General features: G+C 50.6%; 1 protein-coding gene across 1 annotated transcript; it reads left to right on the top strand.

The window, feature by feature from the left end:
• The first annotated feature begins 53,156 nt into the window (after positions 1-53,156).
• Positions 53,157-71,315, top strand: ISX (intestine specific homeobox). The gene is made up of 4 exons (XM_004589772.3): positions 53,157-54,234; positions 67,622-67,773; positions 69,319-69,435; positions 70,419-71,315. The coding sequence occupies exons 1-4, from the start codon at positions 53,985-53,987 to the stop codon at positions 70,629-70,631; spliced, it is 732 nt and encodes a 243-aa protein (XP_004589829.3). The 5' UTR covers positions 53,157-53,984; the 3' UTR covers positions 70,632-71,315.
• Positions 71,316-71,666: the final 351 nt, after the last annotated feature.

The following is a 71,666-nucleotide window of genomic DNA, read 5'->3' as shown; positions in this document are numbered from 1 at the left end:
TGAATTAAAAGAACTAATTCCTAGGAAATGTCTGCCAGCATGACAGCTTAAACCAACGTATATAGTGCTGGTATCCCATTTAAGTACCAGGTGCTCCATTTCCAAGCTAGCTTGCTGCTAATAAACCTTAGAAAAGCAATGGAAGATGACGCAAGTACTTGGGCCCCTGCACCCACATGAGATCTGGTGAGTGAACCAGTGGATGGAAGTTCTCCGTGTCTACCTGTCTCACTCGCTCTCACTACATCTCTCCTCCAAATAAATAAAATTCCTCAAAAAAACTGAAATACTCATTAGCATCTGGCACAGAGTAGGTGCTCAATTAAGCCTCCAGATTTATTGTGTATCTTTGAACACCAGCCTCACAATTTGGCTCCAAGCATCCCCTTCTAGGGAGGAATAAACTGCTTTAGAAAATATCAATCATTTGCCCAGATGGTTCACCACGACCAGTGGGCGGGGGGAGCTCTCGAGCACTGCCACCTCCCACTTCCCCTTCTGCCCACCCCAGCACAGAACGCCATGGCTCCTCCAGGCTGCTCACTTCTGAGTTAAACTTTGCGTTATGACAGTCAGTCAGGAGTGTCCATGGGCCACTCAGGCTTCACCTGGGAAATGAGGTTTCTCTAGGCCAGGGAACCCCCAGTAGAGAGGAAAGCTGAACAGGAGAGAGAAAGCCACTGAAGGGCTGGTCGCAGAGCCCCCTCTGCCTCCATGAAGCCTGGCACCCTCATTTCTCCAGGAAAAGACTGACTCATCGCTGAATGGAATTGGGAGCCCGTAGTAACAAGTCTTTAATTACGAAACTCTTTTACCTTATTGCTTTTGTGTGGCCCCGATGAAAATGAGCAGTGGCAGTTTCTATTAGAAATGTTAATTACTTTCCTGGGTAATTAGACTCAGATACCATGAGTATCTGACCTCACTTCATAGCAGCAGAGTTGGGAAGAAGGAAAAACAAAAAGGGAGATGGGGGGGAGGCGGGGAAGGGCAAGAAGTATTAATAAATGCTGAGAAAAGCAAAATTACCCAGATTAATTAAGTGGGAAGCTGCAAAGCCCTGGGAAATATGGGCTGGGGAAAGGAGGGGACTTAGGAACCCTAGGAAACCAGTCCTAATGCAGAGTGGCAAATTCCTCTTGAATGTTGGAGGCCCACTAGGTCTTCTCCTGAGAATGAGGCTATTGAGTCCCAAGCTGCTCAACGATGTCCCAACATCACACAGCAAGGCAGCAACTGGGCTGGGACCAGATCCTGGCCTTCTGGTCCCTCCTACATTGCAGCTGTCCTTTGTCCCTCCAAGAAGGACTTACTGACCACATACCAAGGGATGCCTTGGTACCAAAAGAGCAGGGCTGACCCAGTTCCAGTTCTCAGAGCTTAGCATCTGGAGGTGCACATGGCTAACAGCCACACCACAGCACACAGAAGTTGTGATGAAGGACGTTTGGGTTAGAAGTCCTCAGTAAGAGTACAGTGGTCACGGAGAGCTTCTGGGGAAATGGGCTTTTCCTCCGAGACCCAGGAGGTGAGACTCATGTGAAAGAATAGTTTCCCTAATTGTGTGGACTGAATCATGTCCTCTCCGAAATTCCTGACTACCTGGAATGTGAGACTGTGACCTTACATGGCAATCAAGGTCTCCAAAAACAAATAATTCCCACCTTAGGATGATCTAACTTGTGATTTGTTTTTTCAACTTCAGGATACCATGAAATCTACACATCTTCCATTTGTTGATTTCGAAGGCCTCTGTGAGATTTAGAATTTACATCTTTTCCAGGCCTCTCGGGCGATGCTGGTGGCCACAGCCAGCACAGCACCCCAGGAGCCCCATGACCAGGGCACTGTGCTACTGAGCTGGAGTGCCTTGTAGGGGAGGAGTATTCATTGCACATTTAGCTTGCAATATGTGCAGCCTACAAAGGGTTCATTAGGACCTGACCTCAGAGTAATTGGAGCATTTGTGGTTAAGAGGAAGCCACAGGGAGTGGCATTGTGGCATAATGGTTAAACCTGCCACCTGCAATACCAGCATCCCATATGGGTGCTGATTCAAGGCCTAGTTGGTCCAGTTCCAATCCAGCTCCCTAATAGTGGCCTAGGGAGAGCAGAAGATACCCCAGGCTACTTGAGCCCCGGCCACCCACATGGGAGACCCGTATGAAGCTCATGGCTACTAGCCTCAGCCTGGCCCAACCCTGGCCATGGCAGCTATCGGAGAAGGACCATCCCAGCGAGCAATGCACACGAGCTTTGTTTTACAACATGCTGGGTGACTTTCCAGAGAGCGCGTTCCAATGTGTCTATGCATTTTGACCCCTGACTTGCCTGATGGTGGCTGATGTCCCATTGCCCCTGGCACATCACAAAGCCAAGTCTGAACCTGCAAAGATGAATCCCAAGGAAGGAGTACTCACAGGGAACACCAGCACACAGCAGGGTTTGGAAGACAGGAGTTCACCTGCCGTAAGTACCACTCTAGCCTGGTTCTAGAAGTTCATTAAATACATGTGCTTCTCACAACCCCCTAAGAAGCAACTAAAGCAAAATATGACCAGATAGCTGTGGGAGCTAGAGGTCCTGCTGCTGCTTAGGGTCTGGTGCCCCTGATATCAGCTCTAAGGCCCCCATTCTTTCCTCTCTGTTGTTCTGCCTCCTCGTAGCTCAAAGTTTTTCTGCCAGTCCTGTCTTCCTCTGTGTGTCTTCTCTCTCCAAGCCTCCTGGTGACATAGTTAATTATTTATAAATGAACATTTAAATGCACCAGAATAAGTGCTATTTAAAGGAACCCTGTGGTGACTCATTGAGTAATTAAAATAATCATTTATTCCATAAACATTTATCAGGTTCTCAGTTTGCACCAGGCATTGCAGGGATAGAGAGGGGCAAGGGAGGAGTGCAAAAAGTTAGTGTGGTTCCTGCCCTCAGGGGGGCTAAATTGCTCATCATTCTGTACAACAGACATTCATTACGCACCTACTGTCTATGTGTCCATCTAAGGGCTAGGCAACAAAGGGAAAGTCAGGGCAATTTTTACCCTCAAGATGCAAGGAAGGAAGCAAGCCAAGATGAGATATTTACGTTTGGAAAGGCAAAGATGGTCTTTGTTCTACCTGGTACAGAGACATTGATTAAAGAACTTCCCAGTAAGGGTGACCCACAAAACTGTCCACAGATGCAGAAGAAGCTGACCCTGACTCACTCAGAAACTGGCAAAACAATCTTTCTTTCTTGGAGTCCCCAGATGCCACAGCCTGGCATCAGACACTCTTGGGCAGAGCAAATTTCAGAATGGTTGTGGAGGTTCTGTTTTTTCTCACATCTGTGGAGGGTGGAGGCGATTTTTTTTTTTAGTCCACCAAGGAGGTCAGGCCTGGGAGGAACTTAGCCAACACTGTAGAATCAACATGATAAGATAGGAAACCGAAAGCTGTGCTTGACTTGGTTCTCAAGTCACGGCACTCAGGTTCCCATTTGCCTCCCAGAGCTTGAGCCAAGATGCCCCTAACAGGTACCAACCAGAGCCACAGAAACCATCACCACATGCACAAGGCATAAGGTTTGCGTGCATCCTGGCAAGCCCTGTTAGAGATTTCCACAGTGATCAAGTGAAGACTCAGCCTTGGACATTTTGAAACATCTTATAAATTAAATCACCCCCAGTAACAGTACTTACTAATGATACTTTTTTAAATGTATTTATTTGAAAGAGAGCTACAAAGAGTTCTTCCACCTACTAGTTCACCCCACAGAGGGCCACAAAAGTCCAGTCAGGCTAAAGTCAGGAGGGGCCATCATCCACGGTTCTCCCAGACCTGTCACAGGGAGCTGGAATGGATATGAACAACCAGAACAAAAACCAGCACCCACATGGAATGCTCCTGTCACAAGCAGCAGCTTTATCTGCTATGCTATGACACCTGCCCCATAGTGACACTTACTCAGCACTCGCTGGTACCATTCCCCACCCCCATGCTCAAAACTCTGCGTGTATTCCTCAACACAAATCTTTCAACAGCTCAAAGAGAGATCACATAGCATTCTCATTTTACAGCTGAGAAGTAGAAATTTAAATAGATCCAAGGTCTAAATTGGATTCCACACTCTTGGCTTTGGCCCAGTCCAGTACTGGCTGACGTAGGCATCTGAGAAGTGAACCAATGGATAGAAGCACTCTCTCGCATGCTCACTCTTTCTTGCTCCCTCCCTTTCAAATGAAAATGGAAAATGAATCAAGAATTATTTTTTAATGTATTGGGTGAGAAGGAACACAACCATGGGCATGTAGAATGCAGATCTCCCCAGGTCCTGCCTGCTGAGCCTCCAAGCTGATTTGTGACAGTAACACCCGGTTTTGTTGGCCATGCCATCCAACTTCAAAGCCAGGAATCCTAGGGTCCCCCATCAGGCTCCCAGGTATGATCTAAGAATGCACACAGTGACCTCCTGAGGGCAGCCATCAACAACCGGCAGCCTACAGCCAGCCATTTGCTCCCTCCTCTCACTGCCCAGGCAGGTGTCAGCTTTTCCAGCCCTACCCACATCTCATTGTGATGCTCTGCGAGTGGGAGGAGGAACTCCCTTCTGTTTCAGAAACACTGGGGTGCTGGCCCCAACCCTCCAGATACTAGCTGATAAGACCCCTAAGTCACTCCCCAAAGACTACTGCCTTTTCTGGAGATTGGTCCCATTTTCTGTGAAACTGGGATTATCATAATAGATGCAAGTCTGATGATTTAGCCAGCTCTAGCATCGCCAGCTCTTCTAAAATAATGTCCTGCAACAGAAGTTTCTGTTCTGATGGAAATATCCCATATCGTATCTGTTAGATAAGTGGACCTCAACCCCCCTACAAGGCTATTCACACTTGAAATGTGGCCTATGGAGATTAAGGAACTGGGTTTTGTTTTAGGATTTATTTATTTTTATTGCGAAGTTAGATATGCAGAGAGGAGGAGAGACTGAGAGCAAGATCTTCCATCTGTTGATTCACTCCCCAAGCAGCCACAATGGCCTGAGCTTAGCCAATCCAAAGCTAGGAGCCCAGAGCCTCATCCAAGTCTCCCACTTGGGTGCAGGAACCCAAGACCCTGGGCCATCCTCAACTGCTTTCCCAGGATGCAAGCAGGGAGCTGGATGGGAAGTGGGGCTGGCGGGATTAGAACCAGCATCATATGGGATCCCAGCGCACCCAAGTTGAGGACTTTAGTTACTAGGCTATCACGCTGGGCACAAGTAGCTGGATTGTTAACCTTGCTGGGTGTAGATCTGAGTAACTATGTGTGGCAACTAGAATGAATACTAACAGCTTACTCTAGGTTAGAATATAGAGTCCCTGGGTCCTGCAAGATAGAGAAGCCATTCTGTATCACCTGTAATACCTACAATAATAGAAGGACACCAAGGAGGAGTTGTCAGAGTTAAACTTTCAAAAGCTACCTTGCACAGGCATCAGAAATGAATATTTTTAATACAAAAACGTTACATGTGCAAACAAGCTTCAAAACTGTCATAGAAGCAGTCCTGCAGGACTACACTATATCATTACCCCTCCCCTGGACAAACTTGCTACAACTTGACAGCCTCTCACCGGGGCTCCACACACTCCCGAGTGTTTGGATAAACCATAACCGTGAGCTCTCCAATTCTCACAGCAGCTTTCCCAAAGCAAGTGTTCTACTCAAGTTTTCAAGAAACAACATTTAAACAACTTCCACACAAAGATGATGCTCAAAGGCATATTTGGATGTTGTGAAAGACTGAATCTGTGGCTCCTTTGAAACAGGCAAGCAACAAACACCTTTACACCCAGCAAGTGTCGACAAAAACATGCCCCGGAGAGGCAAGCTCCAGGTGTGCCCAGCAAGCAGGTTGGGGAGCCTGGCTCAAAGAGAGCAAAAAAGGAAAGACCCATCAAAAACAGCCATGCGGGAGCACCACCTTCAATGCCCTGGGTGATTTCCAACACAGCTGCACCCTTGGGCCTCCGTCACTTTGTCTGGATAATAGAGGGTGGGCACACCAGTGACCTCTTGGGTCTCAGGCAGCCTAGGATGCAAGACATTCTTGAGTGTGTGCTTTCTGCTTGCCACGTGCCTAGCACTGTGTTGGGGAGCAGGCCGGGCCTCGTGGCCATCAAGTGTTCATCACTAGTAGGTGTCTATCCACAGAGCTACATGCAGAGGGACCACAATAGACACTTTGCCATCAAGGAGCCTTAGGCTCACCTTCATGGTTCTGCCACTGCCTGTCCTATGACGCCGTCCCCTGCAAAGCAGGGACGTTGGTACCCCTCCCCAAGCTTGTGGTGAGGGCCATGTGAGGCAATACCTCATAAGCAGTGCCTGATCCGCGATGTGTGCACCACCGAATGTCACTTCCTTCCGCTTTGCTTTCTCAGCCAACAGAGAGAGAGAGAGAGAGCACCCACAGACTGCCAGGAAACTCCCGTCATCGGCCTTGATTCACCGCAGGCCCCCCACATTCACCACCCACCAGCTCTGATCTAGGCTTCCAAACTCCACTGGGGGCCTGAACCCACAGAGCAAGTTTGCTTGATGATGCAGGCCATGGGGACAGAAGGACGCAGGTCACACAACGGGAGCCAGGGCTACCCCCAGCCCCTCCTCTGGGATGCAGTCATTGGCCAAATAGTCCTTGTCTTGGCCCAGAGAGCCTAGTAAGTCACTCTCCTCAAGGATCCCTCTCCCCACCTCACCAAAAAAAAAAAAAAATTACAGCTCACACATCACCCTTCAAGCAGAAACAACTCCCATAGCGACAAGGAGAGACATCTGTCTTTCTCTTCCCTCCGACACCCAGAGCAAGTCTAATTAAATTGTGCCTGCTCTCAGCTGCCACCGTGATCTGTGCCATGGAAGCACAGCCACTCATGAGACAGATGTCCAGAAAAATCACGCATCCATCAGCTCTGGGGGTCAGGCACCTCGTTAATGCTGGGAGCACCGAGTCAAGCCACAGAGACCCACAGAGGAGAGAGGGAGATAAGACCAAGGTGGAAACTGTTTTTGTGGAAGGAAATTAGTATTCGCTCAAAATGGGCTACAAGCCAAGCAAGCTTTTGAAACATTACTTCCCAAATTTTGGATCTTAGATGAGAAATCCTACCAGCCAGTCTTGGCAGGAACCAGGAGCTCACTCAGCTGGTATGATTGAAGATAGTCTTAATGAAGGGTCTACAGGCAGGGGACATACGTGCACAGGCAAGGCTTGGAAATCCCAAAGACCTCCAGAGACTAGCAGTAACAGGAGGGTGTGACCGACCAGCCCTAGGGTAGAAAGGATTAAAGGAGGAAATGGTGCTGTCAGAGCCCTGTGAAAAGCTAGAGTCGGAGAGGAATCACTTTCCAGAACTGCATTCACCTCCAAAGCCAACGCAGGGCAGAGAGAAAAGGAGACTCTGACCCCAACCGCCTTCTCCTCCCAGACTCCAGCTCCCGCCACAAGCTGCTCTCCACCAGAAGTCAACTGCACTCCAGAGGTGCAGGGCAGGGCAGGGCAGGGCAGGGCAGGGCAGGGCAGGAAGGATCAGAATAGACACGGCTGGTGGAGAGTGTTCACGGGAGAAGGAACATGTTCTTGGATCACTCACCTTTGATCAAATCGTAACTCCCACATTTGTTAGCCAAGTGATACTAACCAATGTCTTGCCTTTTTTCAACTTCAAAATTGTTTTTCCAAAAATGGCAATACACTGTCAAATCCAGAAAATTAGAATTAATGTATGTTTGTAGAAGGACTCCCTAGTGGCTGCCTCAGGAAATATAGATGATAGCATGGGGATTGATTACCAAAAAAAAAAAATCACAGGCGTTGGACCCCTCTGTGGGTTTCCTGCCTTGCTCCATTACTCCCTAGTTGTGAGTCTTCACCTACCTGAACCCAAGTGTGTCATCTGCTAAGTAGGAGTTACAGGAACACCTACTTCACAGGATTACATTAGCTTAAGGATGCCTAGAAAGGGCTTAGTCTAGTGTCCAATGCAGAGTACACATCAATAGGTGTTGTTACTCTTCTTGTTCACATTAAAGACCACTAGCAGGTGTCCCTCATGCATGCCTTAAGGTCTGTATTTCTCTTATCTTGACTTTCATTGCCTAGTAGGGCAGAACTTAAAACTTCAGTGGCTTGCCATTCAGCCGAGTCTCTTCCGTGTCTGTGACCATCTTCAAACTGAGGCTCACAAGTCCAGGGACCACCAGCCCATCAATCTTCCCTCCAACTTGGGTCCCACCTTCCACAATCCAACTGTTACCTTATCCAGAACGTAGACCAGCTCTCAGCTGCTGGATCACAGAAGGGGGCTGAGCTGGCCACAAGCAACTTTGATCCTCCAGGTCCATGCCAAAGTAGATGGTTTCCCTAAACCATGATGAAGCTGGAAACATAGCCCTGAAAATCCGGACTAGGACAAAGTGCGTGCTCTGACCCAGGCTCACACCTCAACTGTTAGCAGCTGAAAGCCTGGGCTTTTCCTACACAATTTACTGTCCCTGTACCTAATGTAGAGCCTTTGTTGACATCCCTGAACACCTACAATAGGCCAGGTCCTGGGCTGGGCACCTGGTCCAGCACGAGCAAAGCAGACACAATTCTGTTTTCTTGGTCATTACAGAATGACCAGAAGGTCAAGAATGACACAGTATCACAAATGTTATAATTACTGCTAAAGACAGACCCACAGCCAATTCAGACGGACAAGATTGCAAAGCACTGATGCTTCTATTGCAAACCGAACAAAACACCAGTTAGACTAAATACCTACGTTTTTTAAAAGCCACCCAGGAGCGGTGGATGACAGGACGTTTGAACGAGCCAACTTGCAAAGAGGAGTATGTCTTTCATCAGGGAGGAAGCAACAACTGCTGTTCTCATCCCTGGGGCTGCTTAGCCAGGCCTAGGAACGTGTAAGCAGAGAGGAAGGTAGAGGAACTTCATTGGAACAAGTGTAAGCCAACCACTTTTAGTGACAATGTGGGCTGACATGACAGATTGGAATCTAGAAGAGTCGAAATGCAATAATAAATCTCTGTGCCCAACAGCTGTCCCCCACAGGAATTGTGCTGAGTAAGCAGCTTTAGGGGAGGAGTTGGAACGTGGAGTTGGATCTTGCTGCTTTGGGCAGTGTTTAATCGAAATCTAGAGATGAACCAAAATGAAAGCTGCAAACCAAGTCTCTTCTAGCCCAGATTCTGATCAGGTCAGTGTGCTAATCCCTCAGCAGTGGCTGCATAGGAAGTTAGATACTAGCAAGAAGGAAAAGAGATATACCTATCTCATTTGAAACCAATTGTATGTCAACAAGTTTCAATTCAACTCAATGTGACTTAATCATGATGGAATCTGAATGACTAACTTCTCACCTTAGCTTCCTGACAGAGAAAGGGCTGTATCCTCTAAAAAAATAAAATGGATTATGTGTTTCAATCTTTGCTGTTATTTTAACCAAAGTATCTGACACACAGTCATAAGTTATGAGACATCCAAAGAAGCAGGACTATGTGACCCACAACTAAATGGAAATTCTAGAACTGGAAAATACAATTACCTGAAATCTCAAATGCAACCAGTGGACTCAAGAGCCAACCAGACTCAGTAGAACAAAGAATCGGTCAAATTCAAAGAGCAGTTAATGTGAAACACCCAGGCCAAAGCAGACACAACATCGCGAGAAACACAGAAGCAGAGAGAAGAGAACTCCGATGTCCAAGCTCCCACAAACGGAACCACTAAGGCCAAGCAGAGTTCCTGTGGAGGCCAGCAACCCACCAGTGTGCGCCCATCGCAGATCTGATGCCACTGTTCTTTGCCTTGAACCTGGATATCCACACGGATCATCCCCTCAGATTCTTCAGGGTTTTGCTTAGTGTCTCCATCTCAGTGGGATCTGTTCTGCCCATCCTGCATGAAACATGAGATGCCATGAGGATGCCTGCATGCCATGTGGAAGTACTTGGTTCGCATGCCAGCTCCTTCACTTCTGGTCCAAATCCCAGCTGATGGGCACCCTGGCAAGGTGGCAGATGGTGTTCCCGTGCTGGGGCCTCTGGCACCCACATGAGACCAGGATTGATGGGGTACTAAGCTCCTGGCTCCAGTCTGGTCCAGCTAGGACCAAGGGAACTTGGGGAATTTGGGGAATGAGACAGAAGATAGAAAACCTGTCTCTCCATTCTCCCCCCACCAACCCCACTGTCTTCCAAAGAAATGAAAATAAAAGTTCATAGAGAATACAATTTACATTCATCTACCCTCCCACTCAAAGCCAGGATTTCATCTTTTCGTATCTGTTCTATTTTCGTACCATGGTTAGGAACCCATTTATGCTATTCAGCTTGTCTGTTACTTCCAAGCTCCACTAGAATGTCTGGTCCCTGATGTCAGGTGTTTTTCATTTCATTTCTTTTAGTCACTGTTAGACAAAACACCAGCACCTAGAACGTAGTAGATGCTCAACAGACACTACTGCTCAAAGAACACTGGGATTTACACCTGCTCAAATGTAAAACCAGGAATGAAAAAACAATACGAGGTTATAACCTGAAAATGTGTGGATTAAGCAGATCTCTTCTGAAGACACATGACAAAAATTAACCCTAAATGGAAATGCAAAAGAAAATGATAAAATGTTTTGTAGGGTTACAGGCCTCGGGTGTGAGTAGATCCAGAGGCTGAAATATCTGAACAAAAAGTCTCTCTCTGGTTTTATTTTCCTCTCTGGGCGCTTTACTGCCAGGCAAGCTTTTTCTCCAGGAGGTGGTGAAGGAGTCCCTGAAACCCCCAGGTGTTCCTAGCTTCACCACTCCAGGAGGAGACGCTTGCTTTCCCAGCACTTCCCCTGAAGATCTCAGCAATGTGCCCATCAGCCCGGTCTGAATCGCAGCCAGTTCGTTCCTCCATGCTGCAGGGAGAGAGACTGCCTATTGGTCAGCCGAGGTCATGTGGCCACGAGAAGGCATGATGCACTCGTAAGCCACATGGTCTGACAGTGGCAATTCTTCAAAAGAAAATCAAAGGGAAATTTCCAGAAAAGAGGAAGAAATGCTAAGTGGGGGGAAAGCATATCTATTCCTGTAAGAATGGTCTGGAATGTGAGGAGAAAGCAAGCAAGAGAGTATATCCAAAAACAGGCTTGAAGCCATGGGAAACAGTATACAGTGGAAATACTGCTACAGGGTTAGAAAGAATGAGGAATGGCGAGTGAGAAGTGGAGAGCGCAGAAGCGTGTCAGGCGTATCTGGAAGGTTGACTGACACTGACAGCAAAGGCAAAGCTGGGAAGCAGCCGAAACTGGACGTTATCGGTGGTCAACCTTCTTCCAGGGACAGATCAATCCAATGAATCACCCTGTTCTGAGTGGGTCAAACAGGAGCAGGCTGGGATCAGCACCAGTGTCTACATGAAAGAGATGGCAGATACTTGTGAAGGGGGTGGTGGGGATGAAGGAAAAGTATTTGGGAGACCCAGTTCAAGCACTCTGAACATGTCAGAATTTATACAGAATGTATACAGATTTCACTCACACTGTGAGTTACTTCTCTTCACTTCCTGTGTGAGTTGTAAGGAGTCCAAGCAGAGGCGGCAGCATTGTGGCACAGTGCATTAAGCTACCACTAACAACACCAGCATCCCATATTGGATTGCCAGTTCAAATCCCAGCTGTTCCTCTTTCAATCCAGCATCCTGCTAATGTGCCTGGCCAGGCAGCAGAAGGTGGCTCAAATGCCTGGGTCCCTCTCTTCTGGGCTTTGGCCTGACTCCTCCCTTGGGGAGTGAGCCAGCAGGTGGAAGATGGAACCATCAATCTCTTTCCTTCCCTTCCCTTCTTGATACTCTGCCTTTCAAACCAACAACAGAAGTCCTAGTGCAAGGGTGATGCTGTGCCTACCCTCTTCCCTCCTCTCTGCCCTCAGTGTGGCTCAAAGGCAAACCCAGCCAAGTGTACTCAGAAATGACTTTCCTGCTGAGAAATCCACATGTAAACGAGCTGATTGAATTTGTTTAGATAGTAGAGGTGCGTGGAGAGCGCCCATGCCGGTACCACCTCAGCCAAGTTCATTGCTCTAGAGTCAAAAGGAGCCAGGTTTTACTCCTGCCTCTGCCGGGCATCAGCTGTGTGCCCTTGAGCAAGTTACTTAACCTCTCTGAACTCCAGCTTCCTCATCTGAGAAATGAATATATTACATTAGCAAGCTGAGTGCTGATGAGAGTTAAATGACTTTGTGCACTGGAAGACTGGGAATAGTTCCTGGCACACAGTGAGCTCGGCTGAGACTGGTTCCATTTTTCTTCCAATCCTCCTGCCCGAGGTGCCCAAGGACCTATTTGCACCTATTTGCCTTTTTGACGGCAATCCTTCATCATGCCCTAGTTTTCTGATATAATTTTGATAAATGAAATGCAAATAGTTCAGAGTCATCTAATTTGTTATGTTCAGCTTCAATGACAATTGCTAACTGTTCCCAGCCTCTGGCAGAACCCTGGAAGAGCGTGAGGCACCTCCGGCTACTGGCCAGGCCCTGCTGACCCCGAGTCCCTCTGTCTGGACTGGTAGGTCGGGAATGGCACCTGTGGAAAGAAGGCTAGACACAAGCTGCGACCTTAGAAATCATACAGTCTTTGCCCTGCGATCAGCAGCCGTCATACCCCACTTACTAACCTGTTTCGTCCTAATTGTCCCCATGACAGCAGATGATTAGAAATTATGGAGGAAATAAAGCAAGCAAATACTCAGAACTCTGGAGTGTGGGTGGGGCTTGAGACTTGCTTCTAACCAATATAGATAGCCAAGTGGGCAGCTGTACATGGCATAGCTGAAGTGACTGTGTCATATCAGGTTGCAGCACAGTCTTAATTGTGTCTCTCCCTCCCTTGCTGATTCTGAGCAAGTGAAAGCCATATCAGGAGGTGCCACATAGAACCCCAGGCAGCCCCTGCCAACAGCCATGAAAAAATGGAAGACATTGAACTCTGCCAGAACTGTGGCCTCAACTTAGAAATAGATCCTTCCCTAACCAAGCAGCCAGAGACCCCACACCCAGTTCCTAACGACAACCTCACGGAGGGCTCAGCAATGCCACATCCACACTCTATCTCCCAGTGTCTGTGAGGTTGATCAGTACAAGCAATCATAGGTAGCCTACATACATGTGAGCACTAAATGAGTAATCAATGAGAAATTAGAGCAGATTTTTATCCAAAGCAGGGACCAAAGCATTTTGATTCGACACACATGTATAGGTAGTCCCTGGCTTAAAAATGGCTTGAGGTATAATTATTCAGCTTTATGATGGTGCAAAATGATATCCATTAGAGACCAACTGTATGCTGAACTTGGATCTTCCCCTTGGCTGGTGCTCTATACGAAGGTACTGCCTCCTCATGCTGGGCAGTAAAGGCAAGCTGCAGTGCCCATCAGCCATACAGCACAAGAACAAAGATGACTCTGGAGCACTGTGCTACTACGCTGGGGGACTCGCTAGCTTAGGTGCATTCAATGCTTAAGCCTGCAGCGTCTTCCATTTACAACAGGTTTATTGCGACAAAGCCCTATGTGAACCAAGGAACATCTGTATCTGTTAAGGTTCTATTTATGCAGAATAACAGCTAATTAGACGGAGGGCTAATGGAAGCATTCATTTATCGGGTAGGCCACTGCTGCAACAAGCAATCCCAAAACCTTGCCAAGAGCTATTTTTCACTGACATCAAAACCCAGGGTAGGCTGTGGAGGGACCTGAGCTACCAGCTCGGAGCGCTCCCAGGCCCCAGGTTCCAGGGGTCCTCAATCCACACTGTCAGACTGGAGAACAGCAAGAACAGGGAGAACCGTAAGGATGGCTTCTTAGGTGGGAACAAGTCCAGGAAGCAAACCATTTCTTGCCACACTCCTTGACCATAATTCACTCAGCCGTTTCCCCTATCTGCAAGGGGTGCTGGGAAAGGTAGTCTCACTCGTTCCCAATCAGGCAAGGAGCTTGCTGAACCCATGCTAGTCTCTCTGCTGTAGACAGGGAATCAAGATACAAGTAGCTCATACAGTACTGAGGAAAGCAGACAAGTCCCAGCTAATTACAGCAATGGCACAACAGGAAATACTCCTGAGAGAGAGAAAATCAACTTGACAGGATGGAAATTTGGGACCAAGTCTCACCTCCAGCCCTTGTTGACTATAGACTCAGATGGATGTGCTTGACTTCTCTGAGCTTGTGCCTCAATTTTGCCATCTATTAAATGGAAATAAGGTTCCCCCCAAACTGCCTGTAGTAATGAGATCATCCATGTCTGTAAAAACTTAGCACAGCATCTGACACACAGCAACACTCTACCAATATTGGCTAATATTATTGTAGTTGTGGGGGTGGGCAAAGGGTCTTAAAGGTGTTTCATAAAGTATACAAAATCTTTCTTCATGCCGCAGATGGTCGTTTTATGCCCCCAGTGCTTGCTAATTCAGTAAGAGATTGATTAATGCTGGCACTGGGACATGCAGGCAGGCCTCCTGGAGGTGACACCCAATCTGGGCTCCTAAGAACCCAGACAATCGTCACAGGCTGTTCCCAGACACCCAGCTGAGAGGGGAGAAGAGACCGACAGAATTCAGAGGAGGCTGAGAGAGAAGGCGGGCACATTCACCCCCTTCCTGCTTAGAGGCAAACACCAGCACATAGCCATCTTGTTATAGCTTAGAAGACTTGAAAAAAAAAATAGTAGTAGTATCAGGTGATGCCGGAAGTAATAAACTTAAGGAATTCATCTCTCCCAGGAAACTGCAGAGTGGAAATTTTAAAGTATTTCCCAAAAAGCTTAGTTCAATTCGTAAGTGATGGATTGCTAATGGATTACCAAATCCTGCTAGCAAGCAAGTCCTCACACTTTTAAGATTGACAGCCGGGTAAACAGGTGTGTTCTCTGATGTACCTGATATGTTCTCTCTGTAGCCTGTCAGACAAAATGTTAGGCTGCAGATATTTCAGGCTTGACGCTCAGAGAAAAATCAGTTAGACTGTCACCTAAAGGTGATGTCTCCGATAGCACTTTGGACCACGGAGAGCCAGTTCAGGACATCCATGCCTCCTGCTCCCTGACAGATGCACGGCACACATCACTAGTCCATCACGGTACCATCCCTCAGTGATCCACATCTGAATGATGGGCCCCAGGCATTTGTTCCAGGGTTATCCTTTCAGGTCAGTCAGTGTGAGAATCAAAACTTAGTGCCCAAGCCTCTATCCCAAGTGGGTCAGTCATAGAATTCTGATGTTCCTTTCCCACCTTTCATATTCATAAGCCAGCTATTCACTTTATGTCAGTCTGGACTTGGGAGAGAATACTGCAGAGGCAGGAAGAAGAGTAGGTGAACAAGGAGAAAAAACTTAGGGAAGAAGGAGAGCCCTTCCTGTGTACCTTGCATTTGACAATGTTCCTACTGTTTCAGATGCACGACTATTACATTTGACTCATTCTCTCTCTCTCCAGATTTATAAGGAAGAAATGAGGCACATGGAGGTGAAACAGCTCATCTGCTGAGGTCACACAGCTCCCACACGACAGAGCTCAGATCCCACCACACCTTGCTGTGCACACTGAGCTCATTTGCTACAAACTTGGATTTCTTTGGAAGCAAATCTTGCTGCCCTGGGTGTCAGGCTTACCCAGCATTCAAGTGGACAGAAAAGGCAGGGCAGCTAGAGAGACTCCATGGCCCTACAGGGTGACCCATTCCCCAGGTTTTTTCTGCCAACGACATGCCCCATCCCTGGCTCCCCGAAAGACCTATATGTGGATGTCCTAGCAGAAAACATCACCCAGGCCAGCTGGTGCCAGGTCTCTGTTCCCCTCTAATGATGACACGGGTGCTTCTAGAATCCTAATTACTACCCAGTCACCTAACAGATATTTATTGAGTGTTTCCTATGTTCTGGGAACTAGGCCAGGTCCCGGGGACACAAGACAGTTCATGGAGCTTACATTGAAGAAAGGAAGATGAATAACGAACGTGCTTATAAATAAGTGACGTAAACACCATCCGTGGTGACAGATGGACTGTAATCGCTGCCTGACAGAGGCTAACTGGGGTGGTAAGCAGGTCACATCAACGCTAGAACCACGGGAGAGGCAACCTTTAAGTCATACCCTCAAGAACAAGAGAATCATCCATGTAAAGAGAAAGAAAAGCATCCAAGTGTGCAGAACGTCAAGTGCAAAGGATCCAAGCAAGCTGGAGGACAAGCAATGGAAGATCAGCAGGAAGCTAGGGAGAGGGCTCCTATTCCATTTAAGAGATGACAACACCGAGGCCCTGAATATGGCATTTCTGAATGACGTAGATCTAAAGAAACCACAAGTAGACTGCTGTGAACAGTTGCCTGAAGCTTTTGTTGAAGAGCTATCTCCCAGGATGATTTTAGAATTTATTTTATCTTTGTTGGAAAGGCAAATCATATTTACAGAGAGGAGAGATAAAGATCTTCCATCCTCTGGTTCATTCCCCAAATGGCTACAACAACCAGAGCTGAGCCAATCTGGGCCATCCTCCACTACTTTCCCATGCGACAAGCATAGAGCTGGAGGGGAAGTCGAGCAGTCAGGACATGAACCAGCACCCATAAGGGATCTCAGCTCTTGCAAGGTGAGGATTTAGCCCTTGAGCCAGGCCCTAGGGATAATTTTCTGAGCTGAGGCAGGCAACCGGGACGGAGAGGAGATACTCTCTTCATTACAGAGCTCCTTTCTGCTCACAGAGCTTCCGCAGGAGGGAGAACAAATGAAAGAGAAAATAGCACATTAAATGACATGATCGGCTCAGCAGGGGGCTGGGCTGTTCTTCCAAAAGCACCTGTTAGTCCTAAGAACTAGAATTCTGGTTCATCACATGTATTGGGACCGTGGGGCAGGAGCACGGGGAGAATTCTCCAAGTTCTCTGCATGTCAGTCCAACGAAGTCACTAGATCGGTAGATCAAGAGGTACCTAACTTGTACCAACAGAATAAATGAACAGGTTACACACTGCAAGGGAAGGATGCAAAGGTATACATGCCTGCGTTAAGGCTTCCCGGAGAGACAGAACCTATAGAAGGTGCATACATATATGTGTGTGTGCACCAGGAAAGATTTTCTATGAAGGATCAACTCATATGGTTAGACTGAGAGGTTCTAGGAGCTAGAGACCCAGGAAAGCTTATGTCATAGTTCCAGGGGAACCTCAAAGACTGGCAGCCATTGCAACTCCAGGCCAGGGCAGAAGCAGATTGTGTCAATCCCTTCTCCCTCTGCCTCTTTTTCTGTTCTACCCTCTACAGACGGGATGATGCTCAGGAACAAGAGGGTGGGCAATCAACTTAGTCCTCTGGCTCTAGTGCAACTCTCAACCAGGAACACCCTAGACACACCCAGAGGGAGAAAGAAGTCGTCTGGACACTCCCGAGATGGTCACCGTGACCATGACATTCATTCACAAGTGATCAGTTCTTACCCATAAACACCGTGTGCCTGACATAGGAGGGGCTAAAAAGATGAGGACACTGTGTTCATGGATCTACTGTGTCTCTTGGATTAACAGCTCACACAGCTTCACTCTGTAGCCATTTACCAGCACAGAGCCCGTGTAGTCCGCTCTGTGCTCCCCAAGGCCTGAGCCAGTTACTTAGCTTCTCAGTTCCTCCACTAGAAAAATCGGAATACACCACATTTTATGAGTAGGTACTGAGTACCTGAGTCGTTTTGATACGTCTGAGACATTGCTGGCTTTGTTGCAACAAGATTGAGAAAATCTTTTCAAGGCTTTTTGGCTGACCAAATCCACCTTAGTGCATCCACAGATCCCAACATTTATTATAAAGCCAGCTAACCTGTTCTGCTCTCTATCCCAGGCTAAGACACTCAATTTCTTCTGCTGGCTTAGATGAGCTGGTTGTCATACCCCCATGAGCATCTGGGCATGCTGTCCATTGCACAGGCATCAGCAACTGAGGTGGCCCAAGCCCCATACGTACACTCCATGGTCAGACCACATATCTTGTGATTTTTCTTGTGGCGGGATTTAAATCCAGCAACCTAGTCAGGGAATCCCAAGAAACCTGGCCTGGGGTGATCTTAGACTTGACTCTTGGGTACACCAACTAGTCAGGGTCAGATTAGGTCCATCATCTGCACCAGCCAATGTCCATACTGGTGGATGCAGCTGCCTGGTCAGTTCTACCCCCAGTCTCATCTCCCATGTGAACCAATGGGTGCCATGGCTTAGTCAGGGTGACCCCCAAATCCCCTACCAGGCCAACCCCCACCCCTTGTCTTTGCATGTATCAGCCTTTGCTGTGGCCTAGCCCAGACCATCCAGCATGCTACACCAGGGTACTACAGCTTAGCTCAGCCCAACCCACTCCTAGACCCAGCCTACACATATGTTGACAGGTGCTGCCACCTTGTCCAGTCCAGCCCACCCCAGGTCTGGCTCTTGTGCCCACTAGCTGAAGCTATCCCCAAATCTGTTTGCTCACCTCTAAAAAGGGCTTGATAACATCTCCATGGATTGTTCACAGCCCATCAGGAAGATTGGGGCCTCTCCCCATGAGATATAAGTGAAAGGAGGACTAAAGTCTAAGTTATAAGAAGGCGGAGACTAGACATCTTGATTACAGAAGTAGTTCTGATGACTGCACATACCTAGGCACAATGAGGAAGGCGAAAGGGGGACCATTACAAGGACAATTCATGAGGAAAGCCTTGGAACCAATGGCACATATTCAGGAAATTGGGAAAAACCAGTAGGATGGGTGCACCCATGAAGGCACCTGGTAGGGAAAGTGGGCAGGGACATTGACAGTGCAGGAGAAGCAGCCAAGGGCCTTCACTCAGCAAGCTGGTGCCTCATGCGGACTCTGTATTAAGTCTGTTAGCCCCTGCATCTCTCCCCAGGTGGTACCAGGTGGCTGGAGCAAACATTGAGTTATCCAGTCAAGTACTCCTTTCAGTATCTCCTTCCTTTTCGAAGGCTGAGGAGTTGAAGTAATGTTGCTCCCACCTGCCATACACACCGTTCTGGCCAGTGAGATGTGGCAGCAGCCCTGAGGGATCTAGGAAAGCTGGTGCGCCTGTGTACTTGTGCCCACTTGTGTATTTGTCTCTGTGCGTCTTTCTGCATGTGCCTGTATCTGTGGGCATGTTCCCCCTTCCTTCCTTCTTCCCCTCCCCATCCCCAGAAGACTCTGGGAAGGCAGCAGCCACTGTGCAGCCATAAGGCCTACATGACAAGGAAGATGGAGCTCAGGTCTGTTGGAATTACCAGATTTTTTCCTTTGCTTGCAAACAAATGCAATCCTAGTGCATGCAAGGACTTACTAACTATCCTGTTTAGGTAACCCTGCTCTGGACAGATCTCCTGGGCCTTCCTTCTAGATGTTTCCAACTCAAGTCATCAGCATGCTTCCTCAAAATTTCAACCTTGTTTTCCTTGTCTTGTGACCAAAATATATCCTTTCCATATTTGGAGGGAGACTCCAGGCAGAAACAACTGACAAACTGACATGGCCTCTGCTTTGTGAGTCTAGCACTGGTTTGGTTCTCAGCGTCCTGAAGGCTCTGTCCTCCACTTTGAAAACATCGTAACTCCTGGGAAATCATGCACGGGGGAGGACAGGGCCTTTCTGGGAATAATAGCACAGCCCATCATGTATGTCTGGGCACCTTCCCCTTCTGCTTTGCTACGAGGGTGATCAGTCTATCACTGCCCTTTACTCTCTCCTCCTTCACTTCCACAATAAGCTCTTCAGCGCTGAAGAGGAGGACCAGGGAGAGCTGCACCTGCAGCCTGTGCTGTAGAACAGAAAGAACATAGAGTGCCAGACAGCCTTGTCACCAGGGAAACCAGAGGACGGTCCTGGTGTCAGGAGAGTTTGACCCAGACTTGGGAAGAGACCAAGTCAAATATTAGATGTCCTTTTGGTGAAGTTTCGAGTGTTATCTGGTGGGTCTCCTGGGATCATCTCCTGCAGGACTTTGGTCAACCAGACCATCACAGAGCTATGTAAGGGGGAGAGGGAAGTGCTGAAAGCCCATGGTGAAGCAGTCAAATCTCATCTCTGGCAATAAACATGGAGTTTCTCGGATACAGAGATGCAACTGATTTCCATCCTGTCAGAAAAAAAAGAACTATCCCACCCATGACATTTCATTGCCCAATGGCAATGGTTCTCAAATTCTTTCATGGGTACATCTGGGAATTTCCCAAGATACTGCTGAGGCACCTGCTGGGTCAAATTGTTTTCCTGTTCTCCATACTACCAAGAAAACACATGGCCTGCTCTCTATTCCCAGCGTAACTTCAAGGGAAAGAGGTCATGATATCCAGAGTCATCATGTTCTGCAAATGGAGGAAGACAACCTTGACTTCCAATGGAACACAACATCCTTAGAAGGAAATACTGGTATCTACATCATCAGTCTGTAGAGGACCTGGGAGAAGTTTCTATGGGCAGTGCATGCCATGGCTGCCACTGAAAGTCCTGACACCTGCATGACATTCTCCAAGGAGCCTGGCCACAGTGCTGAGCTGAATTGAAGTTCTCTGCTGCCACTGGAGCTACTTCACACCTGGAACCTTCACTTTCCACATCCAGGCAGCCTTCTGGGCATTGGATCTCCCAGTGGTTCCTTAGCCCCGAGGCTAAGGGCTAGCCTCTCACAGAGGTGAATTTGTTCAATATGGCTGAGCAACACACACTCTGAGCTACATGGCCATTCCCTGCAACAAGGGAGCTCACTCAGTGGGCAGGAAATGATGGCTGCTGGTCCTGAAAGTTCGGCACAGACATGGCCTCACCTCCCATGAACACACGCAGCAAGTTTTGCCTGATGCCTGCTTCTACAGAGATCCTGGAGCAATTGAAAAGGACAAGCAAGCTGAAAAAGGCAGTGACTGAGGAAGAACTGCAAGTTGAAGGGGCTGTGCTGGCTCCCAAGTTCACTGCTAATCAACGTAAGGCAGCAAATCAGAAGGCAAGCAGGTGCTCCTGTGTCCATTCAGCAGCTCCCTACTAAAGACTGGGGGCTCAGCCCACCTCTGAGGACTGGGCTATTGCTCCCACTGCTCAGGCCACCCCATAAGTGGGAACCCCTACTGAGTGATTCACAGCTGCCCTTCATGTTCCCCCCAGCAATGTGAAAATGAGGGAGACAGAAAAGATGGTCTTAGTAATAGTTGAACACCATTTGCCTCTTCTGCTCTAACGTCCTCGCACATGTATGGTGCCATTTTCCATAAGTCACAAGACTTGTGAATTTCATTGCTGGGATGGTTAAATGGATTACATGCTCATCCTTGTGCTCTCAAATCCACTAACTTCTAATGTGACAAATATCAGTGTATAGATCACATAAGCAAAAGCTCTTTGAAGTCTTCAAGAGTTTTCAGGAACAAAAGGGTTTCCTGAGAACAGAAAGTTTGAGAACTGCTGCTCCAACCTCCAGAATACTAATTAACTTAGTTCATTTAGCATCCATCAGCAAATTCATTTCATCATCCCCGATTGGGGTGTGTGTGTGTGTTCTTTGAACTGGTTTTAATAACTATCATTAATTAATGATACATTAAATAAAATCTTTACTCATTTTATGCCTGGCTGAGCATCAGGTTTTCAACTTTGTGAAAAAATGAGGATCGAACACTGGGCTTGGGGTGGAAGAGGGAGGGATGAGGTATGGCCATGAAGACAGCCCAGGACCCTGCCGGGGTGGGCTGCAGTACTGTCCTTGTGCCCAGCAGCAGAGTTAAACAGAGTCAACCCCCTCATCACTCGGCCAAGAACAGCACATGAATCAAATCTCATCTAGAATTTTCTATGTGGAAATCTTTTTTCCGTGGCTTTGTGTTCTTTTAAGTCCTTCTAAACATGCTTGACAGTCAAATGGGTAGGACAAGATAATGTCACGTTATCTGTTTACATGGCCCCAAGCCCCAGTGGAAACAGATTCCTGTGCACAATCAGAGAACACCAATCAGAGAAGACCAGAATACCAAACCTCCACCTCCCAGCCCAGGGTGCTTGCTGCCCCTTGATACTGCAGAATCATGTTGACAGAGCCTACCAATTCTTATGCTTCACTTTTCTGAGAAAAGCAGGGAGAATATTAACAACCTCTGAGAAGCTAAAATAATCTATATAAGAGACTGGTAAACTACAGCCCACGGACCAATTACAGCTCTCTGTGTGTGTGTGTGTGTGTGTGTGTGTGTGTGTGTGTGTATATATATCTGTGTGCTAAGAATGGTTCTTAAATTTTCAAGTGGTTGAAATAAAATCAAACAGAACATTTCCTGACACTTGAAATATATATCAAATTCACATTTCAAAGTATAAAAATAAAGTTTTATTGGAATACAGCCATATGCACTAATTTACTTCTTGTTGATGGCAGTTTTGGGGCTACGATACTGAAATTGAGGCATTGCTACCCAGGCAACATGGCCGGCAAAGCCTAAAGTATTCACACTCTTGCCCCTTACAAAAGTTGGCTGACCTTGATCTACACACTAAGAGAGGAGATGGTGGAAAAAATGCGAAGGACTGAGGTGGGAGTTAAGAGGAAGGCAAGACTTTTCTAGGGTGAGAGAAGGGAGTTACTATCTCCATAAAAATACTGAGAATTGCAGTATTGGAGAGAGATCTCCAGCACGCACTTGAGCTACAAGATGTTCCCGGAGCCGGTGTTTGGCACAGTGCTTAAGTCACTGCTCAGACACATCCCTTCTCAGAGTCTCTGGGTTCAAGTTCTGGACCTATTCCCTATTTCAGCTTCCAGTTAAGGCACACGTCGGAAGGCAGCAAGTGCTGGCTCAAATACATTAAGTCCTGATCGTTCACATGGAGTTGCAAGCTTCTTGCAGCTTCAACCAGATCTAGCAACTATTTAGGGGAAGAGCTAACAGATGAGAGATACCTTGCTCTCTTTTCATGTGTGTGTGCGCGCACGCGCACCTGCCTCTCAAACCAAATAAATAATGTAAGACTTCTTCTCATTAAATCTTCAGCAGCTTTGGAGAAGATATAAACAAAGTAAAAATAGGAAAGCGCATCCAAGAGTAATGTCCACCAAATGCAAGACAATGAGTCCCTCTGAGGACGCAAAGGGGAAAGAGGCAAAATAGTATCTGTTATAGACTCTTTAAACCTAAGAAATATATATATCTCTGAAGAAAATACTCTGATAAGAAATGGAAATGGTACCTAAAGCTGGATGAACTGACTTAGTTGAGGTTCTTTCCGGTGTACAGGCTAGGGCTATGAGAGACCACACAGAAGACCCTTGGTTAGGGACCCCTGCACCACGTTTGCCATTGCTGTTACTGCTGTATTGCATAGTACTTACTATTTGGCACTGAATGTAAGACATAAATCTTCTTCCCATTTTTGTGCCTCTTAACAGGGACCCATTCTACACTTGATAAGAGAACATTGTCAAAATGGCAGTGTTTTTGGCACTACAAAAAAATAACCACTCATCTTTTAATCAAGGGTAGCTCTTCTTTCAAAGGGACAAGAATGGCTCCTCTGCTGCACTGTAACTCGAAGAATTTCCTTCTGCTGGACTGTGGGAGTTTGAGTGTGTCAAGATTGTATTCAGGCTGAACTACCTACAGCCCTAAGATTTATCTACACTCAGCGACCTCACGGAAGGAGAGGGGGAGAGTTTGAGTCACATAGTACTACTCAGGAGTCCCTCTTTTTAGAAAAAGGAACAAGCAAAAAAAAATAAAGTATATTGAGTTACTTTGATTTGGAAAGATGTGATGAATCAGAGAAAACTTTGTGCTGGTCAGCAGAACCTGACCTAGAAAAAAAGAAAAAAGAATCTGTCCTAATTCCTCCATGTTATTAAACTTTGTCTCCCAAAGTGAAATGCGCAGTCAATAGCAATTAAGCCCTCTTTCCTCTGAGTTGGTATTAAAAGTAAGGGATTTTTCTGAGACTCCAATCCCACTTCCTGCTATAACCACCCCATGGGAAAGAGCAGAGGAAGCAAATCGTCTCTGGTGAATTCAGCAGGGGACGGGGGGGGGAAGAGGGGAGAGCTGGGAAAGCTTGGAGCTGCAGTCAGAAGCGGGGACACACAAAATCGATCCTGTTCCAACAACACTGAGTGCAGCTCTTCCCTCATGCTTTCCCCAGGTGCAGGAACCTGGGAGTGCAAGTCAGAAGACCGAAGCCGATTCTCAACCAGCTACTTCTACGGCACCTGTCGTCAGCCATGCTCATCCCACGGCTGACCCCAGATGTCTGCCGCGGAGTCAGGAAGGCTGGGAAGGCAGTCTGTGTGTGCCAAACAAGAAAATGCCTTTCCGCTTAAATGTTGGAATCAGTAAACCCACGTGACACCTCCTGATGGTTGGTTCACTCAGATGCGTTTTAAACCCCTACTATGTGGTGGGCACTGCTGTAGACCCCGAGAGTCTTTCCTTTGTCATTCTTACACTTCTCCAACTTCAACATGCATAAGCAGTTCCTTTAATTTTCTGACTACTGATAAACAGCAGGGCTGGAGTTTGAACCCACCGGGTCAAGATTCAGACTCAGTGTTCTTAACTGCTATGCCGCATCATCGTTCCAGGTGGACATGGACATTTTTTAAAGAGCACTTGTAAATTGCCCTCCTGTCCTAGAAGTTGTTCTGAACAAAAGTTGCAGTCCTGGGCCTGACGCAGTGGCCTAGCAGCTAAAGTCCTCGCCTTGAACGTGCCAGGATCCCATACGGGCACTGGTTCTAATCCCAGCAGCTCCACTTCCCATCCAGCTCCCTGCTTGTGGCCTGGGAAAGCAGTCGGGGACGGCCCAAAGCCTTGGAACCCTGCACCCACATGGGAGACCTAGAGGAAGTTCCTGGCTCCTGGCTTCAGATTGGCGCAGCCGTTGCGGTCACTTGGGGAGTGAATCTTCAGACAGAAGATCTTCCTCTCTGTCTCTCCTCCTCTCTGTATATTTGACTTTGCAATAAAAATAAATTTTTTTTAAGAATTGCAGTCCTTTCCCCACTCATGACCCCTGGTGGCCACAAAAGCAGAGGCTATCTGACTTAACATCAAGCCTGGCACAGAGAGATTCCCTCCCCCCGAATAGGAATATTCCCCACTGAATGAATGAGTGAGTGATCTTATCTACCAGTGCGAGGATCCAGCAAGAGTCACCTTATTTAACTACCATTTGTGTCTTCATTCATTCTCACTGCTATAACAACACAACACGGACTAACTAATAAGCAGCACAAATTTGACAATTGTGAGCATTAAGGAGTTCAAAATCAAGGCACAAGCAGATTCAGTGTCTAGCCTCATGTGGTAAAAGGGGTAGGAAGGGCTCCCAAGTCTAGGGCTTCTTCTATGAAGGACCTCAATACCATCTATGAGAGGTCCATCTTCATGTATTCACCTCCTACAGGCTCCACTTGTTGCATTTTGTGCTTGAGCTTTGACACGTAGAAGGCTGGGGCAGGGACACACAGAAACCATAGCTACTCACATGTTTCAACTAGTGTAGTATCCATGGTCAGTTTTCATCATCTGCAGTCCCAAGATGACCAGGCCCATGCCTTCCTGCTTTGAGACAGGTGCCACCTGTGATCAACAGCCCAGGGTAGGAGGTAAGAGCCTGCACCTCCAGGCCCAGCCACCTGTGATCAACAGCCCAGGGTAGGAGGTAAGAGCCTGCATCTCCAGGCCCAGCCACCTGTGATCAACAGCCCAGGGTAGGAGGTAAGAGCCTGCATCTCCAGGCCCAGCCACCTGCATTCAATTGCTTGCCCCACCACTTCTACCACGCAACCGCTAACCTCTCCAGGTGCCTTGAGTTAGGTGTTAATAAAGACATAATGATGCTTCCCCTGGAAGCCTGCAATGGGAAGAGTTAATATATAATACAACTATACTTGACAAAAGCTAAGTGCTGCTAGAAATTGGGTTACATCTCTTGGATTCTCGATGGAAAGGCAAGCCCGAGTCCTAAGGACCTGAGAGTTGGCGCTGGGCTTCCATGAGGGTATTCGCCCTCTGAGGTGCCTCCTGCCCCAGCGAAGACGTTTGCCCCTTCCTCCACCTCAATAGATTAAGTCCTCCACTTCACGAGCATCTGTGATGAGTGGCTCATCCCTCCCCACAGACTACATTCTGCAGTTTAAGCTACAAGGATCTGAGGGGGCATAGCTGTTCTTCACTCTCTTCCCAGAAGAGAGTGGCTCTAAATGCCCCAGGTCAGTCTGACCCATTTTACTGCAGGAGTTGAAGCTCAGAGAGAAGTGCTTTTCCCAACAGAACCAGGCAGCTTCGGGCAGGACTAGGAAAAGAAACCTGCTCTTGACCTAGGAAATCTCTCTCCCTCTCTCCCTCTCCCACTCTCCCATCAGCCATTCATGACCTCCTATAGCCAGGGAGGAAGTGAACCGAAGAGAGGATGGAGCTTCTTGTTGCTTAGGGTATTAGTCCTTGAAGGAAACTACACAACAGAGCTACTGCATCAGGTACCCTCACCTGCCCAGAGATGAGCCTTCACTCTTTCTATGCCCAAACCCTTCTGCCTGCAAAAGGCAAAACCCGGGTGGGAGGTTTAAGGAGTGGGAAAAGGAGGGGAAGCCAGGGACTAGAAGCAGGTCAAACTGACTCCATCCTTCCGCTCTTGAACAGCACCTGTATAGGCTGGAAGGCCCGTGTAACAAATACTCAGTGATGACAAGACCTAGGTTTCCATGCCAAGATTCAGCTTTTAATCAAAACAAGCTAGAGAGGGCTCCATTAAGAACACACACACCACCACCCGTCTGCTCAATGGAGATAACAAGGTAACACGCAAATACCCCTAGACGGTGAGATGTGTAAGACATCAACAGCTTGGTCTTCCCACCAAACCCTCCATTCCACGTCTCCTATCTTTAAATAAGAATGCAAGTTCTCTAGTCTCATTGTTGTGACCAGTCTTGTAAATTGTCACCAACAGCAGGGTCCAAACTCGGACTCAACACCAGTTCTCCTGCAACATGCCCACTGGTCAGCAGCACAGCCTTGGACAAGGGCTCAACTTAAGCATCCATTTCTTCTCTGCCAACTCAGACACAATGACCCCTGCCCCAGGACTGCCTAAGGACAACACACCCAGCACCTGGACGGCACCCATGAACTCTGCCAGCACCAGGACTCACTTGCGAGCTAGGGCACTGCCAACGGAAGGTCCAGCAGGCATCATTGTCATCATTCCAGAAGCATTTCATGACAGGATCCACTTCCACCGGGGTGTCAGCCCACATGAGTTCCTGTTCCCTGGGCAAAGGCTTTTCCCACCGGACAGCCAACTCATTAGAGCTGAGAGCTTGAAAGCTGATCAGAGGCAAGAGTTTAGCTCAAAAAGCCGCCAGTCTTAGGCAAAGAGTCCTCTCCGCATCCACGATGTGCTCTTTCCACTCAACAAGCCAGCCAAAAAGGTTTATAAAGAGAAGGAGTGGCTGCAGGTGTAGCTCAGACAAACCAATGAGTCCACCCAATTGGCCATTAAGTGAACTTTCATGTTGAGATCCATCCCAGCAGTCCCAGCCGTCAGCCAGGTGGAGGTTGTGTCCAGCCAATGAAGCTCAGCTGCTTACCATGAATGATCACATTCTCCTTCTCTGCCTTTCCAAGTCGTCTCCTTTCTGTCGGCTCCTGACCTTCTTAAGCAAACACTGGCGCTCCCACGACCAGTCACAGGTAGTCCACTATGGCAATAGTTTGGGTTTTGTTTGTTGAGATATGAAAAAGGAGGGGTCTAACACGGTGACCCAGCGGCTAAAGTCCTCATCTTGCACATGCCGGGATCCCATATGGGCTCCAGTTCTAATCCTGGCAACCCCGCTTCCCATCCAGCTCCCTGCTTGTAGCCTGGGAAAGCAGTTGAGGATGGCCCAAAGCCTTGGGACCCTGCACCCATGTGGGAGACCAGAAGAGACTCCAGGTTCCTGGCTTTGCAGCTGCTTGGGGAGTGAATCAATGGGTGGAAGATCTTCCTCTGTCTCTCCTCTCTGTATATCTGACTTGCCAATAAAATAAATTTAATCTTAGAAAGAATATGAAAAGGGAAAAGGTGCCTTCATGAGGATAACATCCCAGCTTTTGAGCGTTCTACTGCTGCCAAGAACCCAGCCAGCCTCAGTTTCCCACTTCACCAGCACCAAGTGTGGCTTGCCTTCAGACTCCACCCAACAGTTCCATGGAGCTGACACAAGTGACAGACAGCCTCACTAGCCAGCTGCCCCAGGACTGTGTAGGCACCACTGAGCATGACTTCTAATTACAGCCCAAGAGAAAGTGACAGAATCCTGATGTGGGGGCCTCAGGGCCTCATCAGGGATGGCTGCCCCCAGAGTGACTGTGCCCAGGTCTCAGGCTCATGCCTTCCCTCACGGCCCACCACAGCAACCATGTTGGAGGGAATTGTGGCACTTGACTCTGAGTGTGCACTTGACTCTGAGTCCACATCCCTGTGCATCCTTTCCTGACACCTGCCAAGATCCCACCAGCCACTCCTGCCAGGTCTCTCCGTAGACGCTCAGGCAAAATCTGCTCTGAACATGGAGGGAAGGAGCAGGACATGGCACTAGGGCAACTGGAGCCATGAGGGAATTCTGGAGTTCATCTCGGGGTGATCCTCCTGAGCCTTATAGCAATTCAAGGAGAAGAGGGGCCCCTCCGGAAATGTGGCACCTCCATTGACAACCAACACTTCATCTTCCAGATGGGAAAAATTGGACTTGGAAGAAGCGAGTGACTTGGCCAAAGATGGAGAGAAAATTCCCAGTCAAGCGCAGCCTTGCTCCTGCAGCTGTGTCCTCCCAGGGACAGATCCATCATTACCTCCAACACCCTCCCAGCAAGCACCCGCATGCACCCGCAGGGCTCTGCTCCACACACAGCCCTGGGGTCTACAAGACTTCATCACATTTAAGATCCCAAAGCTGAGTAGATGTGCCTTTCTCCTGATACCTCAGGTTTAACAACTTGAGGGCAGGCTGCCTTTTTACGCAGTGGTAAAAACCACTGTCTCTCCTGGTGAGGCTGCATTAAGATTCCACACTCAGCTCCTCAAAGCCACAGGTGCCAGGAGCCTCCAACTAAGGCTACAGGCGGGCGGATGCACAGACGAAGAAAACAAACTTTTTCTCACGTTATCTTCTGTGATTCTGAGAAGTTGGGGGACTAGGGACTAAGCATGAGACTCTTCTCTCCCTTGTGGGGGGAATACATGGAGCCCCATGACCCACCCACCCACCCAAGGGCTTTGTCCTGGAGCTGAGCAAAGGGCCACAGGCTCCCGTCAGTGTCTAGGACATCCTGACAATGTCCTTGTCCTGTGTCAGCCTCAATGCCCTGATTCCAGTGGGGAAGGAGTGTGTGCAAGAGGCAAGGGCAGACTGTGGGCCCAGAAGGCAGAATGCTGCCTGCTCAGTGCAAGATAAAGTTATTGCTTCTAGACCAGCCTACAGATCCATGACCCTTGGCATTGGAAAAAGGATGGAGTGCCACCCACACATGGTCCAGGCTGCTTGGAAGGGGATGAGGACTATACCACTGCAAGGCAAGCTGGAAACAACATGTGAGCAAAGCAGGCTCTATAGCAGTGCCAGCAGACCTGATCAGTCCTTTACAAACTTCTAAGGGGTAAATCCTGGTGCCCCAGAGTCTTCCATGCCTGAGCAGGGGAAGGGTGTATCTCCCAATGGGTGTCCCCTAGCAGCAGCCCAGGAGGAGCCTCATTATGTTACCAAGGAGATCAATTGGCGAGCTCACTCCACCTGGGGGCGGGAGATCTGTTGCTTGGAAATTGCTGATCCAGAGCCAGCTCAACTCAACCCAGGCAAGTTACTCTCTGTGCCTCGGTTTCCTCCTTGAAGAATGGGGATCCTGCTGTTGCCTCATTGGGCTGCACTGGGAAGGAAATGAGTTCATTCAGCCAGTGTGCCAGGACCACTATCTCATTCGTGTCAAGGATGCTCCAAGATCCTGGAATTCTTGGGGAGCAGTGGGGGTCTCTTGGAAACCCCTTGCCCCTTAGAGACTCCAGAGCCCTCTCAAAAGGCTGCTCCATTACAACAGTGCAATCTGCCAGCTGGGCAACCTGCCTCTCTGGTCACCTGTAATGTCAGCGGTGCAGGAAAGGTGCCCTCTACCCAGATGGGGTGCCAGGCATGGGCCCAACATCATGAAGACAGACATCCAGTAAAGACAAGCCCTCTACCCCACGCCACTATCCTCACAACCCACCGACCCAACAGGGCATCCTTTCCCACGGCAACTGTAGGCCTGCCCCAGAGTCAGGAAAAAAATCAAATGAAGCAAAATGGTCCATAATTAGAAAGGCAATAAAAGCTGGGGGAGGAGTGCGGCAGTGAACTATTAATAGCACTAATAAATGCTCCGGGATAATACCGCTGCCTCCCAACCTGCCTGTGGGAGGTGTTGCTTACTCTCATTTGCATATTAATTTGGAAAGAAAATGCTGGGCTCTTTCTGCTGGGATAAATCAATTCCAGGGGAAGTTCTTAGAAGGGAAGCCGCTAATCCTTCTTCCTTCTTTCTCCCAGCAGGAAGACACCCATAGGCTGCCAGGAAAATATGTTTAAGAGCCACCATGGTGTGAAAAAAAGCTAGACCTGAGGACCACAGCCAAAGGCAGACCTCGCAGATCTCTGGCTACAGGCTCACTTTTACGGGCTGGGAAAGCCAGGCCTAGAGGAAGCTCAAGGCTGAGGTGAACCAGGCAGACTCCAGGTGCTGGACCACCAGTCACTCTGACCTGCCATGAGTTCATTGGTGGTCAACAGTTGGCAGTGCAACGTGGGGTTGAGAAAGACTGGGAATCCAGGACCAGGCTCTGAGCACTCTGTCTGCCGTGGGAGACAGAATGGTGGACTAAGTGAGTGGTACCTTCCACTCTGCCCATAGTAGGTGGCTTGTAATCTTTCTCAAGGAGATCGGGACAGAGACAGGTGGGCCTGCAGACAAAACTACAGGGTAGCCAGGCAAAAGAGAGACCTCCAAAGAATGGGTAGGAGAGGACATCATTGACTGCTGAAATTTTCTAGCATGTGCTGTGTACTGTGTCAGATTTGGAGGAGAAAGTTCACTAAAGCAGTGGTTTATTGGAAGGAATGAACTCTGATGACGGAAACAGCTATATGGACAGCAGTTTAGGAAGTCATGGAGGCTGCCCACCCATCTCCCATCCCTCCACATCCGTTTCTTCTGCTTCATCAGTGCCCAGCCAGAGGCTCCCACTGTGCCCTGTCCACTCTCCTCGCTGGACCTGCCCACAAGGGAGTCTTCTTGCTCCCCTCAAGTAGTGATGGAAGCTAGGAGGAGCTGGCACCCCTGCATGGCCACAGCAAGCAGAGGGATAGGAAAGAGGGGATCCCCACCTTTATGACCCAAACCTTGCACCCTCCATCCCGCATCATACTGCTGACCACGTGACATTGGCTAAAGTTGCATCACAATAAAACCCAGGAGGCACCCTAGAACCTTCCAACTCTAGGTGCTTCCTTTCAGTACTAAAATCCCTGCTACAACAAGTCAAATGTAGTTTGGGCTAACTTTTATTAACTACAGAAGAAGAGAAAAGGGGGATTCAGTAGAGAAAATTGTGACACCACAGTTTAAGCTGCCTCCTGCAATGCCAGTATTCCATCCTGGAGCACTGGTTCAAATCCCAGCTTTTCCACTTTCAATCCAGCTCCCTGATAATGTACCTGGGAAAGCAGTAGAGGTGACTCCCTGGGTCCCTGCCACCTCTGTGGAAAACCCAGATGGAGTCCTTGGCTTCTGCCTTCGACCTGGCTCAGCCCTAATCATTGCAGCAATTTGGGAAGTGAGCCAGCAAATGGAAGAGCACTCTGTATCCTTCTCTGTCTGTGCCACTCTGCCCTTCAAATAAATAAAATAAACCTAAACAGTAAAGAAATTGATATTAGCAATAATTTCTTACATCTAGATGCATCGATTTTTTAAGGAATCTAATGTTAAATAAATGTCTTGGTGCTATGTGTTCAGTGTAGCTGGGTAGTACAGGTCTGTGGACAAGGACATCTGGGATGCTGCTGACCATTGTCCATGTCCCTCTACATCCGTCTTTGTTGAATAGACATCCCACACACCACTCTGCAAGAGAGGAGCGGGACCTATCCAACCTCATCCCACAAAGAGGGCTTCTCTGACTGCCGTCCACATCCTTAACAACAGCTCCGTCGTCAGTCATACACACCTGCCCCACCTGCCCTCTCCATACAGCACCTGCCACTGTGTCTATTGAGAATTCAGGGGACAGTGTAGAGATCAAGATCAGGGCTCCAGCACCAGAGAGCTCGTGTTCCTCCCCAGCTCTGTGTTCTACCAGCTGAGTGGTGTGGCTCCTCACCACTGTGCACTCTGTTACTCTCACCCCAACACGGAAAATACAGCAGCCCCTTCTCTACGGGGCTGCAACAAGAGTACAGGAGTCACAAGGCCCCGGCACCTGGGAAGCATCACTCCCCCATTCAGTTCCTACCTGCTGCTTCCCATCTCCCCCACTAACCTGGACACTCCCCCAGCACAGAGATTATGTTTTATCCACTCTGAAGCCACAGTGTCCAGAACAAAAAGTAATCCATAGAGCCTTTGTTTAATGCAAGCTCTCCAGGCCCATGACAAGGCCAAAGCAATCCTACTCCCAAAGGACAATGGAGGCCTCTGCAAATAAAACTGTGACCCAACTGTCAAAACACAGAGTGCAGAGATTGGTGACCCAGAGAGAAGAGGCTAAGGGTCAGAGAAAACCAAGTCTGCATCCTTGGACACACCACTGTCTGGTGATCAGACAAACATGTACCCTCTGCCAGGAGAGGGGATGGCAGGTGGCATCCAGCAGGCAAGGTTGCAGTGAGATGGAAAAGCATTCACAGCCATAGCCACAGTGAGCCTACAGGTGCTGGGTGGGTGTCTGCACTGCTCAGGCTTCCAGCCAATCCCTCTCCACATCAGGTGGGCATCCTCCTGGCCCTCCTGCCCGGGCAGGGCCAGCCACCATCAACAGAGCATTTCATCTATCAGCCACACTTCATCTCTGCCCCCAGCAGCTGGAGAAGGGAGGAGGTGAATCTCCTGTTTTTGTTTTCACAATGCAAGATTTGTCAACATGGCCCAGTTGACAGCTTGTCTCTGTGTCACCGCACTGGTTCCCTTAATTGCTTTCCCTGCGTGAGAGCATCTGTGTGTATATGTGCGCACGCCTGCCTGCACTTCCTGAGAAAGCCTCACTTGCATTGGCAGGAAAGATGCTGATGTTGGAAGACTGCCCATGACCTCAACCTCTGCCAGACAACAGAGGAGGGGAAGGGGCCCTCTGGGGGTCAGGAAGCTGGAGATTTGGGTCCCTTCAATGGTGGTACAGAGCAGCCAAGTTGACAGTCACAGCTGACAGATGGACCATTTTCCTTTCAAAGTTAACTTCAGCTCCAAGCCTTAAGGTGTTTCACAGTCAAGGTGAGTGCTCAAACCCCCTACCACACGCCCACCCACCACCCACACAGAACCTTGGAAGGCTGTGACCAAGCACTGGCTCCACAGTCCCTGGCAAGGGTTTCCATAGTGTAGCGGTTATCCTGTCTGTCACACACAGTCCTTGGCAGATTACCACCTGCGCACAGCTAAGGGCTAGAGCCGCCTTAGACAGTGTGAACACAAAAGGACTTTGGAGAGTTGACCTTTACCCATGATGGCGTGGGGTGAGAGGATGTCCTTCTTCCCTCGACCTCAGCAAGATGCTCTTCCAGGAGGCCAGCAGCTGAGCTTGCCTGCTTCTGGGAGATCTTCCAAGGGACACATGCTTGAAGAATCCAACAACAAGAGGCCATGGCTACCAACACGAGGGCTGCATGGGAGGAGGGAGATCTCCTACCCCAGGGTCTGCCTGCGTGTCCATCAAAGTGTGAACAGGAGACTGGAAGGTGGGAGGAGCCATGTATGGGCCACAGGGGGAGAGCCAGCACAAAGCCAACTCCAACCAATTAGGACAAGGTGGTCCCAGAATGGGACAGACTGATCCCTCCACCCCCACCGTAGCCAGATTCCCAAGTGTGGATGAAAGAAATGTAGGTGAGCAGTGGGTCTTCCTGTGACCTTGAGGGAAGTTGAGACAAGCTGGAGATGGGAGAATAACGAGACAGAAACAGCCTAAATCCCAGAGAGTTCCCTGACCCCTGAGTGAACCAAGCTCAGTGTCTCCCAGCCCTCCCGTCTCAGAACTCAGCCTCGTGGTCATGGCTTGAGTTTTCTGCTTTGGGGGTCTGAGGCAGTATCAGTAATTGGCCCTAACTATGCAGGTAGCAAATGGGAAAGTTAAAGCGTGGCAATGGCTCCTGGGGCTTGTCCTGTGTCCCTGGGCTGGGATGTTCAGTTGTCACACAGGAAGTGCCATCTAAGTCCCGGGTCACAGCTGGGAAAGGGGAGGCGTGGGAACCTGAGGACTCCTGGCATTCAGAAGCTTCAGGAGAACAAAAGAAGACACTCAAAGCACATATCAGGACCCAACAGGTAATCAATTAAAACATGTTCTGAGCCACTGTCTGAGACACAGCAATTAAGTGCCACGTGGTGCCCTGGATTGGATCCTGGAGCAGAGGAAGGATGCCCGTGGAGAAGCAACGAGCCCCAAAGAAAGTCTGAAGTTCAGCTGATGTTCAGAGAAACACACCAAGGTCAGTCTCCTCCTTTGACAACCATAGCCTAGCAACGTAGGACGTTAGCAATGGGGGAGACGGGGTACATGCCCATGGCATTAGGATTAGAGCCCCGTCAGAGCCAGGAAGGCCCCCCAGCCTTCTCTCCATGACCACCTCAGCCCCAGCTGTGTGATTTATGCATAGAAGCACCTAAAAGCAAGAAGCTTCACTTTCTCTATGGCCTTAAAATGAGCACCATGAATCTCAATTGTGAAATTTCATAATATTTGCTCTTGTATTTAGGGCATTATTATCATACAGCAGTCTGCATGGACACAAGGTGACTACAAGAAATGGACTAATTTTGAGAACTCTCTACACTGACCCCACCCCCACTCCACCTACCTAAGCTGTGACCCAGCCTTCCCTAATGAAGGGAGGTGATGGCCACAGAAAGCTAAGGGGCCCTGTGGTCATTTGCATCACAGTGGCATGGGAGTGGGACAGAGCTAGTCATCATTCCTCCTTGCCAGGGGTCACACTCCATCCACCTTGGGGACAAGGATCCCAACAGGAGGACCCAAAGGAAACAAGGAGAGAGACTGGGAAAGTGAACCTGGCTCATCCTCTCCCCTCTCGCTGCTCCCACCCCAGACCTGCCAATGACCTGCAATCCCACCACACACTGCCTCTCTGCCACAGCTTTATCTGAGCTGGTCTAGGCAGAGGGATTCACTCAGCCACTCAACATCTGCTAAGTGGCCTACTCTGGGCTGGTCCAAATGACATAATATCGACAAAAACAGAGAAGGACTGTGGAGCCAGAACATCACAAAGCCAATAGTCCAATTGTTCCTAGGTAACGGTATCTCCCCCCACTGAACTGCGGACTTCTGAAGGCAAAATCCTTATTTTTAGCATCTCTAAGGCCCAAGCTTAACATGATAGCTGGTACATACTGGGAGCATACTTAATGCTTAATGAATGCATGATCAAACAAAATGACACAAAAGCAGTCTGCTCCTCTCTTATCTAACCCTCTGAAGTGTCCCGTGAGTGTCCATAACTACAGGTGATGGGCCAAATCCCACCACCACCTGTTGCTCTAAAATTTTATTGGAACACAGCCATGCTCACTCAGTTACACACCGTCAATGGCTACTTTCATGCTACCATAGCAACAGAGCAAGTTGTTGTGACTCACAGAGGCACAAAGACAAAAAATATTTACTATCTGTCCCTTTGCCAAGGAAAAGGTTTTTGGTCTGGAAGATGGAGCTGAAACTTCTTAGGGAGGCACCAGGGCCTTGTCCAGCCACACCTCCCTCCACTCCATCCTGGTCCCTAACCCTAGCAAACCACCCACAGTTCCCCTACAGGTCCAGCCTATTGGTGAAATCCCAGAGGATCATTTGCCTGCTCTTTGCTCTATCAACCTCAGCACCCAACCTTTCCACCCAGCTGATTTCAACCACACTGATCTGTCTTCTGCCACAGCCTTCCTGCACCCCACACCCCGCCACTGAGCCCTAACTGTCCCTGAGCAGTCCCACCGCTCCTCCAAGCCCCACCTCCTCTGCCTCTTCCTCAGTTGTGACTACTGTCATCCCACAATGGCATGACCTCCCCCAGCTTTTCTCCCCACTACCCCCAGCTTGAGTCTCTGGGAAGCAAGGATTTGGACATGGACATGGTCCTACTGATCTCTTCTTCATTGGTGTCTTCCCAGCTTCTCCCACAGGGCTTGAGCCAGAGAAAATCGTTTGCAAAGCAGCTGTGTGCCTCTGGATGGTTTCTCTTAAGTCTATGTGCTCCCCGGCAGTGTCCAGACTCCCATCGACTCACAGAGAGCCCAAAGAGCTATGCTTGGTCCAGGATCCAAGATAGCCATGTGCTGGAGTGAAAAATCAGCAGGGATGGGAAGCCTGTTTGCTGGAACACAGAAAGAACGGGTGAGGGCAGACACCCAGAAGTGGCATCTGAACCAGATTCCAATCAGTATCTTGTTGGGATTCAGGCAGGAGGCACCTTCCGTGGCAGCTCAGAGCCAGGAGCTGGCTCAAGTGGCTCAATCCTGCTTCCCACAGCTTCAACAAGCAGGTGCGTGACCAATCCCAAGAAGAAAAGGAACAGCTTCAGCAGTTTTCACGAAAGGAAAGCCACTTGTTACCATCCTCTGGATCAACTCAGGTTGACCTGAGAGGGTAAAACCTTGTTTAGAATCCCAAGAGCTAACAACACAGAAAGTATTTGCCTGATCAACCGTGTAACCTTCCCTGAATTCTTTTCTTCCCACAGCTGAAATTCTTGCTCAGGAGTTGGAATGTCCCCATTTGGACTGTGGGAGGCCATGGTCTAGACTCACAGATGATGACTGATAACAACCGTGTGAATTTGGGACGATCACTTCAGCTTTTGGTGCCAGGGTAACCAGTGGCCCTCTCAGAGTCTGAAATAAATAGAAACGGCAGAGCCTCGATCCTGGGCTCCTGGGAGATGTTCTAATATCTTGATGTCGGTTGGTGTTGACACCAGCAAGGTTAGGAACCAAGGCTGACCAAAGTTCAAACGTCGTAAGGACTGTATAAAATCCTTCTCTTCAGCAAATCCTTCTGCCTCTTCCTGCACCTTCATCCTTGTCACATGCTACACCCTGTGATAAGTGAAGGAGAGAAGCCCCCTACACAACTCAGGTGCTAAAATTCAGTGTCATCAAGAGGTAGGGTTTTGAGGAGGGCATTGAGGCCACAAGGGTCCTCACTCACGAATGAGACTGACGCCCTAATGGGAGAAGTTCCACCCAGTCCTCTGGTCTTGCCCCTCTGCCTTCCAGGATGGGAGGACACAGCGTGCTTTCCTCTAGGAGATGCAGCCCTCACAGGACCACACAACAGGCTATCACTTTGACCTTGAACTTCCAGACCCTAGTACTGTCACGTTCTAAGTTTTATTTACTTACTTATTATGTATGTATCTGTTTGTTTGAAAGGCAAAACAGAGAGCAGGGAGAGAGATCTTCCACCCACATGTTCACTCCCCAGATGGCCACCAACAGCCAGTCTGGGCCAGGCCAAATCCAGGAGCCAGAAACTGCACCTGGGTCTCCCACGTGAGCAGCAGGAACCTTCACCTGCTGCATTCCAGGTATGTTAGCAGGAAGCCGGATGGGAACCAGAGGTGGGACTGCATCCCAGGCACTCTGAGAGGGGATGTGGGCACCCCCAAGTGGTGGTTGATCTCACTGCACCACAATGCTTGCTCCTAAATTCTGTTGTTAGCTAGTACATGGTATTTTGTAATTGCAGCACAAGCCGATTAGGATGGGGTAGGCTTTGAAAGAAATACTGTAAGTTCTGAAGCTTCCACATAGATCTCACACTCACTCAGCCTCCTCACACAAATCAGATTATGTGGGGCTCCTCCAGGCACAGCCTCATCGGACCCAGTGAGATCTAAATTACCTCCTTCCTTTGCATCAGCTAGGACAGTGCTCCTCTGTGGCTGATCTGCAGGTCAGCGGCAACAGGATTTCCTAGAGTTGTTATTAAAAATCTAAAAATAAATAAAGCTTGAACTCTCAGAACCAATATAACAGGGATCTGGGCTCCTACTGACCTGAATTCTACAGACTTTTCCATGTGCCTAAGTAAGGATGAAGGCCTCAGGGAACCATGAAAAGATGATTCACAAAGAGGCATGGACATGGGCACTGGCTCTGCACACGCTTGCCATTTCAGCAAGGTTCAGCGACCCCACCCTCCGGACACATCGATTCTCCCCCTCCCCCAAGCCTCCCTGAGTGTCCATCTGCAGCTGCCCCCAGCCGGTCTCCGTGCTCTGTCCCCTTGCCTCTGTGGCCTCTCCACCAAGAAGTTAAAGGGATCCTTTTGTGAAACAGGCGAGGTCACTGCCACTTCCCTGCTGCCTGCCTGCTTGGCAGGAAATCCCATGTCTTTGCCATAGTCCACAGGCTTTCTCTGAGCTGTTCCCCACCTACTGTAGGGAAGCATCGGTCTCCTCTCTCCCCTGCTGCCCTGGGCCTCAAGCACGCTGGCCCCTTGCTGCTCCTGACTACAGGAACGCAGGCGCACCCCAGACCTGAGAACTCTGCCCTGCAGTAACCTTCAGCTCAGCAGCACCTTCTTCACAAGGAACACCTGTGCAGGCCACCTGCAGGGCACGTCCCCTTCTGTCCCTCTGTCTTACCGATAACTTCCCATTGTGTCCGATATGGACAGTGCCTTATCCTTCTTCTTAGCTCTTGAGTGCCATGCAGGAGTCAGCCCAAGTTAGAACGAGCTGCAGCAACAAGCAGTCCCCAAAATGTCAGGGGCTTCCAAGCACAGGGCTCATTTCCCAGACTCTGTCCAACCCAGGTCAGCTGCGGGCTCTGCTTTCAGGCTGCCATTGTCCTCACCCCAAGGCCGCAGCTCTAGCCTTTGCCTAGAATTATGGAGGATGGTGGGCCAGATGGAAAACAGCATGAATCAGCCAGTCCAATGTCATTGGCCCAGTCTGAGTTCTGTGGCATGGAGAAGGGAAGGGGTAGGGGTAGGAATGGTGACCGCCTTCTAGAAGAGCCTAGAATCTCTGCTTCATTTGCTTCTCTACCCCAACTGTCTGTCATGACACCTAGCTTGACTATGTGTTCAGCTAATACTTGGATGAAGGGAAGGGTGGTCCCAGGGCTAGAAGGCAGCTAGATTCACTTCCCAGGTCCCCTGTGTTGGGGCTGATGCCAGCCAGGAGAAGACAGGCTCAGAGACTCAGCCATAGGAACTGGAACGTGGAAGCCAACCTAGTAACAGCTGCAGGTGCCTATATCCGGGAGGGCCAGGAAGCAGCCCTCATGACCCCACACAGAATCACCCCAGGGTATAGGGCACTTGGTTCTGGGGGCTCTCAGCTATGTGCCTACCCAGGGGCCAGGGACTCTGCATTCAGAGCTGCAAGGCCCAGGTCAGGGTGCGATTTTCAGAGACCTGGTCAGAAGGCATCAGAGAGGCTAGGACATGAGCAGACGGAAAACAAGGGCTGCTCCCACAGATACGTGGTGAATCTGAGGCCAGGGAGGGACTGTGTGCTCCTGCAGGTCACCCAGCCAAGACGGGTCAGAACTAGGGTTGAACTCTACATCCAGGAAATGGCAGACCTCCTTCTAGGTGCCAGGCACAAACTCTCTCCCACAATGCTCAGCATTGTCCTGCACAGACTCTCATGCAACTCCAGCTGATGGACAACAACACGGCGACCGGAGAGGCTGTGTGATCCAACATCCTGCAGCTTCCAGGCGGCAGAGCCAGGTCTTGTGGACTGTATGCTCTTTGACACCATGACTAACGCCATGACACTCATCTCGTGTGTATATCAGCAGCCAGCAAGCCCGTTCACCAGCTGTGAACCCCGAGTTAGGAGTCTAGGCCTGGGAAGTTGGAAGAGGCCATGAGACACCTGAGCCAGGGACCACAGCAGGGCCAGGAGGGCCCACGCAACTGCGGGCTGGGAGGGCAGCACCCAGGTGGGTAATAACAGCAACAACACTGACATTCATGGGGCACTCTCCAGGCTGCGGCCATGTACTAACTCATTCACTCCTCGGAGCAGGCTTGCAAGGGAGGGACCACAGTCGACTCATTCTTAGTATCCAGGACAGTAACCCAGGTGGACTGACTCACCCAAGGTCACACAGCAAGGTCACGCACCCAGGGAACTGGCTGGCTGTTATGGTCATTTGGAGAGTGAACCAGCAGGTGGAAGGTGTGTGTGTGTGTGTTACTGAATTTCAAATTTCATCTGTTCTTGCCTTGGCAGGACCCGACCTCACACAGTCTATGGACTGGATATTCCACAGCCACAGGCCCCCAGCCCACGGTGCCTCCTGGGTCCACTGACACAGGCTCCCAGCCCACGGTGACTCCTGGGTCCACTGACACAGGCTCCCAGCCCACGGTGACTCCTGGGTTCACAGCCACAGGCTCCCAGCCCACAGTGACTCCTGGGTCCACTGACACAGGCCCCCAGCCCACAGTGACTCCTGGGTCCACTGACACAGGCCCCCAGCCCACGGTGACTCCTGGGTCCACAGCCACAGGCCCCCAGCCCACGGTGACTCCTGGGTCCACTGACACAGGCGTGCTGGCCAGTTGAACCTCCTCCCAACTGGTGGATACCCAGGCTCCTGGGCCCATGACTGCCCCTCCAGGCCAGACCCTCGTGATCTGTCACCATGCAGCTGTCCTGGTGGCACTTTTGTCCAGCAAAACGTTATCCCTGATGCTTCCCTTTGGAATCCTTGCCCACCTTTACCCCCAGGAGGGGGCGGCAGGTGTAGGGCCAGAGACTGTCCGAGCGTGCACAGAAGGGCAGCCAGAGGGAAGGCAGGAAAAGGCACGAGCTCCAGGGCCAGGATTGAGAAACCCTGGGTGGGCCAAAGCGACAGCAGTTCCTTTGCTGTCAGATTTCTGAGGCTTTGCGTGCAGACTCACACACACACACCCTTCCAGAGCATATTAGCAGTCTACAACGGGACAGCGTTTGATTAAATAAATATTTATTCAACAGCTGCTGCCTGCCATGTGTAGTTTTAGCACTAGAAATATACCAGTCCATAAAATAAACAACAACAACACTCTTTGCTGGAGACAGACAGGAAATCCAGGAGAACCCAGCTGTTAATGCGGGGGTTGGCATTGTGGCGTGCCAAGTAAGACTACCACCTATGAGGCCCGCACCCCTCACAGGTACCAGTTCATGTGCCGACTGCTCCGCTTCAAATCCAGCTCCTTCAGGAAAGCAATGGAAGATGGTCCCAGTGTTCGGATTCCATGTGGGAGATCCAGCTGAGACTCCAACCTGACCCAAGCCCCAGCCACTGTAGCCATGTGGGGGATAAACCAGCAGGTGGACAGTCCTGGGGTGACTGGGGTAGAGGAATTCCAGGTCCGGGCAGGATGTAACCACTGTTTTCACCATAACCCTCTGACCAACTGGAGCCCCCGTGGCCATCACAAGTCGCCTGGAACACACAGCATCACTGACCAGTCAAAGGAAGGTCCCTAGTTCCACTGATGAACCCAGAACTTGGACATAGCTGATCATGAATCTCTCAGCTCCAATTCCAATGTCTGTGTAAGAACCTTCACCCCAGCGCCTCGGGGAGTCCAAGATTTGGGCGATGGCTGTCCGAATCCTTGCTCTGTGCTTTGCAATAAACACCTACTTTCTTCCACCACCACCCTGATGTCAGTGAGCGGCTTTCTGCACATCAGATGAGCAGACCCAGTTCGGAGACTCTATAAAGATGCCTCCAACCAGTTTGGAGTATTGTTTGGCAACAGCAACTGCGAGCCAGTGCAAACAGCCTGAGCTGGGAGTGAGCCCTGCATGTTCAGACAGCAGGGTGGTCAGGAGGGCAGGCCCTGAGACCAGTGGCAACAGGGCTGCACCACCCACAGGGCTTCCTCAGCCTCGGCAGGACCCTGACCTTCGAGGCTGGGCACTGTTGGCACTGAGCCTTCGAGGCTCCTGCCTTGTAAGGTCAGCCAGCATCCCCAGCCTCCACCCCATGCAAATGTGACAGCCCAAACTGTCTCCAGATAAGGCCAAGTGTCCACTTGGGAACAAAAACAGAAAGGAAAAATGCTTGCCCAGGGTCACTGCAACTCGGATTAAGCCACAGGCCAGCAGCTGCCCCGGCTTCTGCAGGCAGGACCCTTCAGGATTACACTGCGTCCCTACACCACAGCACAAACACGCTGTGGGCCTCCGGCACCTGCCTGGGCCCTCCTCACAGTCTGTAACCCCCTCCTCCAATCCCTCCCCCAGGAGCCTGTTCTCAGGGCCCCTCCCCCAACCTGCAAAGCAGGCACCCTGCCTCCATCCTGGTCACCCCTGGTGAGGATCCAGGCTGACCCGGCCTGAACCTGACCCTGCAGCTCTGAGACACAGCTGCCACCAAGCACATATCTGCCGAGTGGAACAAAGTATCAGGCACAGCAAACAGCTGCGCCTGCACCTCCTTCATCCAGTTTTCCACATCAAGTATAGAGGCCATTGGCTTACAGTTCTGGGGTCCGGGCCAGGCTCCCTCCCAAGGCCCTAGCAGGGTGACCCCTCGTGCTTTTCTCCAGGAGGATTCCTTGACCTGAGGCCTCACCCCCGAGTTCCCAGTCTTCACCTGGCCTCTCCCTAGGGTACTAGCAGGTCTCAGAGCCAGAGTCGGCCCTTCCAGGCAGCTCCTCCTCCTGCAGTCCACATCTTCCAGGGCCTGGACCCGACTCTGGACACTAGAGGTAACTTTCCGGGGTTGAACCAGGACTGGGGCAAGACGCTTGCTTCCCTGACACTGCCACTTTGGGATCAGTCCAGAGGATCACGGGGACAGCGGAGGGCACCGTGGGAGGAGAGGGCACCCAGCTCAGCCGCCCTCCTGCCCAAACCACCTGCTCGCGGTCAAACCTGGGGCCACAGCGGCCCCTGGCGGCCATCCCGCGCCCCGCACCGCGGCTCCCCCTCGCTCCCGCGCAGCCGCGCGCCGCTGAGGTGGCTGTAAATGAATTTAGCATCAGCACAGTTATTTAAATTGTTTTAATTAATCACAGATTGAGCAGTAAATGAACCACTAAGTGGAGAGAGCGAGCGGGAGCGAGCAAGAAAGAGGTGAAGGGAAGGCAGGCAGAGCGTGGCGAGGTGGTGAGACACCTTCTGAGGGGCCGCGGAGGGGCTGCGGGGGTCCCCCCAAGCTCCGCTGCTCCTCCCGCTCCTAATGTGGGGACACCGGCCCGGCTGGGACTGGGAGGCGAGCGGCACCCTGGCGCTAGAGGGCGCCCACTCCCCAGGCAAAAAGGGTGCAGGTGGAGCAGCTGGCAGGGCTGGCTGGAGGGAGGCTGGGCCAGTGCCGGAGGCGCGCTGCACCTGCCAGCATCTCTAACATCCCCCGGGGTTACCACCCAGCCATCCTGCAACACGGGAAGGGCCTGCTGTTGGGTGGGCCCCGGCCTCGAGCTCTGTCCTCCCAGCAGCCCGCCTCCACAACACTCATGGGGCCTACCTCGGAGATCTCTTACCAATTCTACACCTGGAATTTGACCGGGAGTCCCGCAGCAGCCCAGTCTCAGAGCTAAGAACATTGTGTCCCATTTTTAAATAGGAGGAGGAAGATGAAAATAATATAGCATGTCAAAGACTGAAATTTGCATTCCATGAATGAAATGGTGTTGGAACAGGGTCACACTCGTGTCGACAGTGCCTGCGGCTGATTTTGGGGTGTAGCAGAGCTAAGCGGTTGTGGCAGGGTCAGGATGACCCCAGAAGTCCGCGGTGGTGGCCGTCTGACCTTGCACTCCTGATGTAACTCACCAATTGCCAGGTGTCAGCTTCTGACCTGCCACTAAGAAGGACCACAGGAGGCTCATGTCTTGTTTCCACCTTAGGTGCTTGAACCTATGGGGTACTCCGGAAGTTGGTGGGAATGGAGTGAAAAAGCATTTGGCTTGCCAGGTGCTAGGGCCTCCTCTGGAAGTTCTGATTCAAATGTCCGGGCCATGACAGCCACAGGGCCAACAATGACTAGACAGTGATGCTGAGAAATGTCCCTGTTTACATGGAGGTGCAGAGGGGGTGAGATGAAGAACAAATATGCTCGGTGTGGGGCCAGGCAGCCCTTGGCTTCCATACAACAGGAGACAAAACCCAGCAAAGTTCTGTCCCCAGGGAGCAACATCCTAGTGGGCTAAGACAACTGGAATCAAATGGGTACAGTCCTGAGTGTTTGAGCAAACAGCAGGGGGAGGAGGGAAGGGGAGAGGGGAAGAAGCCAGAGAGGAAGAAGAGGGAAGGAGGGGGAGAAATAGGGCGACGAGAACGAGAAAGGAGAGCCAAGAACATGAGGGAAAGAAAGGTGCTGACTGGGTGGGGTCGCCAGGAAGGCGTCCTGGAGGAGGTGATGTCTGAGAGCTGATGGAGGCACCTGGGGAGGAGGCAGCAGGTGGGAGCCTGGCAGGAGGGTGGCAGTGGGATGGGAGGGAGGGCAGCTGGGAGGGCGGTCTGGAGTCAAGGGGAACGGGAGAGCCCCTGGGGGAGAGGGGCCTGTGAGCAGACGTGGGGCTCACTCTGGTGTGCATTTTTAGGGAGCTGCTTGCTCCTGGTTCTCTCGTCCCAACAGAATGGAGCATGCCAGGAGGACCCTGGTCAGTGTGGCAAGGAGTAGGCGGCTTGGGCCAGGGTGGCAGTGGTGAAGATGTGAGAAGCAGTGGGAACCTGAACTTATTTTCAAAGTGGAGTTGTGGGGTCACTGGTGACCAGAACATAGGCATGAGCCAAGGGGGCACCAAGGAGCCAGTCCGAGCCAGGGGCAGGGAGAGCATCAGGCATTCCATGCAGGTTCCGCGAGGGTGGAGACAACCGGATGTTCAATGGTCCAGAGCTGCTGCTAGGAGGCAGCTACGCACAGCCCTGTGCTGCAAAGGAGAGGACTGGGCTGGGGAGAGAGCGCAAGCGAGGGCATGGACAGCCACCAGGGCCGCCAGTCTGGCTAGGGCACACGGGAATGGGTATCAGGGCAAAGAAGGAGGCTTTCCTATGACCATCAGTACACAGGGGAAGGGGACTGGAAGGAAGAGGCCAGCGCTGCAGCATAGTGCATTGAACCACCACATGTAGTGTTGGCATCTCAGAGCAGGAAGGGGTGGGCGTATCTGCAAAAGGGAGAAACGACCAACACACTGAGTCAGTCAATACACTTGCACAGCACCCTTCATCCTCCTGGGCGCACGGCGGCTTCATGCTTCCAGTTGCCTGGTGGGGAACACTGAGTCACAGATTTAGGCAACCCACCTGAGGCCAAGCAGCTGGGATCTGACTGCGGGCAGAGTGACAACATTCAGGGTCTCCCCCACTCCTCACACACGGAGATGCGTGCTCCTCACGGCCACCACGACAGAGCAGCCACTACGTCTCCAGAGCACACAGGTGGCTGGTGGAACTCTTGGGTCCACAGGCTGCGAGCCCTGAGCTCTAAGGATGCAAAGGGCCTTGAGGCTGACATCATGCAGCAAGCAGGAGGCAAAGCCAGGGACAGACCCCTGCCTGGTGTTCTGAGTGCCAACAGGTTCAGTGTCAGGTAAGGGATTGGGCCTCTGCTTCCAAGATGGTGCCTTGAATATTGGGTCCTTCTGGAGCAGAAGGGGTAGATGGGCCTTGCCTGGTTCCCTTCCAGCTCTCTCTTCAGTGTCGTGACTTTGGTGATTATACTTCCATGAATGAGGCAGGGACAGTCAACAGAAAACCACCCACTGGTTGGTTTGTCCCCAGGCCTGAGTCCCGGTCACTGGCAGGGGAGCCGCTGATTGGTACAGGAGCCTCCTGCTCACAGCCAAGCCGGAGCAGCCAGAACTACAACCAGGGAATTGACAACTGAAGCTTTTCCTCGAGCGCCCTCTGCTGACCAGGCCTCACATCAAGTCAGCCGCTAACGGAGAGGGGTGTGGTGTCCCGCTCCACCAGGACAAGTGGACCTAGAGGCATGGACCTGGAGCTATAAGATGCCAAGCTGGTACTGACTCAGAGAAACCAGGTCATTGCACAGCATCCTCACATCGCCCTCCACAGCGAGCGCCTCCAACTCTTCCACCCTCCTGACCATGCGTTCTCCCCAAGACTTACAATGCCCCACAGTACCACCTGCTCAGCAGTCCTCCTGCTCAAACACCTCACTCCCTTCCCCCTGCCAACCTCTGTTGTGCCCAAAGACATGTTCCAAACGTTAACCACAACCTAGTCACTACGCAAAGCCCTCTGCATACATTGTCTCATTCACCCCTGCTGAGGAAGTATAAGCAACCCCATTTCATAGATAAGGAACCTGGAGCTCAGAGAAGGCCAATGGGACAAGTTGAGGATAGTCAATTCCCCAGGCTCTGCCCCTCTCCCATGTCACGGCTGTCACCTGGGGACAGAACTGGCTCTCACTTCAGCCAAGGTGACCTGCAAGGGAAGGTCACACTTGTATGAATCTACATCACACCTGCACAGCTCAGCCATCTTGGCTGCACTTGGCCCCATGTGTGACGCCCTACACCAAGCAGGTGTCTGGGCCCAGCCACCACTAGTGATAGGGCATCGCCACCTTCCAGGACTTTTTCTAAAGCCACAGAAGGGGATGGTTTGCAGCATCCGACCAGAGGAGAGCTATGTGCCGAATGAATAATTCAAGTGGAGCAAAGGTGGCTTCTATCCACTCCTTCATCCCACCCTCACCATGTCCCAGCCAGCACCCCAGTCCCTCTGTTGCCACGTAAATTCCCACTTCCTATGTTACCGATGCAACAGAGCACTTTTTCTCACAACAACATCATTTCCTCCTTCTCCAAACTCCACTTGAATCCCGAGCCTGTGTATTCCCCCATGTCCTGATGGAGTTCTCCTAGCATGCAGAAGGATGAAGAGAGCCATGGGAGGGAACAGGGCAAGGAAGCTGCCCACGCCCTGGCCCCTCCTCCAGGCTCCCCAACCCCAGTGCACCTCTACTGCTCCACGTCCACCTTCACAGAGCCTTGCCCTGACAGGCCTCGGGCCAGCAGTGCTGGACTCAGAAGGAGTGGCGGGGGGGCCACCATTCTACTTCCTTCAGCCAAGCCCGTGGATCTGAACCAAAGGACAATGCCAATCCCCACCCATTCAGGGGAAATGAAGGCAGGTGGGAAGGGCTCTCCTGGCACGAGCCAAGGGGCTGTGAGATGGCTGCACATGGCTGCTCTTGTAGCTCGCAGGACCCAGTGATGTGAGTCACTTCTTGGCCCAGGGGGCTGGACAAGGAGGCAGACGTGGGGCTGCAGGGGTCAGGGCCTCTCTGGGTTGTCTCCTTGTAGTCTAGGAAAGTAGTTCTCCAAGTGTAACCAGTGCACAAACCAAAGACACTTCCTTCCCATCTGTGCCATGCTCCTCTGCCACACTCTGGCTCTTTTCCATCTGGTCAACCTGACATTGCTGCAGCCGGGAGGAGGCAGTGCCTCACTGAGGTCCCTAAGCTGGGGAGCGATGCGCCCTGTGGCCGTGCTGGATTTCATTCAGACACAAATCTCACAACTCTTGGCAAAGTTCCATGAGATGGATGAGAGTGACTGAGGGCCCAGCAGCACATCTAGGTTTGTGACCAGCGAGGGTTGGTCCTGCCCCCGACTCAGCACCTCTACAAGGAAGCAACTCTGGTTAAAACTGGGTGGAATAGGACAGCAACACACCAGGGACCAGGCCTGATACAAGACCTCATGTGAGACAGAGAGTCCACTCAGGGGAAGGCACACGCTCCCGTCCCCAGTGAGCTCTTCACAATTGGCCAGTTGGCAGGAAGACCTTGCAGGGAGCTGCAGAGCTGGGGCAGGGGAAGGTTGACAAGCAGGTGTCCAGCATCAGTGCTGATGCCACTCAAGTGCAGGTTACTTAGCTAGGACCCCTGGCCAGAGCTGCTCCCACAAGAACCTTGCCTGCTCTGTGGCTGGTGGTCCTGTATTCTCCCTTCTTGGAATCTATCATGGCAGGTGCCTATCTCCCCCAGCTCCCTGTCCATTCACTTCTGAAATCCCCAGGCCTGTATCTTCTCAACCCGCCACTCACCTTGTTCAGTCAGAACATGAAAAAGAAAGGCAGACAGACTTTCTCATGGCTACAGGGGCAGACAGACTTTCTCATGGCTACAGGGGCAGGGCTCGTCCCAAGATGAGAATGAGAACCGGAAGGGAGAAGACCAACACAGCTCCCTAACCCCGAGCACAGGCCTCAGTCTACAACAGCATTGTGGACAATGGAATGAAAACACAGCATTCCCGTGAACTTCCTGAAAACTCCTCGTGCGTGTGCGCAACGCTACAATGACAATAAACCTATTCACACCCGGGAAGAGCCTGGCACAGGCTCGGAGAATCCCAATTGTTAGTAGTGATGGAGAAGGCTCAGCCCTGCTGGTAATGAGCAGAGACAATGCACGCCAGTCACGGATGGGAACCACCCAAGAGAGTGATTTAAATATCTAAGCAGTAAAAGAGGCCCTTGGGGAAACCGAGGAAGGTTTTTTTTTTAAAACTGGACCCCTCAATAGTCATGCTGTGATAATCTCCCAAGATATGAAGTCTGTCTCAACACACCATTAGGGCAACTGTGGGAAAATTCCACCACAAAAAGGAAAACAATTCCTTCCTTGTTTTTTTTTAAGGGACACAATTTTAATTAGAATAAAATCATGTTAAGCGTAAGACACGAGGCGGTGACCTTCGTGGCAATTAATTTTAGGCTCCAGGGACAGAATGGGCTCATCAGACAGAATGGGAGATGCAGGGAAGTGACAAGGGGCAGGACTGACACGGACCCTCACGGGAGTCACTGCAGGCTGTGACACGGCAAAGCCTGTGTGGCCAGAGGTGGCCCGCACTGGCAGCAACTCAGAGTAGGGGCCTTCCTTTCCTTCTTCAGCAAACCTTAACCGTGCCACATACAGAGCTAGGATGTGTGGGCTGCAAGGTGGAGAGGGACGGGACATACACAGACATCACAGGCCTACGAGGAAAGGGGAGACCGCAGGTGCAGAAGAGGCCCCAGCGTACTGACAGCTCCCTCCATCCCCAGTACGTGTCAGCTGCGTGGAATGCAGGGTGCTACAGATGAAAATGTCAATCATGATGTACCTGTCAGTGGACTCCATAACCCAAGCAATTAGTCCAAGGACGTGTTATGAAACTCTCTAATGTGTACAATCATTTGAGACACCACCAAGGAGAGCAGACCCAATCAAGTTTGAGTTCAGAGGACTCCAGCTGGCAGTGCAGGGGACATCCTGCACCATGGGTGGTGGCCACTGACCGTCCCAGGCAATCATAGCAACGGTCACCAGGGAGACAAGGCTGCCAAGGGAGGTTGGAGTCAGAGGCAGTGACAGCGGGAGCAAGTTGGCCCGCTAGGAGGACCTTTCCAGTTAGGTTTTGCCAGGAACAAAACTGCTCCCTGTGGCGCACCTGCTTGGGACACACACCGGGGTGGCAGCCACTCTTAGCCCCATTGCCCAGACAAGGCAAACAAGGCTGCAGGAGATTCACTTTTAAAAAGCTCTCACCCCACAGGCCCGCACCTCTACCATTAAAGAAATGCAACTTCCTACTGAGTGCCCTGAATGACTTAGTGGGAAAGTGTAGCTCTGAGTGCCTAAAGGAGGACGACAAGCCACAGACTGTTGAAAACAAGCCAACTCGGGATTGATGCCATTTGCCGATGGTCACCCCCGCCCCCCCCCCCAGGAGTGAAGAAGTTCATCAGGAGTGGTTTTTTGCATACAAGAATGAGGTCACTGCTTGTTCATGACAATAAAATCATGTCATCTTGCATAGAAAACACTTCCAACTTCTGTTCCGCCTAGCAAAGGGTAATGCATCCACCCATTCCAAACCCACTGGAATTGTAACGTATCAGCAGAAAGAGGGACCAAGCATACCGCTGCTGTGCTGTGCTGTGCTGTGCTGTGCTGTGCTGTGCTGTGCTGTGCTGTTTTGCCCTCCCGGACTCTCCATCCCCCGAGCTGGCCTTCATACTGGGCTGAGGAACACGCTCCGCACAAGTTCCTCTGGTAGGGCGGGGATTAACCCCAAGCTCCCGTAGCTTAGCCCGTAATTGGTTTCTTGCCACATAATTAGTTTCTCTCCGCTGAGTCAAAGGCCAATACTCAGGCCTTGCTGCTGTAATTCTTGTATAGTTCCTGACAAATTTTTGCACAAGTGGTATGTAGAAAAAGGTCAATTGTCTGAATAAATGTGCCAGAAAACCCAGCGGCTCCATCTACGGAATATCAGCCTGAGAAAGCCAGAGTTCACAATTTATAAGAGAGGAACATTGGCAGGTGGTTCGGATGGAGCTAGCAAGTAAGTCCATGGGTCCATCATTTAGGGAGAAGCAGGGGACAAGCCCTTGACACAGTGGGAGAACCTACCTGTTGGATTCATCCCTGACCACGTCACACCTGCAGAGTTGTAAGACCTGGGCTCTCCCACATGCAATGTGGGAGTCCCAACTGGGATGTGTGTGTGTGAACACACCAGGGATGGATGATTAGCACCCCAGGCTAGTCTCCCCTGGAGATGTCTGCGTTCCATTGCAGAGGACCTGGGTGCAAGTCCTGACTCCACTCCCAGCTGCAGCTCTGTCACTCACAAAGAAAACCCAGATTGGATTCCGTGTTCGTGGCTTGGCCTGATCCAGCCTCCAGTGCCAACTACTGCAGACAGTTGGAGAATGAACCAGCAGGTGAAAGTTCTCTGTCTCTCCTATCCAAATAAATAAATAAAACTTTTAAATGCAATGAAATACATAGCAGATTGAGAATGGAATATAAGGTAATTCATTTGTCAATTGATAGTGAACCCATGTTGAAACTTAATATTTAGATATTCCCAGTGAATTAAGTATGTCCTTCAATGCTGTCGTTCATTTTGTGTTGCTGCTTTCCTGGTAGCAGACACCTGCAGAAATAACTCAGAGATGGAAATTTTTCTTTGTGTGACTTCCATATGCACCCTGTTCCTTACTCTCCTAATAGAATCCCTGATTTACACACCACCAAGCGCTCACAGAAACTCCCCCAAAATCTCACTGTGCCCTGCAGCATCTTGGATGAAAACACGTGGGCCAACCCTTCATTCAGAAGGTCCTGTGTCTAAAGTCCCTTGCAAGGGTCATGGTCCAAGGTAGGCATCTGGTATACCTAGATCACAACCCTCACCCCAGCACCAAGACCACCATCTGGCACATTACCACGGATGTTAAATGAATGGAGAGCCAGCCTACACTTTCCCTGTGTTCTTCCTAAATACCCTTCCGAATGTGTGTCCCACTGGCAAAACCATGCCTGCCCCAACATGCCCCTGGAATGAACATGGATTTTATGGAACAAAAAAAATGAAATCCATTTCTCATCCCAGACGTTTTCCATGAACTTCTTAGGAGACCCTGGCACATGACACACGTACTTTCTATTCCGTGCCTGGGTCAAGGTTTCCAAATGAACACACTGTCCGACCTCCCTCACACGGCTTCCCACCGGCCTCTCGCTGACCTGTCCCTGGGGCACCTGCACACCTGCTCCTTCCTCGCGCCCCAGAGCAGGCCTGCGTCGTGCCATCCTCATCTCCTCCAGCGTGGCACAGAGTAGAGGATCCAGAGGCACACTCTGCATGTACAGGAGCTGCCATCAGGCAGGCGAGGGGGCAGCTGGTCCCCGGAAAGCCGCTCGGAAGGAGAGCCAAGATGAGAGCTCGCCCCCACACCACTGACAGGTGTTTTCTTCACACTTCACTCCCCAGAAGAAGCAAAGTAACAGGAGCTCAGAGGAGGGGCTGAAAGCAACAGGCAGGACTGGCAATGCCACTCAGCTGTTCCTCTGAAGAATAAGAGCGTTAGGGGCTGGCATGGTGGCATTGCACACTAATCCTCTGCAGTCATGCTGGCATCCCATATGGGTACAAGTTCTAGCCCTGGCAGCTCCACTTCTGATCTAACTCCCTGCCAATGGCCTGGGAAAGCAGTGACAGATGGCCCAAGTCCTTCTGGAGTCCCAGAAGAAACTCCTGACTCCCAGCTTCAGATCAGCTCAGCTTTGTCTACTGTGGCCATCTGGAGAGTGAACCAGCTGATGGCCACTCTTCCTCTCTTTTTCTCTTCTTTCGCTCGCTCCCTCCCTCCCTCCCTCCCTCCCCCTTTCTCCCTCAGTAATCCTGATTCTCAAGCAAAATAAATAAGTCATAAAAAAAGAAAATGAGGAAGAGGAGGAGGAGGAAGGAGGAAGAAGGAGGAGGAGGAGGAAGAGGAGCATTAAAGTCAACCCTCTCTGGGGACGACTGGGAAGGTTGGGTGGCGGGGAAGGTGATCGTAGCGGCAGCTACCGGGCTGTTTGCTACTGGTAGGAATGCAGCTTCTACTCCACCACCCTGGGCATGTGCCCTCAGTGGTGAGATGGCATTAATAATGTTCCTTTGATAGGGTCGTGGAGTGGATTCCACAGCATCCATGGCAATACAGCCCCTAGCGTGGGACCTGGCACATGGAAGAAGCTCCACTCCTTTCTCCTCTGTCTCTACACCCACCCCGGAAGTCCCAGTCCCTGTGTTGGACCACCCAGCATAGGTGGGAAACTTGTTGTCCAACCCTGGTGGGCACCAGAGAGAGGGGGGACCTTGGGTGTGATGTGCCTGCCTCCTCGAGTCCTGCCTCTGCCTCCTGAAAGCCCCCATGTTAGTTTTCCTGCAGTTGCCCCGCCCAGCAAGGGGTTAGGGACCTCCCTTCTCCATTCTGCAGCTCTCCCAGCCTCCCTCACACTGCACCCGAGCCTTCAGGGCAGTGGGAGGCTCTGCCTTATCAGTCCATTTTTATAGCCCCTCCTCCTTGGTTACACAGTCATCTGGGACAGAATTCCTGGCAAGGTCACAGCCATGACTGTCAGCTCCCAGCCGATAGTGTGCTAGACCAAAAAGGTTCCTCCTGCACTGTCTCAGGGTGAGGTAAGGGGTGTGCGCAAAGGAAACGCAGAAAGGACTCCAAAGCCAGGCAGAGGCACCACGGCCAGACCAGGCGTGCATGGAGCCAGGGCTCCAAACCTGCAGTGAGGTCAGGCCGAGGTGAGGCACAAACAGAAGAAACCTGAGGCCAGCGCCGAGACAACCCCCCAAGCCACCAGGGCTCAGACCCACAGCCCCAGCCCTGGGAGGACCCAGGCTGGGAGGCAACCTCACCGTCCGCTTTGCTCGGCCTCCACCTGCAGGAAAGGAATGCGGACCTCGGAAGGTGCATTCTAGAATCTGGAAGCAACAGTATTTCATGAAGTCCAGTGGGGGCTCCTGGGAAGCCCCCACGAGCTGCAGCAGGGCCCAGGACTGAACTGGTAACCTGGGGTCCCAGGGAGACACCACAGCCTCCCAGAGCCAACAGGAAGGGGCCACCATCCAGAGAGAGCTCTGCCTCCAGCTCCTCCCTCTTCTGACCTTCCTTCTCTATGTCCCCCTGGACAGTGGCCTTAAGGACCCTGGCCTAAGCTGGTGACTGTGAAAGCACCTGTCTCTGAGAAGAGCCTTCTGTGGAAGCCTGAACCTCAGCGTAGCAAAGATGACGTGTGCAAACCAAGCTGGGAACCGCTGATAGCAGGCTCACAGGATGCGGGCCCTCCCAGTACTCCTGTCGTGTCTGCCTCCACGGGCCCCGGGGCTGTTGGGAAGTAGCCGGTGGAAGTGCCTATGGAGGAGAGGGACTCGTGCTTGGATAAGGCAACAGGAAGTCCAGGCCACCCTGCACTCCACAGGGGGATGGAGAACAAGAGCTCTGAGTGCAGTGAGGCCCCAAAGAAGCTGGGCTTATCCTTCTCCATCGAGGCCATCCTAAAGCGGCCAGTGGAGAGGAAGGATGTAGCCATGCTGGAAGGGGCAGGTGCAGAGAGCCCTGGGCAGGCAGCAGCCACAGGCTCCAAGCTGGAGAAGCAGCCACAGGGTAAGTGACTTCTGATCATTGCCTTCCATAGGGGACTCAGAGGGACGATAGGTGCTGGGCCGCTGGCCTTACACATCATCCAGTCTGTTCCAATACAATGATTTTCTAGGTTACCTACGGCATTCAGAGCCCTGGAACTTGTGCCCATAACCAGAGCTCAGCTAGGAACTCTGTTACCGTGAACTTGGCACTGACCATGTAGGAGGCCCCATGCTCTCGCTTCTGTAAAGCAACACAGTGATCGAGCAGATGGAAACTTCCTCAGCAGAAGGGCAGAGATGGCCAGTGTCGTTCCACCGAGAGCAAAACCTGGCTCCTGCTGCCCCTGAGCTCCTGTTTAGCCCGGCACTCTGTGCTCAGGCTGCTGTTACTCATAGCAGAGCTTTGCCCAGGTTCTGCCCACCCTCTAGCCCCCTCTCTAAGCCAGAGGCTATGCAGGGCATTCCCTAGAGCAGCGAGCACGGAGATTCTGGGACAGCTGTCCTTGAGCGTAGGCTTGAAGAAGGGAGGGGAGGTAGTATTTGGGGTCCTTGAGATTCAGGAACCCCAGCCATGTGGCCTTGGGAGGGGCCTGTACTGTCCACTCTGGCCTCAGTTTTATCTTGGGGGAAATGGCTGTGGTTTGGGAAGAAATACTGGAGCCCATGACACCTCATGGGCAGCTTACTGAATCCAGCCACCCAGGAGTCCCTTGCACATAGTTCCTACTTCTCTCCTCTTCTCACCTGTGTAATCCCAGAAAACACAAGCCCAGAGGAGCTCTTAGCATCATCAGGGCCCTCTCCCCAACACTGAGTTTCTCACAGAGGTGGCTAACGGGGGTCATGCCCAGAGGCAGGCAAAGAGAAGACCCAGGAGGGCCCCGTGTCCCCAGCAGCTCCCTGCACCTGAGCCTATTCATGGATAAGAAGCCTGGACTGCATTTGTGAAAGCTCATTCACATCTTTCATTCACATGCATCTTTACAGGAGCAATCCCATGGGCGTTCTGCCTCTAGTCTGTCCTGTGTATTCTTATCAAGTCCATGACTAAAATAGGACAGAGGGAGAGAAAGACAGCAGTCTGCCAGCTCCTACCCAAGCAGCTTTCCCCTAGCCCAACAGTGGCTAATGGCACAGAGGAGGCCTCTGGTACATTCTAGTATATTCCATGTCACTGATCCCAGGGCAACATACAGGAAACAGCAGCGCAGATAGCAGCCATAGCATTGGAGGATGCCCCACAGTTACCATAGCACTTTCACAGCCATTCCCCATCTCACAGTCATGCTTGCAACTTCAATTTATATCCAAGAAAACCAGAAAGTGGAGGACAGGGTGGGGTGAATGATTCATTACATAGATGTGAGCAGTTAGTCCTGGAATCAAACCTGGGACTACCCATGCTCCATGAGCCCCAAACACAGCTGAAATCCAAGCATCTCCCACTCTACTGGCATTCGGCATTCCCAAAACCTTGCTGAGGGTCTTCAAGGCCATTTTGAGGTACTCAGAAAAGGGCTATTGACTTCAGTGGTCTGTAAGGGCTTCTCCACCAGCCTTCTGGTTACAAAGACAGGTCCTGGTTAGCCATTTATGGTCTTGATGTCAGGTTTCCTTTTAAAATAAACGTGTGTCTGTGAGTAAAATAAATAAATAAATAGTAACACAGACAGACGCCTACCTGGCAGAAAGCACAAAGGGAGTTGGGGAGCTGCGAACGAGCTGGCGTTGGGACAGTGGGGCTGGGTCGGGACACCTGTCCTCCAAGCAGAAGTCTGACACCATGCACAAAGGCCCTCAGAAAAGCACCTTCTTCCTCCCTCCTTCCCTCCCCCTCCCTCCCTCCCTCTCTCTCTCTCTCTCTCTCTCTCTCTCTGCCTCAGTTTTCCCACAGTAACAGGAAAGAGCCCAGCTAAACCATTCATAAAAATCTCTACTAGCTGTGACTGGTTCAACAACACACCATTGCTTGGAAAACTTTGGAGGATTCCCTCAGGGTCCCTTTTAGGCGCCGAGTGTCCAGCCCTGCCATAGACCAGGTGCTGGCCAGGAACAGAGTGGCTGGGAGGCTGACCTTTCACCAGCCTCATGGGAGTGCCTTCACCCAGTCCAGAGCCCAGCCCAGAGCCAGCTGCTATTCTGCTCCGCCCACTGTAAGGAGGGCAACAGAACCAGCTCTGCCCTGGTGCTCACCATGGCGGAATAAACGTCTTTTGGTCTTCATTCACTTCTAAAGGGTTCCTGGGCATTGCCCCCTGCTGCGCCCTCCCAGGTCTCAAGTCAGTGGGGAAAACCCCAAAGGGCTTCCTTCCCTGTCTGAAAGACAGCCAGATGCCTCCAAAGTCAGGTGGACAGCTACAGAGGGAAGTGCTGAGGCTCAGACCCTGGGTAGAGAGAGAGAGGCCCCTCTCTTCTCTCTCTTCTCCCTTGACACCCTCTGCAGAGAGGACAAGAGGACACCCAGGGACAAACCAGGGTGGGCTTCCCCTGCTCATGAGCCATTCATTCATTCACTCATTCAGGAACTAACTGCTGAGTGCTTCCTTGGGGCCAGGCTAGGGACTAACTGGCAGGACTTGGGAATCCTGGTGACATCTCCTTGTGCCCAGCTGGTCTACATGAGTTGGCAGAGGTCAATGGAAGAACATCCAACAGCAGGTTCAACCACATACCTCTAACCACCACCTGCCAGCCCAGCTGAGAACCACACACACACCACAGGCAAAGAAAGTCAGCCAAGCCAGAATTTTATTTCAAAAACCAGGTAGCCAGCTGGATTTACCCGCTGTAAACTTAACAGCATCAACCCCAATCTTGTCAGTGTGATTGTGGAAGCCCTCACAAAGCAGCCAGGCCAGCCCCCACTCCGGCCTCTTGCCTCCCCCGCGCTGGAGCCACCCTCCTGCCCTTTAGAAGTACAGCTCCCCCTACCCTTCCTCTTCTTCACCCCTGCCCCTCCTTGATTTTATATTCCGGTGATTCCGAATGAACTGTGTGGGCTAAAACACAGACATTCACTTCCTCTTATGAAAATACCAGTGGCTGGATTGGGGACTCACCATAAATCCAATCTCAGCTGTAACTTGGATCTATCTACGAAGACTCCACTTTCAATAAGAGTCCCCTTTGCAGCTACCAAGAGTTAGCACTCGAGCAAGTCTTTTGGGGGGAACACCATTTCATCCACCCTAACTTCCCTCACTTTTTCATCCCCCCCTTTAATTTCCTCTTCCTCCTCCCTCTGCTCTCCTCCTCCTCCTCCTGTTTCCTTGCTCTGCCAAAATCAAAGCAACTGTTCTCTGCTCTGGACACCAGGGAGCCTGGGGGCGCAGGGACAGGCGCAGCCCTGGCTGGGGGCTGTAGCCAAGGCCATGGCCATGGTGTCCCTTATCACCTTATGATTAACAGCTGTGGCTCTCAGCCAGGTAGACCAGTGGCCCCCATCAGAGAAGACAAACACAGGACAGAAGGACACAGTGCTTGTACCTCCTTTAGGGAAGTGTGGTTGGAGCCTACCTCTTAGCCCCTTCCACTAGAGCCACAGGCTAACTTGGCCTTGGGACATTTCCTCCAGGGTTTCAGGGCACCTGAAAGCTGGTTCTAGCATTGAGAAACTCACCCAAGCACTTCTTTAGGGAAACTACTAGACCCTCAGGGTGCTAATGTGGAGCATTCATGGAACATTGGAACACACAAAGAAAGTGGTAGATGAGACCTGAGCCTGCGGGTACTGAAGCTCAAATCCTTTGGGAGAATAAAGAAAATTTACTCCTCTCAAGTGCACAGGGTGTAGCCAGAAACACCACTCCTAGTGGCAGGAAGTTGATCCAGAGCCCAGTGAGGTCCAGGGGCTCCAGGTCAGGTATGGACAAGGTCTCCTACAGACACAGAACCCCAGAGGGTGAGAGCCAGGGGCAAGGTGGGTGAGCGCAAGAGGACACCAGCAGTAAGGCTACACCTTGAGCTTGGCTTATTCACAATGTTCTCTATCTGGACATCAAATAACTACCGAATATCTGTTGAGCGCCAAGCACATCTATTATACAAGAAAGCATCCCAAAAGTTAGCAACTTAAAGAACAAGAAATATTTAATATCTTCCCCTATTTGTGAGGATCAGGAATACAGGAATAATTCAGCTGAGTGCTTCTAGCTCAGGTTCCCTAGTGACATTACAATGAATAGGCCACATGGGCTACAGATCATCTGGAGGCAAGACTGTCCAGGGGGCTCACTCGAGGCTGGAAAGTGGGGAGCCAGGCCTCAGTTCCTCCTCATGCTGCTCAAGGGTGCCTGCAAGACAGCAGATGGTTTCTGTGAGACCAAGCAATCCAAATGGAGAGTGGCAGGTGGAAATTGCCTCTTGCTAGGAGCTGGGCTCAGAAATCACGCGGCATCACTTCCACTGCACCACACAATCACAAACCAGGCGCTCCAGCTGAGCCTCCTTAAGCAGGAATGAACTTGAAGGGAGGACTGTTGGAGAATTGGCAAAGTTGGCTCATGGCCCCCATGAGCACTGGGGTAGGAACAGGGGGTGGCCTAGAATGCACAGCATTCATGCAATCTCCATCCTCTACCCTGTCAGGTAGCAGGGGACGCCAATCACCATCCAGTCATCACAGGTGGCAAGCACTGGGAGATGGTGACATGATACTCAGAGATCTACTCCTGGGGGCAAGAGGTCCTGCAGGGAGGTCAAGGAAGGCCTCCCAGAGGAGCTGCCGTTTGAAGATTGGGTTGGGTATGAAAGGGAAGCATTCTGAAGACCTATTTGTAGGTAAGATGGCAAAGAGTGTGCATGGGGACTGAGAGCTAGAAACAGACCAACCCCCAAAGCATCTTACCGGCCAAGTGGTGACTTCTGTTTTCCTTTGAATTCCAAAAAGAATGAAGGACCATTTTAGGCAAGAGAGGCTGTCTAGTGGCCCATATTTTTTAATTAATTAATTTTGATACAGTTCCACAGGCTCTGGAATTCCCACTCCCTCCTCCCAGATTTCCCCTATATTGTTGCAATGTTATAGTCCTTCATAAATAGTCATAAGTCCATCATTCTTCTATTTAAGTGTATCCTGACATTGTAAGTACAAGCAATGACAGAGATTCCAGCATCCTATTATCAAGATACTTAACAATTTCACTGGGAGTCCACCTTTGATTTGGAAGTTGAGATGCACACTACATTGTATCTTCACATCTGGTCTTCACATCTGGTTATGATAGTTTCTATTATACAGTTCCTCTAGATGACTATATGTACATGTATGTTTACCTATATATCTGCTGATCTTGTATTTTGCATGAAGGTTGCCTGAGATCAGAGAGAACATATTGTTGACAATTCATTGCTTCCCATGTACAAGCCTTGCCTGAGGTCAGATTAGAGAGTAAGGAACCATTGTGAGAGGACTAAAAAGTCATTTCCTAAATGAAGCCACAGGACTGGCAGGAGCATGTGCAGCCCCCACCCATCACAGGAGCCCAAGCAGGCATGTCGTTACGCCCCTCCAGCTGCTTCTGTCTGCAGTGTCTCGACCGCCTCTCACGGCCAATCAGCAGGTCGGAGCCAGCACACATGCGCAGGACCCAGCCTCCTTAGAGGAGAAGAGTTGTATCTGTGAGCGTGATGGGGTCACACTGTCGGAGCACGTGACATTAGCCCGGTGCTACCCCGTCTCAGTAACCCACGCCCACTCTGCATGTTTTAGATTCACCAGACCTAGCCTCACTGTTGTGAGAGTCATGTCACAACACAAACACAATCCAGACAGCTGACCCAATAAATGTTGACACTTACATACAGGGTAAGCCATCGAGGAGGACTTCAGGGAACAAGTGCCATTTCAGATGGAGTCAGGCATAGAAGGGGGAGGGGGAAGGCAGTCCTGAATCAGGAAGGCTGTGTGGCAACCCCAAGGAATTCAAAGGAACATTCCTCTTGAGAAACAACAAAATCTTGAGTCTCCAAGTATGGGGCAAAGCATGGACGACAAGAAAAAGAAGGGAGACCAAAGGTCACGGGTGCCAAGACAAACAGCCTTGACTCTTGCAGGTGAACTTGAACACTTGGAAAATCTGTGTCTCCCTTGGGGTGCCTGGTCAGAGCTGCCATAGGAAGGAGGGGACACCAGTCAGTGGGCTCCCTACACAGCTCCGTGAGGGAGCTGTTTACCTTATATGGAGCCCCTATGATTTTCTTTAAACAAAAGGAACAGTTGCTTTAATTTTTTTAAAAAAGAGTGAAACAAGAATTCTGAAGTGTACACAGCACATGATGGAGAGGCGACACGGGAGCCAGCCAGCCAGCCTGCCTCGGGGGCTGAGCATGCTCGGCCAGGCCTGCGCTGGTGACTCTTCCATGGCCCCAATGGTCTCTGTTACTGATTTTTCATTCTCATACCTTTTCACCCTACTGTTTCCTTTTCACCTTTGGTTCTTACACTAAAAAAAAAATCTGTGCCTATTACAGAAAAAAAAGCAAGCTGAACAAGATCAAAGAAACCATAACTCCATCATCTCACCATCCAGTAATAATTGCTATTAATATTTTGATAGATGGATGATAGGTGGATGGATAGATTAAAAACTGGAAGACTCCTGCTGTTTGTTTATAAATATGAAAGCTGGAAAGCTACAAGTTAAAATGTGTCACCCTCTACTTAAACTTTTTACAACAAAGACACCTGTGGTATCTAGTAGGAGATGGCCAGAAAAGTTGGGGGAGAAGATAAGATTTGAGATGATGTAAACTTTGATGGTTGGAAAGGTATTCACTAGACAAAGAAGTGGACAGTGCATCCCAGATTCACAGAGCAGGAGGACAGAACCTGTGGAATCAAAGGCCATGACCAATAGGGGTCCCAGAGATGAGCCCAGGGAGCTCAGAACTAAGGACTAGAAAGAAGCAGATAACGTCAGGAAAGTAGAATGCAAAGAGCCTTGAATGCCATGCCTAGGAGCTTGCCATAAACCCTGAGGGAAGAAGGGGGCCATAGATGCCCAGGGCCTGGCTAGAGAGAAGAGACCAGTATGGGTCACTTGGGAAGATGGTTGACCCACGCCTCTTCCTTTGGCGTCCTGAGCTGGCCAGAGGGCTACAGATGCTGCCCTCCCACTTGGCAAGCACACTGCCTTTGGCACACTGCCGTTTCCAGAGACTTCACTGCATGGCAAAGCCACCCACCCTCCCCACCCGCGGCCTCCAGCTGTACAGCCAGGGCCAATTAGCAGAGCTCAGAGCAGGGGAACTCGGGGGGGGGGGGGAGCCGAGCACAGAGAAACATGGCTCTATAATTAGGTGGCCTAATCACCTGTGTAAATTGTGTATTTCTTATGATCGATGTGCTAAACGGCTCAGGTGTAATTAAGTTCTGCTGACTCGTTCTCTTTGAAGACCCACTGAAGTGTGGTTCATGGTCACACAATTAATAGCAAGAAGAAGAAGATCATCTTGGGATGGTGGCATTTCCCTGCCACCTCCATTCCCGTCTCCCGGGAGCTCCGATTTGTCCATTTCCCAGATGCCCTTGGCCAGCCACAATGGGTGGGCTGGGCTGCAACCCTTGCTTCTCGGCTTCTCTGGGAGCAACTGGGAGACACTGGACCCTTATAGAACCCCAAGTGTTTTCTCCCTCCTGATCAAGATGCCTTGCAATATGATTCTATTGGCCTTAGAGAATGGGGCCTGACATCCCTTTCCAATCTCTTGCCTAAGGAGTGCCCTTCTAGATCTAATTCTACACACTGAATTCCACTTTCTTGCCTGTTCTCCAGTCACCCACCTTGTTTCTCGGGAAGCCCCCATTCTATAACACAAGTATGAGCCTTGCTCACCACTGGAAGCCTCCTCCTGCATGTAGTGGGAAAGCGAAAGTGGCGACTTTTCTCCTTCCTGTACCATCCCCTTTATCATCGCTCTCACACCACCACCAGCACCGCCAAATTGCCTAGGTTACCACCATTAGGTTGACTCTGCTCTGGGTTAACCAGCCAGGGCCCTGGGTACCATCACCTGCACTGATGTCCTCTTTCTCCCCAAAAGAGAGGTGAGGGTCAACTCCTCCTCTGGTCTTCCAAAAACCCAACGAGAATCAATCTAAAGTAACTGGCCAAAAGAATATTCTGCAACAATGGAAGTGTTCTTTTCTTTTAGGATGTATTTATTTTCCTTAAAAGGCAGTTACAGAGATCACAAGAGAATCTTCCATCCTGGGTCCGGCGGCGTGGCCTAGCAGCTAAAGTCCTCGCCTTGAAAGCCCCGGGATCCCATATGGGCGCCGGTTCTGATCCCGGCAGCCCCACTTCCCATCCAGCTCCCTGCTTATGGCCTGGGAAGGTAGTCGAGGACGGCCCAATGCATTGGGACACTGCACCCGCGTGAGAGACCCGGAAGAGGTTCCAGGTTCCTGGCTTTGGATCGGCGCGCACCGGCCCGTTGCGGCTCACTTGGGGATTGAAACATCGGATGGAAGATCTTCCTCTCTGTCTCTCCTCCTCTGTGTATATCTGGCTGTAATAAAATGAATAAATCTTAAAAAAAAAAAAGAGAGAGAGAGAGAGAATCTTCCATCCACTGGTTTACTCCCCAAATGGCTGGAATGCCCAGAGTTTGGCCAGTCTGAAACTGGCAGCCAGGCCAGAAGATTCTTCTGGGTCATCCACCTGAATGCAGGGACCCAAGGCCTTGAGTCAGCCTCCACTGCTTTCCCAGTAGCAAGGAGCTGCATCAGCAGTGAAACAGCCAGGATACAAACCAGCAACCCCATACAGCAGGATTAGCTTGCTTCCCCTCACCATCAGCCCCAGAAAGTGTGCTACAGGTACAGTGTCCAGTGTGGTAGCCACCAGACAAGTGCACCTATTGAGCTCTGAATAGTGTGCCTGAACAGCCACTCGTGACCAGCAGCTACCATAAGTGGACAGCCCTAACAAGTTAACCATGTCCCAAGATCTGGCCTTGGATCCCAATCTCATTTTTTGCTGACTACAGATTCAAGTCTGTTTCTCCCAAAACTGCCTTGGCTTTCAAGTTGGGTCCCTCCACTTGTAAGACAGGAGGCCCCACCCACCAGGAGTGAGCTCAGTTCCAGGGTCCGTCTTCCCACTACTCCTGGTCCTATTTCTCTAATTTGGAGATGCTAGATCTGGAATAACATCCCAAGAAATATTAGATGAAAACTATCAGTGTTGACTATGGTCACTCAGGAACCTGCCACCCAGCCACAGAGACAGCAAACTGGTCCACTGGGATTGGCCTCCATCTCCCCATGAGTGTGCACCTGATATTAAAAGACAAGGTATGAGACCAAATGCTGACTCTGAAACCTTATGACAGAGGTAACTAAGCCTGGCTGGTTCCCAAGAGAAAACTCTCCCCTCCCTGACCATCTCCCTTTTTCCAAGGCCCTCCAGGAAAGACCAGTGCAAGACTTATGTCCCTCAGCCTCCCTGATCATGAAACGTCAGGCTGAGTTTGGACCTAGTCACTTGATCCTTCAACCCCTTCCTTCTACTCCATTCTACTGATGGGGAGACTGGGGCCCAGAGTTCAGGTCTTCTGATGTCCAAAAGTGGATATCAGTAATGTCCAATGATATAAAGACTCATAATAAACACACCCAACAGTGTTGATTGGTTCCTTTTGCTGTCAAACCAGCACAAGTGAAATTCATTGATCACTGAGCATCTTCCCCAATGCTTGACTTGTAGAAGCTTCACCTCATTGACTTGGGGAAGGCAGCAAGTGGCCTGGGAGGGAGGCAGAAGACCTCAGCTGAAACCCAGACCCACCCTTCCTGGGTGATGACCTTGGTTCTCAGCACTTGTCCTATCTGTACATTCCATATAAATAGTGGCAGTGTCTCCTCCATCCAGTGCAGCTCAGGTAAAGCCTGGATTTCATGTGTACTCACAGGCAGCACCTGTACTAGGAGCCAGATCCTCAGCTCCTCCAGGACACGGTCCCTGTGCCCCCAGACTCACACTCCAGGGAGAACCCAGCAGGCAAGAGTGGGCTCCCTGTGTGGGAAGGCTCTGGGTCCTCCAAGCATGAGCCGTGTGATCATGCAATGAAAGTGGCTAGATCCTTGGTCATTTTCTGAGAGCATACTTTCATTTTGAGAATGAGGAAGAAATCAGAAGATGCAAGGTAGTCACCAAGAAAGGTAGAAATTCCACTGGCCCCCCAGAGTTAAGTGACATGAAAAAAGGTATATGTCTTTCCTTTGATTCCTAAAATTATAACACATAGACAAGTACAACTGGATTACAAAGTCTGTGGTAAGAAAAACAAACCACATTACCTGGTTGGCCTGTTCTCTGATGTCCACTATCACTGGACTCCAGCCAGAAACTATGAATAACACTGGCTGATTCTCCCTGGCTTCAAATAGAATAATCTTGTTAGTGACTCTCCTTGGCATGGTCAAATTCAAGGACTACTTCTCTGTCCTCATCCTAGTTGGTCTGGCCACAGGAAGGACACGGCTGACTGCCTTCTTTCTTGCAAGAGTTTGTTCGCTGGGCATCCATGTCACTATGCTTTCTTCCTGCTTCAGAGATGTGCCCTGTTTAGAGTATTGGCCTCACCTCTACTGAGCCCATGCCAATGGAGAGTCCCCAGGTTGGCTCCTAGACCCTTACCCTGCCCCGCCTTCACCTTCCACTCAAGTGATGTCATCCGTCCCCACAACTGCAAAATCCAAATGTATGCTAATGCTGCCCTAAGTCGACCCTTCAGTGTTCAGCTCATTGAACCCCAAGCTTACCTGTTCTATAGCTTCCTTTGAATGTCCAATAGGCATTTAAAACTGAACAGCCCAAATGGAACATCTGATTTTCTCATCATTACAGATACACACACACACTTATATCTTTGTTCAAACCAAAATCTAGAGTGGCAGCTGATCTCTCTTAGCCAACACATAATCTATCAATAAGCCCTGGCATCTTCCTTTCAAAATGCACCCCATCTCTATACCTTCTCCCTATAAACAACTTCCGTGGCACAACAGGAGATGGTGACTGGTGGGTCAAGCCCTGCATCCCAAATTTCTCACCACTAGAAGAAATTTACTCTCCATCCTAGTTCCATGACAAAAACAAACATCCCATGGATGTCAGTTCTGGTCCCCACATTGAACCCATCCAGTTTCCAATACAATCATATATTGGGGTATGAAAAGAAGTGTTTCCAAGAGGAAAGAAATTCTGGTCCAAGAAAAGAGGAGTTCTAGTCCAAGTAAAGAGATGATTCTACACAGAAAAATCAACCAAGCTATGCCAGTCACTCTAAGTCCTACACAGACCTACCTGTGCCTCCTCACTTCACCCGACAAGGAGGGGCTTCCAGACAGGGGCTCCTTCTTCTCTACATCAACTGCTCAATGTAGAGACCAGCACAAAAAATCATGTGCTTAATAAAAATGTAGACAAGTGAATGATGTAGCCAAAAATCAGAAGAAGAACACCCTTGGCAAGCATGATCACCCAAGGTTAAAAGATTAAGAAAGAATTACTGGAGGCTGTAAGACTGATGTAGGTGCTCAAAAGCCAGTAAAAACTGGAATTGCAGACAAGAGGGGTGAGGACATCTCAGACACATGGCTGCCTGAGATAAACCTGAGGGACAGGCATGCACATGACAAGTTGCAGAGACAGTAAACTGGCTAGCTCAAGTAAACCAGGGTTGACAGCGCAATGGAGGCAGTACTGGGTCCATGGTTTGTGGGTATGTGTATGACCCATGTGGCTGCACTGGACCCTGGCTCAGAAAAAATGTCCTATGCATGTAGCTGAATGCTGAAGGTCACCATCTTGAACTTTTGAATAATTTCACATTTAAATTTGTGATTTTATAGGAGAAGTCCAGTGAGATAATAAAGCCCCCAATGGGGTCTTGGGACCTTGACTCAGTGCCCATTCACCAGCCCATTCACAGGCTCTTGGCCAACCATTTCCCTCCCTCCACCCATCTTGTGGGGCAGAGTTAGGCAAGGGTCCACAGAAGTTTGAGATGAGGCCCCAAGCAGTAGGTGGACCAGATCCCTTCAGTGGTGAATCCTAGAGTCAGCCCTGGGTTCCCAGGAGGGTCTGCACTCACCCTGTGCGCATGGCTGTGCTCCCCCAGGGGAGCATGGCACCACCGAGAAAACCCCATGACAGGTTGAAAGACAATAAAAGAAAGGTAAAATTCTCTTGTCCTTGCTTTTGGAACAAGGGGCTCCATAGAGCATTTCTCCCAGGGTCCCACAAATGCTATAGCATGGTTTGAGTAGAATTGAGGCTAGACGGGAGAGTTGGAGACAGACTGGCAAGAGGCATGGCTGTAACAGAGCTCACCCCTTACATGGTACACCAGGATTGGCACACTCTGTATGCAGGTGGGAGTTACCTGAGTCTTTGGAGCCCACCTGCTCTCTGTTATAATGACTCAACTTTGCTGCTCTAGTTTCAAAGCAGAGACAATATACACAACAATGGGTAGAATTGCGTTCTAAATACACTTTATTTGAAAATAGACAGTGGGCCATATTAGTCTACAGGCCTTTGTTTATTATTATCTTTTTTAAAAAGCTTGATTTTTAATTTTAAAATTTTTAGAGATTTATTTCATCTATTTGAAAGGCAGAGTGGCAGAGAGGATGCTTGCGTCTGCTGGTTTACCCTCTAAATGACCACAATGGTCAGATGCAGGCCTGGCTGAAAATAGGTGCCTAGAACTCCATCTGAATCTCCCACGTGGGTGGGCTAAGACCTCCGTCCTTGAGCTGTCATCCAGTGCCTTCCCAGGCACAGCACCAGGGAGCTATTTCTGAAGCAAAACAGCCAAAAGAGTACTGCAATGTTGGGTGCTGTCCTCCACCATGAAGCTTAACCCACTATGACATATCACAGGTGGTGGCTTAATGCACTATGCCACACCAGACTCTAGCTTTAATATTGAACAGTTTTTAATATTCAGCCAAATTTGCTTCAGATGTCGATATTATACACAGATATGCTATTTTTCTTGACAACAGAGTTTGCTATCACAAAAGTAGGATTCATGATAATGAGCAGAATGTGGAGAACATGGAGAATGGTATCCTGTACATGGTATAACTCAGTGAAGCCATATTTATAACTAAGGCCCAATCATATAGCCTCTCTTGGGATAAGGGGGATCCATGGACTCGTGAGCAATGGAGGTGCACAGAAAGGAATTTACAGGATTCACTTGGCCTTCCCAGGCCACGGTAGGTGGGAGGGCATCAGCTGAGAGGCAGGGCATTTTAGCAAGGAGGTTGTTTCAAAGCCCCAGCAGTCAGGGTTTAGTGGTCAAGATTCTAGAACATGACAGCACAGCAGCTGCCCCAAGGCACTGGCGTCAAGTCCACTGACCCACCCTGCCCCTCTCTCATGCAGAAGAGAGGAAGAGCAGACGGAGGGTGCGCACCACCTTCACCACGGAGCAGCTCCGGGAGCTGGAGAAGATCTTCCACTTCACCCACTACCCTGACATCCACGTCCGCAACCAGCTGGCTGCCCGGATCAACCTCCCGGAAGCCCGGGTGCAGGTACAGCCACTTCCACTCTCGGCTCCCAGCCCCAAAGCACTTGGGACTGCTGCTGGATGCCCTGCACCCTGGGCGCGCTGGGGCTTCCCTGTCTAACATGTTGCATTGGCTTTATCTCCGGAGTGTGGCTGTCTTGGCCAAGTACTGCTTTTCCAGGCCTGTGGTCACAAGGTGGCTCCTTTGCAGGGGGAAGTGGTGCAAGGCAGAGTCAAGATTCTGCCTCTGTGCTCTGTCCCTTCCTCCCTGCGACATCAGAGCATCCCTCACACTGCCCCACTCACACAGCAGGTCTCTGCCAACTAGACCGGGGTGACAAACCTATTCCATAAAGGGCCAGATGGAGACAATCTTAGGCTTCACAGCTGCCACAGGAATGCCAGGGCAACCCCAGACAATAGGCCAATGCATAAGCACAAGCTGGTGTTTCAATAAAACTTTTTTTTGCAGATTCAGAAATTGGAGCTTTAAGTAGTTTGCCAGTATTACAAGACACTGTTATTCTTTTCATTCTTTCCAACCATTGGTTAATGGGAAAACCATTCTCGGCTCACAGGCCATTCCAAACCAAGTGGACGGTCAGAGCTGGCCTGCAGGTGCAGACACCCAACCACAGAGACATGCAGAGAACCCCAGATCCATGATCCAAGCCCCACTGGAAGCAGCGAGAACCCAGTCTATCACCTGCCACCTCTTCACCCCAGGTGTCTGTTGCTGCATTTCTGGCTAGAAATGCAGTTGCCCCAGGTCACTCACACACAGAGGCACATCCACAGGTCTTCCTGACATGTCTCCAGAGCTACAAGTACCAACACTAGCCAATAGAGTTCCATCAAATCTGGCTGTGGCCCCCGGGGGCACTCCCTCAGCTTGCTCAGTCACTCTCCATTTTTCTCCTTGAAACAAAAGCCAAGGTCTCACTCTAATCCAAACTGTGAACCACAGCCTAGCCAGACCTCGACTCTTGATCTCCATGCAACCTCCTTTCCTTCTGGTGAGGGGTTCTCACCAACCCCCAGCTCAGACCGCCCCTCTCCCCCTTCCCACTGGGCATCAGGTCCCAGCTAAGTGGGAAGCACCTGTGTTGGTCCAGGATTCAACATTCAACAGCATTGCCACCTACAAACAGCCATCAGGAAAGTAGCAGAAATGCCAGGTGGGTCCCAGGGGTTGCTAACTGGTTACCTGGTTACCTGGTAGCAGGAAACAGCCCTCAGGTGTGGCTTATCTTGTCCACACAGAGGTTTTCACGTACAAGTCCAGAATTTTTACCTTGAAAACAGGTGAACCCGCTTACATTGCTACATGGTGAGTCTTGGTAGAAGGTGGGACACCACTTCCTGCAGGTTCTGCCCACCACATACCCTCTCCTCAAACTGCCCCCCGAACAGTGTTCCACAAAGGCACGGTCCTCCAGCCCCATAGGCTAAAGGCTGTGATCTTGGGCCTCTCTTAGAAAGCTAGCTTCCAGATCCAAAGAAAGTCTGGGTGCCAAAGAGCTTCCCTCGAATGCCTCTCCACACCCCTTCCCCCCACCCCCAACCACAGATCTGGTTCCAGAACCAGCGAGCCAAGTGGCGGAGGCAAGAGAAGGTGGGCTGCCTCAGCACTCCACAAACCCTGAGCGAGACAGACTTGGCCCTGCCTGCACATCTGAACGTGGCCGTGAGTGTCATGGTGCCCACTGGGGGGAGTAGAGAGGGGAGAGGAACCATCCAGGAACATCCCAGGCTGACCCAAGGAAACCTTCCAGAGTTACATCTCCAGAGAAGAGTGCAAAGGAAATTCTAGAAATAGCAGAGGCAAAGAGGATCCTAAAAGCCTGGGACCTGCCACAAGCAGGTGGCCCTCTGTCCCCATGCCCACCCAGTGGCAATCACAGGCCCTCCCTCCTTGAGGAGTGGCTTGTACCGCAGTGCCACCATCACCATCTACAAAACAAGGTCACAGATCCGGACATGACGCATGGTTTTGAGAGCATGGATTGGGGAGCAAGACCACCAAGATTGGCATCCCAGCCCCAAACCTACCCTCCATGTGGCCCAGCATGGTCACCTGGTCCCTCCAAGGACAGTGATGGAGCCCACTGAAGGACTGAAGGTTCAGCCAGCGAGGCCTAGAGAATGCTTACCACCTAGGAAACAATCCCCAAGCATTAACTGCACCTGGCGACCACACGCATTCTCGGGCGCACAGCAGGTGCTAAATGCCGAAAGTGGAACAGTTACCAGCACAGGCAGCCCTGCCTGGGGAAGGGATGTGGGCGGGGGGGGGGGGGGGAACACCATTCCAGGCAAGGCTGTGAGGCTGAACTTCTCATTCACTTCCTTTGGCTGATGCAGAAATGGGCTCAGAGAAGCAACGTGAATGTTCCAGCCCTAAACACTGCTCTGAGTGCTGGGATTAGAACCAGGCTTGCGGCCCTCAGCCATGGGCTTCTCCCCACCCAGGAAGAGCAGCTGTCTGGACTTGTGTGGGTCCACACAGGGCTCTCGGGGCTAACCCTAGCTTGACTGAGTCAGACAAAGTGGCCATGCAAGCCTCCCCAACGAGCTGCTCAGTTCATCCAGGAGAGGTTGGCGATCTATAGGGACAGCCCAGGGTAGTATTTAAAACTCATTTCTCCTTCCTGGCCTCTCCCATGACAGGGCCCACTGCTGATACCTGCTGCTCTGCCCAGGTTGGCTCTCCCCATGGGGCATTATCTACTGGCCCAAGACCAGCCTGCCACGCGCTGGTTCCCTACTAGGATCGCTGTCCTCCCATGGCACCCATGGGAGATGCAGCCCCTGGTGGGCCCTCCCCTCCAGCAGAGCTGTGATCCTGCCTTGCAGTTCCTCCCGCCTCCACACCCGACATGAGGCAGCATCTGTGCCTCTTCGACATAGGGACAGGACACACCCTCTTCCAGTCAAGCGACGCTCCTTCGCTGGGGAAAAACAGGTGACAGAGGGTGCCCTGGATCCAGAAAGAGAATGGATGCCACCATCCAAATACACCCCCACTGCCATCTGAACATGCCTGCTGGAAAGCCACAGTGAACTGGACAGCAAGGCACACAGGAAAAGACAGCTCACATGTCTGGCCCAAGTGGCTCGTGAGGCTCTACAGAAAGACTGGTGGGGACCTCAAGATGAACCCTGGAATGGGGAGACCATCTCCATGTGCCCAGGATTCCTCGAACTTGCTGTGGGACCTCCGGCTGGTCACTCGCCCCCTTTGGACTTCATCTGTAATGTGAGACTGTTGGACAAAGTGATTTCTGCAGACTCTTCTGACCTCCACTTTGGTGAGATGAGCCGTGGTCGGTATTGAGGTGTAGGAGACACCATCAGCATGCACTCACAATGCACGCATGGAGCACCTGCTGATCGCTGTATCTGTGAAGCTGGATACTGAGCTGAACAGTTCAGGTTCTATCCAGGTGATGCTCACCTTCCTGCCTAGCAAAACCATCATTTGGTGCCTGCCATGGCATGTCTAACATGGCAGGGATCTGAGCATCCCCACGTGGGACAGCAATAAAGGACTGTTTTTTCAACGTATCCCTGGAGTTAGTGTCTGGATACTCTGCTCCAGTGGGAAAGTGGGCGGTTGTTTCAGGTAAGAAAAAAAAACAGGAAACTCCTTCTCAAAGTTGACTTTCCCAGGATGTGTGAAGGGGCCAGAGCTAGGATGACAGCCTTACTCTGCCCTGGAAAATCTAACATTTCCTGCCATTTCTTTGTCCTTTGTGGGAAAACCACATGGCCTGTGACAGCCTCAGTTTAGCTAACTGTAAAACAGTAAAGACTCCCAACTCACAGAATAACCAGGAGGCTTCCAGAGGAGGAGTTTTCTGCCAGTCGTAGAGCTGACCTGCTGTGAGGGAATGCAGTCATCCCAAATTCTGCTGG

The sequence above is a fragment of the Ochotona princeps genome, chromosome 15 (assembly GCF_030435755.1).
Source record: "Ochotona princeps isolate mOchPri1 chromosome 15, mOchPri1.hap1, whole genome shotgun sequence".
Lineage (NCBI taxonomy): Eukaryota > Metazoa > Chordata > Mammalia > Lagomorpha > Ochotonidae > Ochotona > Ochotona princeps.
Note: the sequence above shows the minus strand (reverse complement) of the source record. Positions and strands in the feature narration are given on the sequence as shown.

Bases quoted from the DNA above. Each gene is read 5' to 3' on its own strand.
- ISX (XM_004589772.3), top strand. From the start codon at position 53,985: ATGGAGGAGAGGGACTCGTGCTTGGATAAGGCAACAGGAAGTCCAGGC. The intron at 54,235-67,621 runs GTAAGTGACTTC...TCTCTCATGCAG, and splicing joins GCTGGAGAAGCAGCCACAGG to AAGAGAGGAAGAGCAGACGG. The intron at 69,436-70,418 runs GTGAGTGTCATG...CTCCCATGACAG, and splicing joins CTGCACATCTGAACGTGGCC to GGCCCACTGCTGATACCTGC.